The following is a 72089-nucleotide window of genomic DNA, read 5'->3' as shown; positions in this document are numbered from 1 at the left end:
CTCAGATATTGTAGCTAAACCTGCGCCTCTTGTGGACTATTGAGGAACCCTATTGTTTTTGGAAGGAGGAAGTGCATTGTGAATATCTTTTTTTGGTAAAATTTTGTATTATATAATTGTACGTTAGTGCTCCATGTGTACAATAGTTAGATCCTACTTTTATTTTATTGATATATAATCTGCTGGTGTGGAGCTATGCTCCTTTACTGAATTGGCTGACAAGTTTTGTTATTGAAAAAAATTTTGGGAGGTCTAATTTACAGGGGAGATTCTGTCAAAATTTTTACAGAATATTTAATTTTTTGAACTATATAATTATATATATAAATTAGTTATCGATATTTTAGCTTAATCTTATATAATTAAGGCTTATCTCACATTCCATGCCAGTCATACCCTTAGTACTAGGGTGTGGCAATCTTAATGAGTGGCCTTTATTGACAGAACTCAGGATTGGGCCCAAAAGCCCGTTTTGAAAAAAATAAAAAAATTTAATATTATTCTTCTAAAAAATAATTTAATTCAATATCATAATATTTAACATTATAATTTAACTTTAAAATTCAACATAAACTAAAAAAAAGTCTAAGCCAAAAGAGGAATTACTTGAGAGTAAAAGAACCAAAACACCAAAGCAATAGAACATCGAGAGGGAGACACCGAGTTAAAAGACAAAGAGGGAGAGGCAAGGCAAGTCGAGAGATGGAGAGAGTCAGAGGGCGAGCATAGTGGCGAGAGGAAAGGAGAGGGCGAGAAGGAGAGATTGAGTCGAGAGATGAAGAGCGCTAGAGAACTTGGAATGATAAAATGTTTAGGGTTTTTTCTCATTTGTCAAACTGTGTGTTTCAAAGTTCAAGGAAAAAATATATATAATAGCGGTTTGAGGGCTGCCTAGGCCTAGCCCTTTTTTTTAGGGCTTATCAGGGCTGGGCCCTGAAGCCCGGTTACCCTTAAATTTCCATATTTTTTAAGTTTAAATCCTTATTTAAATAGGACTTCTTAGACCGACCCTCCATGTCCTACCTTTATTCCCGATTCTAGCCATCCACCAGGCATTAAAAACCTAATTTTCTCCGATCCAATCCTCATATGTGTGTCGTTTATTACTCCCCACTCCCTCCCAGTGAAGAGGTAGGTATCATTGCATGTGGCACTCCACTTATCACCCACCCCCTCCTCCATCCAGCTTTTCTCCATTTTATTTCACCTGGTGATGTCATTAGTTACTCACTCCTCGTAACTATTTAACTGCACGTCTGCACGCAATTTAATACCATAAATTACGTTATGTTTGAGAATTGTCATCCCTCATCCAATATATTTGGCTAAATCTCACTCTTCAATAAAATAATTATTTATCTTTAAATTAACATTATCTTTTTATATTTATCCCTATTTAATAAAGTATTTCACCCTAAAATAAATATAAAATGATTTATTCAATAGAAGTACTTTTCAAAAAAAAAGGCAATAATTACGCATTGGAAGACTAAAAACACATTATATTTTTAAACATCCAACCCCTTAAAAAATGTTTTATATTTTTTAACGAAGTGAGTAGTTATTTTAATATATTTCCACTAGTCCTGTGTATAGAGGTGAAAGAGAGTATTTGCTTTGGCCTCATTTATAATTGTTTTAAACATCCAAACACATTTTGTTTTAATTGTTGCAACTGGTTGTTAGCAGGAGAAGAGGAAAATTGAGTTTCTTTAGTATCTAAAGTAGTGAGGGAGGAAGCTTGTTGAATGAGCATATACATGCTAGAATTTTAGTTGAAATTGCTAATTTATTTGATGCCAAATGTGATTTAAGTGTTGATTGGGATTTAATTTTAGATGCTTTGTGTTCTTGATAATGTTAGAGTTAATGTTGGAAGTTGATTAAATTTTTGGGTACCTATTGTGAAATAAACTTTGATGAATGCCTTTGAAATGTTTGTGAAAATGCTTGAGAGAACGATGTCAATTTGTCATAATATAGCTTGAAGGGATATATGTGAGTAATGGCTTGAGCTAATGATTGGAATTTTAAAATACCAATTAGGAGCAAGGGTTACATAGGTTTTTTGTATGGTACTTTATTAAGTTTAAAGGAAGCGTAAGAATAATAGACATAGTTTGGATGGGTTACAAGGAGGTATAAGAATGAATTAGGATTTGTTAAATAGTTTAATTGACTTAAGTATACTTAGAACTCAAACGAAGGCAATGCTATCTAAATTATTATTTGCAAATTATGACATTGCTTATGATTTGGTTTATATTATGTTTTAAGGTATTTGAACATGAAATTTGAAGGAGATATGACTATTTAATTTTCATATAAGAGCATAGAGGAATTATAAATGCAACTTGAGGAATTATATGTCTTTACATATATAAGTTGTAAGACTGAGAACTACTTATTGGAATCATGTATCACCTAAAGGGAAATTGTTAAACTATGTGGTATTTATGAATTTGTTAAGTTGGAATAAGGGTTGTGATTGTCGTTGAAATTGAATACTACCAAGCATTGTTGAACTACTTGATGGAAGTTATTATGGGGTTAATGAGAAATTTAAAGAGTTATTGAAGAGCTTGAATGCTAATTTTGTTTGCTTATAATGACATAAGGATTGTTGGATTATGTGCTAGGTTGTTTAATGTGTCACTGAAGTAAGTGAGAATTTGAGAGGTTAAGCTTTAGAATTATTGAAAACTCCCAAGTGAGTGAGCAGCGTTCCGAATAAATTTATGGTAAAATATTTATACAATTTTTTTATTATTCGTTTATAAATTGTATTAATATCCTTTTCAATTCAGTTTTTATAATAATTGTTTTATTAATGATTATCTCTTGATTTTAGTAATAATTTATGTTATTGCAACTTAATTATTTAATTCCATTTTTAATACGAAAATGAATTTGGGCAATGGGAATTAATAATTGAACATTATGGTTGAAGATGAAAAGTTTGAAATTGCTTTCTTGCTCGATGCACGCTTGGTCTTTATTAGGGGGATTGAGATCAAAACGCTGATTGCTAACGGCAGTTCCGTTAGCCTTTGGCACACCATGGTTCACCTAGCTAGCAAGATCTTTGTAGGAGGTGCTAGCCACTTGTGAAGGCCAATGCATGTGGATCAGAGGGATGGTAATTCATGAGCATTGTACTCATGTTTGTTTTTGTGGGCCTCGTGCTCATGCTTGTTTTGTAGCTTCTAGCCGTGCCTGATTATTTCGTGGCTTTAAGCCGCACTTGTTGGTTACTTACCCTTATAGACTGTGTGTCCACGCTTATTATTCATTTTGATAAAGCCATCCTATATTAGATTTAAAACTTATCATTTGTATATTAATTTTCTTTAAAGGAATTTTTCTTAATTGCACCATCATTTAAAATCTTTATATATATATATATATATTTAATAGAAAAATTTTGATAAACTTATCTAGTTTTAATGCTATTATTGGTTTCATGGTTATACTATTGAGCAAACTTGTCATTCATTGTTAATTAAACTAAGTTTCATTATTCTCTTAATTTGTTTAAACCAAATTTATTAGTTACTACTTGTCACATTTTGTTTTTAATTATCTATAATTTATAATCTCAATTGGAATGCTATTCACTGAAAATATTTTTGGTCTCAGATATTGTAGATGACCCTGTCTGCTAATTGTTGAGGGGCAATATTGTTTTTTGGACAGTGGAAGCACGTTTTAGTTATTTTGATGTAAATGTATTGTTTTATATAATTGTAACTTAGTGCTCCACATATACCATAGTTAGATCCTAGTTTTCTTTTGTCGATATCTAATCTATTGGTGTGGAGCTAGTCTCCTTGGCTGGATTGATTGACAGGTTTTGTTATTGTAAAAATTTTGAAAGGTCCAAATTACAGGGGAGATTTTGCCAAAATTTCTACAAAATTTTTAATACTTTACAAATTTTATAAATATACAAATTATATATATTGATATTTTTGCTTAATCATTGGTTAATTAAGGCTTATGGAATGTGAGTTTATCTCAAATTCCATACCGATCATACCCTTTGTACTAAGTTGTGACACCAAGTGTCAACAAATAGGTGATAGAAAGATATAATACATCCAATCAAATTAAAACTGAAGATTTTTTTTTCCTTAAATTTGTTGGTGAAAGGCACAATATATCCATGCAAGCTTCTTCTCAGAGTATTTTCTATGTCCTACAAGACTAATCATAAATAAAATAATGCAGCGAAAATGAAAATGTGGTCCAAGAAGTGAAATTATATTTCAAAAGTGACGAAGCCTATTCTATTGCCTACACAATATGATCCTAAATGTGATATATGGACTACTTTCAGGGACAAAGTTTCTTCTCATTGCTTACAGAATTTTATTTCTCTTTCACTGCATCAACTTCGTTTAGGAGATAACTTTTAATCTTAGAAAAGTCAAGAACACCATATGCCTACTTTTGAGAATGGATGAGTCCTTTTTATCAAAAGGGAAAGAAAGAATTTCATAATTAAAACTAGTCACATGAACAATTATTATTGTTTGCAATTAATTTTGTATGCTTCAGAATTATTTTAAGCGTTTTAAGCTTTCCTTTTGATCTCTAAATCAAACTATTTATTTTGTTTTCATTTATGACTTAAGGAATTAAGGGGTAACAAATGGATAAACAGTTTATTTTTTAATAAAAATTATACACCATTCTACGATGACAAAGTATTTTGCACATGAAAAGAATTACTTCAAATAGATAGCATTTGGATTAATGGATTCAGAATTAGATTTTAGATTTAGAATCTTACATTTAAAATATATGTATTTAAAATTAGAATTTGGATAGTATAAAACATTTTAAAGAAAGACGGATCGGATGACCTGAAGTTGGAATCAAAAACAAAAAAAAAATGGAAATAACAAGCTTATCTATATTCTTCAATTGATGAGAGATGAGAACGAGAGATGAGTAACAGAGGTTCACAGTGAAAACATGATGCGAATGAGAGAGTTGAAGTGGCTAGATTTTTAAATAACTAAGTGTAAAGGGAATTTAAAATTACTATGAAGTTATAATAAAACAAAGATTTGGATTTGTACATGGATCAAACCGAACCCCATAGACTTATATATATTCAAATGGATGATTTAGTTCAAATTCAAATTCCTATAAATCCAAACCCAATTTTTTTGGGGTCATCCAAGGTATCCTTACAGCTAGCAATTATGACACTAATCCCTTAAAATATTTGAGCACCATTTAAGGGGGTGTCCTTTCATAGACAATGGAAACCCAATTTCTCAATGCTAAATCCAAATCGTCTTCTTAAAAGCCTCAATTAATACTAAAACCCTTCCAAGTTGGCAATTCTGGCTAGCCCATCTAATTTAATAACTCTCTCTCTCTCTCTCTCTATATATATATATATATATGTATGTATGTATGTATGTATGTATGTATGTATCCACAAAATCACATGAACGGGACCTCCAACACATCACCCAGGAATTGGAAGATCAAAACCGTGTTGTTGGGTTAATGTGAAAAAGAGAAAGCCAAGTTCAACTAACACGTGTCACAGACTCGTTAAAATGATTGAGTTTTGCCAATGATATGTTATCTATTTCTTGACTCTTTTGTAATTACTGGTTATCACTACAAAAAAAATGACTTTCAGCAGCGACATGGCGATAGTAAGAGTCGCCGCTGAAAGTGTGATTTTCAGCGGCGACTTTTTAGTGTCACCGCTGATTGTCAGCATTTTTTAATTTCTTTTAAAAAAATTATGTTGCAAGTTTCAGCGGCGACATACAAGTCGCCGTTGAAAGTCGACTTTCAGAGGCGACTTTTTAGTGTCGCCGCTGATTATCAGCATTTTTTTGTATTTTCAAAATTAGATTAAAGTATTTTTTATAGGAAAAAATATGTTTTTGTTTTACCAATTTCATGATGTTCTTTTTATTTAAATTTCAATTTATTTCCATTTCCATTTATTTAACCAAGTTGTATGTATGTATGCATGTATGTATGCATAGATACACATACATATCTTGTAATATTACAAGTGGGGAGAGGTTTATATTAAGAGATAGAGAAGGGGCCATTTAACTCAATGCCTACAAAATCAAAAGTCTTCTGATTTTATAGAAGTTTAAAAAAATCATGGTTAAATTAGCTCTTTTGATTTGCTTCACTTAATTACCATTTTTTTGTGCTTAAATTATTTTTTGACAAGATTCAACTCTTGTTTTTCTTTTTCTTTTTCTTTTTCTTCTTTTGTCATGTTTGTTTTTCACCCATGATTTCTTATGTCTTTTTCTATTTCAAAAAGAATTTGGATATTCTGCACAAATATCTCTTTCAAATTTTTCTCTTATTTAATTTATTCTATTTTCTATTTTTGAGATTTCTATTTGTTCTTCAATTCTTTTATAATATATTTCTTTATTTCTACCTCTTCTACTTTTCTTTCAGGTTCACTATTCCTATTTGGCTATAGACTAAGACTCTTAAGACTTATCTTATTCTTCTTTTTTGACTTAGATCCTAATATCTTATCGAACCATCTCATATTTCTATTTCTACAAGTTTTATTTTCTATTGATATTGTTCTTCCTAGGCTTAATAGGAACACCACTGCCTAACTTTTCTATTCTTTCATAGGATTTTTGAATATTATATTTCTTGAATATTCTCTGTTTGTTACTAAACTTACTTGGAAATATCATTTTTTTATAAGTTATATGTGATATTATGTTCATGTATCTTTGTTGATTTATTTCAAAAGGGGTGTTATCTATTTCAATTTCTATATTTTCTTCTGCTTTTATTTTACTAGTTATAACAAAGAACAATAAATTCTACTATTTTAACATATGGACAAATAATTAATATTATAAAACCTTTAGAAAAGATAATTTTAAAAAATAAAAAATGAAAATAGTTTGTTATAAATGTGAAAGATTTGGTCATTTTTATAATTTCTTTTAAAAAAATTATGTTGCAAGTTTCAGCGGCAACTTTTTAGTGTCGCCGCTGATTGTCAGTATTTTTTTATTTGTTTTAAAAAAATTATGTTGCAAGTTTCAGCGGCGACATACAAGTCGCCGCTGAGAGTCAACTTTCAGTAATGACTTTTTAGTGTCACCACTGATTGTCAGCATTTTTTATTTCTTTTAAAAAAATTATGCGCAAGTTTCAGTGGTGACTTTATAGTCGCCGCTGATTGTCAGCATTTTTTTATTTGTTTTAAAAAAATTATGTTGCAAGTTTCAGCGACGACATACAAGTCGCCGCTGAAAGTCAACTTTCAGCGGTGACTTTTTAGTGTCGCCACTGATTGTCAGCATTTTTAAATTTCTTTATAAAAAATTATGTTGTAAGTTTCAGCGGTGACATACAAGTCGCCGCTGATTGTCTGCATTTTTATAATTTTTTTACTAATGTATAATCATCAATATTTTTACTATTTATTCTTAGATATTTTTTATATTATAATTATAAATATGAATATTAAAATAAATAATATAACAACCTCAAGAAGTAAAAAAATTTAAAATAAATAATACAAATTATATTGTATCAATTATATTTATAGTTTACTTTAAACAAAATAAATAATATAATTTATAATTTTATAAATTAAAAGAATTAAATTGAAGTATTTAAGGATTGTAATGATATTTTATAATATCTAATATTTAATATATATGTGTTTTTGTATAGTTTAATAATATGTGTATATACATATATTTAATTATGCAATAATAGACTACAGGTTCATTCCAGCTTAGTGGCAAAATGGTTGGACACAAAAGGTGGAGGTCACGGGTTCAAACCTTGGAGGAGACAACTTTTAAAATGAAAATATAAATTGATGACACGATGACACGTGGTGTGTGGTGAGAGCAACACATGGAGAGTGACATGGGGCCACGTGGCGTGAGGTGGGGGCGACACATGGAGGATGACATGGCGTCACGTGGTGCAAGGTGGGCCCTATGTGGAGGGTGACATGGCTCCACGTGGCGTGTGGTGAGAGCGACACATGGAGAGTAATATGGTGCCACGTGGCGTGAGGTGAGAGCGACATGTGTTGGATGACATGGCAATACGTGGTGCGAGGTGGGACCTTACGTGGAGGGTGACATGGCACCACGTGGCGTGAGGTGGGGCGCCACATGGACGGTGACATGGTGCCATGTGTGTAAGTGAACCAATATTACTTTTCAGCGACAACTTTTTGGTAGCTTCAGCGGCGACAACTGTCGCCACTAATACTTAACATTCAGCAGCGACAGAAATAGTCACCGCTGATGTGTGGTTTCTGCGGTGACAATGGTCGCCACTGATTCTCAATTTTTAACGGCGACTTTTATTATCACCGCAGATTGAATCAGTGACAAGAGCTCTCACAGCGACATTGTGGTGACTTTTTGTTGCCACTGAAAACTTTCAGTGGCGACTTTTTGACTTTATTTGTCGCCGCAAATTCTCAACTTTCAACGACGACTTTTTTTGTCACCGTAGATTGAATCAACAACAGAAGTTCTCGCGGCAACATTGTGGCGACTTTTTGACTTTCAGCGGCGACAAATGTCGCCGCTGAAAGTCAATTCTTTTTGTAGTGTATTACTATGAAAGTAACACTATAAAAGTAATAGGTGGTAACAACCAAAATTATTAATTAATAGCAGCTTTTTTAATTAGATTTTTTTCATAAAATGATTGCTTACCATAGTATTTTTATTTTATATTAATTATTTAATATTTTATAGTTTGGAAAAAAACATATCGTCTCTAAAATTTCACTCAGGTTTTATTGTTTGTCAAAACAATTGTGAACAGAATTGTGAATTAAGGGACAAACAATATTGACACGAAGATGAAATAATGCAGTGAAAATGAAGGGCACGGAATATCTATATCTAAATTTAATTAATTTCCTTTCATTTACGATAAAAAAATATCATGATAACCTCAAAATCTAAATTAAGTTAATTAAAAAGCCAACAAAAATATACGTTCTGAGGTTTCACAACCGTTCAGAGTAGAACGGTCTTGGCAAACGTATATGTGGCACTTTATGATACGTCGTGAGTGTCAATGGAGGCATTTTTGTAGTGTCTAACGCGTATGAAGCTGCCTTTGGATGATTTATTTTATTTTTATATTTATTATTTATTTTCTTAAAAGCATTGTATAAAAAAATTCATCAAGTCGGTGGTATGATTTTCTTAAAAAGAAAACAGCACATAGATTTAGATGAGTTAGAATTAGTTTCTTTTAACATCTCGTGATTATGAAAGGAAAAAGTAATAACAATAAAGCAATCGAATCAGAATTGGAAGAGAGGAGCTAGCTTTTGCATCACTTGAGCAGTTAGGGACAGTTTGGTTATTGGGTTATGTCAGAAGATTGGTTACTGTCATGCTGTGGTGGCAGAATTATGGACTTGAGCACTGTTAGAAAAATGGGTTTTAGACGGTTGGATGCGAGAGAAGAATATGTAGGACCAAAAAGCAAGCTTCTGAAATTGGCTTGGCAATGGTGCAGTAGGAATTGAAAGTTGCGGGTGAAGTATGTGGTAACAGAAGGTAACCAATGTGTTGATGCATTGGCAAATCTTGGTCTTGAACTAGTATATAGATATGGGAATTAGGATTGAATCTTGAAAGGCTAGGGCATAACAAGGCCACGCCTAAAAAGCCTGATAATATTTTAGGGCTCTTGTTTTTTAAGTCCAGCCTTGGTCCTTATGGTTGAAGAACCTAGCCGTGCAAACCTCAACCCCAATATTTTTTTTTTTCATTTTTCAATTTAAAAACTTAATAAACACATTGATAATTTGAAAAAAAATGCTATTACACAAGGATTAAGTGTAGAAAAATAAATTTAACATCTCTATCTGATTGATATATTTGAATTTGGATTTTGGATTTGAAATCTTGTAGTTCAAATCTCACATTTGAAATCTATGTATTAAAAAGTTTGGTTAGTTTAAAAAATTTGAAGTGAAAAAGAAAGATGAAATGAGGTTCAAAACGTAAATGAAAAATTGAAAATGACGACTTATTTTTAACCAACAAGAGATAAGAAAAGATATCAGAGTCATAGTGAAAATGCAAAAAAAATAAGATGTTGAAGTGGCTAGAATTTTAAATTATTAGAGTGTAGAGGGGATTTGAAATTACAAAAAAATTATGATTTGAAATAGATTTGGATTTAAATGAAATCAAATTTATATATTTTTTGTGTATCCAAACAAGGAAAATCCAAATCCAAGTCCAAATTCCCCTTAATCCAAACTTGCTATTAAGTAAATCCATAACAAACATGTAAGATTAATTTAATCATCCAAATCCAGTATCATAGATGTGACTGATAACTTGTTACTTCATTTCGTGAGTGCCATTTGCTTGCTGCTTGGGGGGCTTGGATAGTTCTATTGTTTTTTTTTCACCTAAGATTTTAAAATAATAATATTAGAGCCTAAAAGGGCCAACCTTTTATTTTTAGCCCATTAGGGCCTTCACTTTTAAGCCCAAAATTCAATTACACTCCATAAATCAGCACCTGGCCCTAACTATATATTCAGGCTTGAACGAGCTTAACTTGTTTTCCTAGCTCTACTAGTAGAATGTATACATACTTGGACTGAGGATGTCACACCTCAATACTAAGAGTATGTTTAGCATGAAATATAAGGTGAACTCATATTCCATAAGCCTTGATTAATTAGAAATTTACCTAAAATATCGATATATGTAAGTTAAATATCATAATAAAGTTTGTAAAATTTTAAATGTTTTGTAAAAATTTCGATAGAGTCTTCCCTATAATTTGGACCTTCCAAAATTTTCACAATAACAAAACCTATCAACCAAACTAGAAAGGAAACTAACTCCATTCCAACAATTCACATAATAACAAAATAAGACTAGGATCTAACTATGGTGAACATAGAGCACTAACATATAATCATATAACACAATCCATAGTTTGACCAAAAAAGAATAATCATAGGGTGCTTCTTTGTTTCAAAAAGAACAGTAGGGCCCCTCAATGCTCCGCAGGAGGTGCAGGTTTAGCTACAATATCTAAAGACCAAAGAAATTTTTGGTGAGTAGCGTTCCGATCAAAATTATAATAAAAAAATATGACGATAATAAATAATAAAGTTAACTCAAAATGACTTAATGAAATAATAAATCATATACTTAAATTAGAAATAAATAATGATTTTTCTCAATAATATAATCATGAAATTAAACAATGCTAATAGAATCATATAAATGTATTAAAAATTTTTACTGCACATAAATATAAAAATTTACAATAATAGTGCAATTCAATAAAGTACTTTCAGAGAATTATTAAAGAAATGTTAGATTTTAGTTTAGATTTAGGAGGGCTTAATCAGAACGAATAACAAGTATGGATACACAATCCACAGAGGTAAATAACTAATTTGGTGTGGACACACAGTTCATGAGGATAAGTAACCAACCAAGCGTGGCTAAAAGCCACAAAACAAGCGTAGGAACGAAGCCCACAAAACAAGTGTGAATACGATGCTCATAAATATCCATCCCTCTGTGTCCATGTGCATTGGCCTACACACAAGGCTAGTACCTCCTATAAACACCTTGCTAGTTAAATGTGTCATGGCATGCTAAGGGCTAATGAAGCTGTCGTTAGCAACCAACATTTTGAACTTAGTCACCTTCATTAAAATCAAGTGTCAATAGAGCAAGAAAATAATTTTAAAGTTTTCATCTTCAACCATGCTATTTTACTATTAATTCCCATTGCTCAGATTCATTTTTCAAATTAAACATGGAATTAAATAATTAAGCTACAATAATAAATTATTGGTAAAATCAAGACATGATCATTAATAAAACAATTATTATAAAAACTGAATTGCAAAGGATATTAATACAATTTACAAAGAAAAAATATTAAAATTCAAATAAAGAAATTTTTTATAAAAACATTATTAAAAATTTATTTGGAACACTATCCACTCACCTGAAAGTTGCAAAAACCTTATATTCAAGCTCCCTCAATTTCTTACTTACTCTAATGTTGTCCCAAATTAATCTAGCAAATAAACCAATACATTTTATGTCATTATGAATTTTTTTATAATAATAGTTCTAAATTAATATTTAATTTCTTCGATAATCCTTTAAGTTGCTTATTAACCCCTTAACTCTCATGGAGCCCACCAATAACTTCTATCAAGTAATTTAAGAATACTTAATAGCATGTCATTTCAACCCTCAACATAGCTCTTATTCTAGACTTAACAAAATTTTAATTATTCTTTCATCTAATAATTTCCCTCTAGGTGTTATACAATTCCAATAGATAGGTCAAGTTATATATTATATGAAGACATATATTTTCTTAGATTGCCTATATAATTCCTCTAGGCTCCACTATAAAATTTAACAATTTTTATTTCCACCAATTTCTTCTTTCAGTTATTACTACAAGCATTATAAGAACATTTACAATTAACTAAATTATATGGCAAACATCCAAGAAAAATCAATAATCTCCAAGATCTAGTTTCTTTACCAAGTTTTCAGCTCGGCATTATAAGGAGAATAGCATCCAATCTTTACCAAAACAATGCCTACGCCTTACTACAAATCTCATGATAGAGATATTGAAAAAAAGAGCACCACCCTCAGCCAATAAAGGAAAGAGAATGATGCACGTTGCTATTGATGAAATCGAAGGAATAGAAGGAAGAATCAGTGTTTTACCTCTACCAAGGTGCAACATTGGCTGCCATGCACAGACTCAAGGACCACACGAAGAAAAATCTAAGTGCCGCCACCCAGCTGTCCAAAGAGGAGGAGACGGAGCAGAAACCATGGACCAAAAGAAGAAGAAGAAGACCTTAAGCTTCCTTTGCACAAAGACGTTCAGCAAATGAGGATAAAGAAAATGAAGTCTAGTTGCCTACTCACCGCCGATAGCCGCATGACCAAGAAAACCACAGAAAACTTCAACCTCCTTCCTCTCGTGGCAAGAAAAGAAGTAGAGTGTTACGCACCTCACGATGACACAAAACAGCAACGATGATAGAGAAGAGAATCAGCAACTCAGCTCCCCTGTGGTTGGCAAACGAAGATGACAAGGACGACCGAAGATGGAGCAACAGCAGCAGCGAGAAAGCTCATTTGATAGCGAGCTAAGGATGTTGATAAGGGTTAGAGAAATTGACCGATTATGAACATCTAGAAAAGTGTATGATGGCGGTGAAAAAAAAGCGAGATGCTCTGTTTTTCTTCGTACTAAAGAAATTGAATCAGAACCAAAAGAAGCATTGGAGAAAATTATAAGAAGAGTGCGAGAAATTACGAAAAAGGGCACAAAATTTTTCTATAATTTAAAACCAAACTTTTGCATAGAAAAATTTGAACTTTGGATTTTTGCAAAAATTTCTAGCATAAATTCCTACAAACTACCCCTTTTAAATTGCTATAAAACTTATCTAAATAAAATATTCATTAAAATTTTTTTTATTCAATTTAAAAATTATAGTCATTACAGAGGAAATTGAGTGTGTTAGGTTGATTTGTTTGGCATATAAATGTGGGTTAAGGTTTGAAAGTGGTTGAGTTGGTTATTATTATTTTTTTTAATGTTTCTTTTGGGCTTGTGCCCCAATTATATAAAAAGAAGGATTAATTGGGCTGAGAAGCGTAAGCCCATTGGAAGTTCTGGTAAAAAGAAAAACAAAAAAAAAAAAGGGATTGGGTTGAGAAGCATGACCCCTCTTTTTCATAAGCCATTTGTTTCAAAAGGCAAAACATACTTGAAAATGGATTGGGTTGCATTGGGGGTGGTAACATAATTATAATCTTTAGATCTCTTGGTTCATTATTATAAGAATTATTAGAATTTTAACATCTCTATTTGATTGTCTCTATGCAAATTACTTTATATATAGTATTGTTAATAAGTATTAGGGGTGCACATGGATCAAGTCGGGCTGGGCTCCACCCTAACCTTATGCCTGGCCCTATGTATATATTCAAGCATTAGGTTGCTTGAAGATTTGAGCCCGGTTTGCCTTGATGCCCAAAATTTATTTTAAAAATAAATTTAAAATATGTAAATAAGTTTATTAACTAACAAAAAAATATAATTATAATTATTAAAAATGGATTCTTTGTAAAAATAATGTTAAATTTTAAAGTAATAATTTTTTAAATTGCATATAATTAACAATTATTCATTATTTTTACTTGATATATATTTAAAAAATCAATTTTAAATATTTAAAAAGATTATAAAATTTGAAATTACAAAAAAAATATGAATGATGAACATAAAAAACAGTATAATACATAAAAAATTAAGTTTTAAAAATTTTAAAGAATAAAATATATAAATATTTTTGGGCTACGCTAGGTTAGGATTGTCCCTAGCTCGTTGCTCAGCTTGACTATCTCAAGGAGGACCGGGCCATTGGGCCACCTAGTCAACCCTAATAAGTATTCGCATATTGTGAATTCTAAGTTAACAAACTAACAACAAATCAACATCTTGCCTTTTGATAAAATTTAATAACAAGCCATATTTATAACTTATGAAATATATTGCATAGGTCATTTTTTCAAGTGCCCATCTAAATTATGAATCAACTTCGAGTCTAGTAATGCATATGATGCATAACAATAGTTTGGATGCATGTATAGCTAGAAAACACTAGTTTGAATTAAATTGCAATGCAATTCATAGATATGTGCGAAAAAATGACTATTCAATGATCAATTTAGTACCATTTAAGTGGTAATTATTATGACAATAAAACTGCAAAAGTAATGTCGGTAACAATGTTGGATTGGCTAAATAAACAAGACGCAAAACAATATATAATCTTTCTCTAAACAAGACACAAAACAATATTTAATCTTTCTCAGCTAAAGACTCATTCTTTAGCTAGATTTTTCTTCTCAAATGCATTGGGTACAACTACCGAGTGTTTCACAGAAATATCCCAAAAGTCCTTAATCTTTAATTGACTTCTTTTAGGGGACAACAATTAACCTTTCAAAGTGATTTTGTCCTTGCTAATGTACCATGTTCCCATTGGAAGAAAAATACAGTAATACTAAGATTAATAAGTTCCTTATTATAGGTTTACTAGAAATTTCTAAATTTTATTAATAAATATAGAATTTCAATAATTTCCAACCTTAAATACTTCATATGGATGGACAAAAATAGTCAAAAGTGATTTGTATCACTATAATGATAAAGAATTGTAACTACTTATCAAGATTACCTTCTAAATAAAATTAATTACATTTAATTTTCTCTTATATAATATCTCCCAACAATACAATTTATTAAGGACATTTAAAAAACAAAGAATTTAATTTCACAGAGGTCCCAAGGACTTGATTGTATTTACTAAATTTCATGGAATTTATTTGTATATAAGTCCTTTATATGGGCTATATCTGTAATTTTCCCATTATAAATATACAATTTTCTTTTTTACTGACCACAAATCAGAATTATAAATATTATAATTAAAAATTTTAATTTTTAAAGATCCAATAAATAATAAATAATAAAAATTGGCTTACAGGCCTAGCCCTCAGCCATTTGCATAAGAGTGAGACTTAAAAAATTGATCAATTTTGGGATAATTGGGCTTATTAGCTTAAATCCTTAAAAGCCGAGCCTATATGAGTTAGATTTGCCCATTTTTCAGCTCTACTCATATGGGATCTATATGTAATTTTTTCATTATAAAAATATAATTTTCTTTTTTTAACGACAACAAATCAAAATAATGTAACGATAGTCAAAATGTGATCCATCATTAATTGATAGCAAAAGAAATTATACAATACACAATTTTCTTTTTCATTCTTCGTATCAACTTCTTTTTGGGGACAACATTCAACCTTTCATATTATTTTTTGTCCTTAAAAAATATTTTTTTACGAATCAGAGCATGTTCACATCGTAACATAAGTCTACTTGAACCCAACAATACAATCTTCAAAATCAAATCCAATAATCAAGACTTCCTAGCATGGTTGGTGATAGTGTCTAACATTTCATTCAGGTTTTCAGTTAATCTAAAAATGATCCTTCCTCGTATAGTTTTAAGAATTTCAAAAAATCATAAATTATTACCGACATAATATTTTAACACATAAGTAAATTAAATGAAGCTGTATTGTTTATTGTCAATGCTGTTTCTTATCAAGCACACCAACAATACAATTTTTGAAATCAAAAACAATAATCAGACCGCACAAGTGAATGTATTGAATTTATTAATTAAATATATGTGTGTGTTAACAAATAACCAACCTCTTGGATATAAATTATAAACTTTTCATAACTCACTTTTAATTCCCATATAAATTATAAACCAACCTCATGTATGTGGCATACTTGATTTGTAAGTAGATAGTAAAAGTCTATAGACTTTAATTGACTATACCTAGCTATCAACTTTTATTTTTTAATATATGGTGTACTTGACTTGTGAGTAAATATCAAAGACGTGTGAGCAGATGACTTTAATAGAGCCAAAAACACCATCAAAATTCAAAAGATTTGCTTGTACTCATTTTCAAAAGCTGCTTTAATTTCACCTACTCCCAGTTATTGTTGAACCACAATGTCCACAAAAAGGAAACAAAAAAAGTTATATATTGGAACAAGACATGCATGATACATAATTAGTAGAAAGAAACAATTATTGCAACATGACAAAGTTGGAAGTTTCAAGGATCCGCAAAGTAATATTACATACTCTTTTCCTTGCTATATACAAATCATCTGACTGAAATTAAGAAGAGGTAATTTAATTATTGGTTTTGTTTAAAAAGAAAGAAAGTTTTTAATTTACCCTTGTTAAATATTTTACTCTTAATAAATTTTCCCTCTCGTATAACATGACTATAAGCACTAAGTGTCTGACCATATGATGATTTAGATAAACTCACTTATTTATTAATTTCAAATGGAGTATGAATTTAAAACTATTGATTTGAATTTCAATAGTTTAGATGATACATGCACTAAGTGCCTACAGTAAGTATAGTCACTAAATCCAAATCTCAACATAATATCAGTAGATTCAGATCAATACTTGTGCAAAACTTTTCTGAGTAGTGGTGCTTCATCCCAACATCAAACCTTCATATTTTAACTTCTCTTCTGATCATTGAAGAATAAGATTATTGAGAGAGCATTTATTATGGTGTTAATCAATATACCAATATTAACAACCAAATCCTCCAACGTGTATGTATGTGGTGGCGTCACTTATAAAATATTCATTACACCAAATAAGTGATAATTAAGTCGTATTTTGTATTAACTTAAATAATTACGCTTATATAAGCATACCAAAAGAGTCTTTAGTCACACAGTTTATTATCTATAATTTTAGTCACTGTTCAATGTCATCTATGTTAGTGCCAGTTTTTCTAACAAACAAACGGTAATTACCAAAATATACAAAGCAATTAACTACTTTACAGGGATTAAGAAAAATAGTTAAAAAAGATTTGTATCACTACAATGGTAAAGAATTGTAACTATTTTTCAAGATTACCTTTCAATTTATCAATATATATTGATCTCTCTACACAATATAATTTATTAAGGGCATTTATAGAAAAGAAAATTTTAATATTATTAATTCTTTTTTGTTAAAAATAGCGTGTTTCGTGGAAATGTCCCTTCAAAAAAACACATATCCTAAAGTCATCAAACTTTAATTGACTATACCTATTGGCTTTCTATTTGTGGGCATATGACATACATGACTTGTGAGTAGACCTTAAAGTCACACTCCATACAGAAGAAATTATATGACAACCAGTTTTCTTTCTCATTCTTTGTGTCAATTTCTTTTAGGGGACAACATTCAATCACTCACATTGAGTTGGGTCCATATCACAACTTAGGTCTACCTAAACCCAACAATACAATTTTCAAAATCAAATCCAATAATTAGGATTTCATAGCTTAAAGTTCACTAATTTTTAAATTGTTTATTTTATATTTTATATGCAGGAAAAAGTAGATGATATCTAAATAAAACTCTCGATCCACATCCTCATCAATTTGGAGATCGCAATTAAAAAAAAAAACTGTATGTTGTTCAATGTGAGTTTGAAGACTACATTATCACCGTCTTATCTAATTTGTTATCATTCTACAAGGCTTTAAAGAACCCCATAAAAGTATTTTTGTGATGAGAAAAAGCTTTTCTCCTTTATGAAAGTATAATTCATTTCTTGAACCCATTTGTCACCTACTTGTAGGAGGAGGGACTTCGTTTTTGTAGCATCTTTGATATAAGGAGCTAATGGTCTCATACTTGAGGGAAAGATTGTTAGGTTGTCTAAGTGTGAGTGAACTTGAGTTGATATAAAAAATTTCACAGTACATCGGATAGAACTAATGCTTAATAACTAATATATAATAAAGTAAAAGTATCAATAAACTATTTATTGAGATTTTGAATTCAGATATGGTGTTCTTTTGCTATTCTTATCAATTTTTTCTCTTCTATTGTTTTCAAGTAGTTGTTCTTCATTTCTAACAAGTAATATCAAAACCCAATAGCTAAATTTCACCCAAGACCTAGAAAAGCCCATATTGCACACACATTTAAAGTCTAACATGGGACTAGATTTGACTACAGTAGGGACTTGTATGCACCAATAGACAGTAAGGATGATGATGGTAGTCGGCATAGACAACTCAGAGAGGTTGTTAAGATGTGCAAATATTTTCATAAACTTAATCATAACACAAGCACATCATACTCCCAATAAATATACCAAATGGAGTTTAGTGAGTTGGGGAGCTCACTAAGGATAGAATACACACCTCGAATTTCAAATACGGCTTCCAAATATATTTATAAATTAGCCACTAACAATAAATTAAAGTTGAAATTGACCAGTGCCCTTGCATAAAGATATATTTTTCTTTTGCCACATACAAAATACTTTAAAAATCCTGCCACAAGTATGTTTTAACAATATGAATATTATAGAACTGAGTATTCTTAAATTCTTTTCCTTATAGTAGATATTAAAATAACAGATTGATTATGTGTATGTAGTAAATCTGTTATATAATATTAATATTATGAAATTCTTGCAAGAGAACCTGTTCTTTAAATATTTAGTATTATATAAAAAATTTACTACATAATTAGCTGCAAGATTTTAAAATTATACATATTAATTTAAGTAACCATGTGAAATGATGAGAACGAGGGAAAACACACAACAAAGATTTTTTTCATCAGATTATATTTCATGGTGGTTTGATTTGTTGTAAATTATAACCGAGAATTTTACAGATAGTAGAATTTCTATAACCATAATGAAGAAATGAATAACTATTTTGCCCAAATTTTTTTTTAAAAAAATACACAATTGAAGGGACAATATATCTATGGATGCCTCTTTTCAACGTCCTTTTTATGGGGTTACTCTCTATGGCTTGCCAGACTTGACCCTAAAAAAAAATATGGTCCCAAAAGTGAAATTGTACAACACTCCGTGAAATTAAGGGAAAAAACTTCTTCTCACAAAAGTGACTTTTGGGGTTATTTTATGGCCTATCATACTTGACCACAAAAAAATTACTGTGGTCCTTAATCAATAATCAATGAGATAAAGGAAACAAAATTATATGGCACACAATCTCCTTTTTTTCTTTTCATTTTTTCTACACAACATTTTCATACCATCAGATCAAATAATGTAATATGGAATTTATGGTCACCTACTGAATTTCTATTTCGCACAGAGATTTTAAGCGAGTGTTACTTTAAATTTAAAATTAAGATTATTATGCAATTTTCTGCTTTTAGACTCAACAAGTATGCTCATCTTTCTTTTTATTTTTTCCCAAAAGAAAATATCAATTACGGCATTGCTTCCTTAATTTGATGTTTTTGTAACATAATTTCAACCATTTGGGGTTATTCACCTTATATAGCAAAAAAATTTCCTATAAATTATCATGACCAAGTTTATAATTATTTTGATTATAAAGAGGTATGGTACAATGTTTTATATTATAGAAATTATTAACACTCTTGATTTTTTTGAGTCAACCGGAAATGTCCCAATAATTTTTCAAAATGGTTCCTAGAATAGTTTCATATTTTTGGACTAGTAAAGAAAATTTTACATCCAAAGGTTGTAGAAGGGTATGAGTGTTTTAAAGAAGAAACATCTTTTAAAGAAATAGAAAAGCCATTTTATTTCTTGTATTATCTGAGCGTACCATGGATTGTGAGTTGGTGTTTCTCAATGGTAAATAGTGGGATAAATACAACCAGGAATTTGCTGATACAAAAGCAGTTATTAAATGAATAAAATCCACCATATTCGTAATATTCCAAAACAAGTCAAGAAGCAGGCAACACATTCAACTTCTTTTATGGCAAAAAAGAAAAAACAAAAGAAATGGGCCTCCTTCACCCAAGAGGTAGCATCTCAAGCATCACAAGCAGCTTTAGATGTGGGGTCTTCAACCTAAGAGATAGATGAAGATATATTTGGTGCAAATTTTGAAGAATATCAATTAGTTTTAAAGAATTAAGAAATATCAATTAGTTTTAAAATTGTAAGCCTGATATTGTAGGTCTTGAATAGTAGTTCTTTAAATTATTATCCGCTAGAGTCTGTCAGACACGGCCATTGTTAGATTTCGTTTGTCTCTCCTCAGTACTTGGCAATCGCACTTCATTGTTTCATTCTGGGATATATCTGGTAGTACACGAGTTGCCTCCGAATCTATTTTAAAATGCCCTAATTGGAAAATAGAAGGGAATATTAGAATACTAAAAATTCTAAAATAATAATATAAAAAACGGATGATGTGTATCCATCACTAAGGGCTAATTTTGTCTTTTGAAACTTAGAGGATTAACATGATAACCAAAGCAAACGTAAAGGGCTGAATTAATAAAAATTAAATATGAAGGACTAAATCAATAACTCATACACAGGGACTAAAAGTTACATTATTCCTTTAATCTGCAAAAAATATATTTTATCTTTAAATAAAAATAATTATCGCGTAAGGATAATGCAAAAGTATAATTAAAGGATATTCCATGTAAATTTTTATACTAGGGAAATGTAATTATTTTCCCATAAAACTAACCAAATGAATCTAAGGGGTCTCTTGGTATGGAACAAGTTAAGGACAACGAACAAGTAAATGATTTGTTTCTTCTTAATTAAAAATATAACTTGACATTAAAAATTAGTACATATGCCTAAACATATGTGCGTACCCATTTTTTAATAAATAAGTTACTTATAATTAAAATAATGTATGCATGACAAGATGATTATTTATAAAGGTCATTAACTATGTAATCAATAAGGAGGGAAGCCTCCTTCATAGCTCCATTGAGGAAATGTATAATCTCAACCGTCCAGATTAAGATTTAATATTTTTTAATTTATATTTTATATTTTATATTTTTTTAAAATAAAAAATTTATATAAATTGTAAAAAATTTAAACAGTTCAGATTTAATATAAATAGTTTGCTTTAATATTAAAAAAATTGTAAAAAATTTTAATATTAAACATTCATTGTCTAGAATATATCTATATAGTCAATTTATAAATATTTTAATGTGACATCTTTATGGTGATTAAACTTTGAGAATGTTAAAAAAAAAAAAAGAAAGATATTATGTACGTATGACAGTCCGTATGAGGACTTTGGATACTCTAAGGCTATGCCATTAAAAAATAACAAAAAGAATATATAATACAATATTCATATATATATATATATATATATGGCTGTCTAATTGTTTTTCCCAAACACATAACAAAATATATATTCAATGTGACTGATACATGCTACCGCGGGAGGTTTTGTTACCATCAACAAAATCTTTCACAAATTTAATTCTATATTTGCATCAAACTCCCAATAATGTACTAAATAAATTGAGATTCAAAACTAAAATAAAAAATTATGAATGATGAGTTTAGTTCTATTTTTAATTGATGAGAGGTGAGAATGAAATGAGAGAAAAGTTACTAGAGCCATGGAAGTATCAATAGTGAAAATATGAAAGAAACAAAATGTTTGAAGTAACTAGAATTTCAAAAGACTATGATATAAAGAGAATTTGAATTACAAAAGAATTGGATTAAGAAATGGATTTGGATTTGACTCAAATCCAAATTCATAATTTTTTGTATATCCAAATGATGGGTTTGGATCAAATTCAAATCTTCATTAATTCAAACGCACTACAAGAGTCTTTTCCATACTGATTTTTTAATAAGTCTTCTCTTTTGTGTATTTTTTTATTGCTTTTTTTTGTGTATTATATTCTCAGTGTATCATATATACTTGAACTCCATGTACCTATGAAGACTTTGGATACTCTAAGTAGCTTTTGCATATGTATATCAAAAACTGATTTAGTATCGTTACTATAATTTAATTTATGTAATTACGTCTTATCTCACACCTTCAGCTTCATTAGAAGCAATTAACATCAAAGTTTTGGATTTAAATCCTCTAAAGTTGGGAATGGTGAATTTATGCGAAATTTTCTTTTTTTAGTATTTTCTGTCACTTGATTATTTTTTATAAAATATAAAATTTTCTCTCTCTTTCTTAAAAAGGAAAACTTCACAGAAATTCACTAATCTCAAATTCAAAGAATTTAAATTTCTATCAAAAATTCAGAAGAAACTTCTTGCTAGTTAATTTGATTTCATATATACTCCCATCCTTGTGAGTTGTAGAAATTTAAGCAAATTAGTATTCATGTATTTCAATCATTGATTGGAATATCAATTTTTTCTCTATAAAAAAAAAAAGGGCAATGTTTATATTTTTGTATTTTTTTGTTACAAATATCCACCTATTGAAGACAATCATGTTCGAGGCACTATTAGGAACTAAATATGAGCATCTCTCCCCGTGAGAATTCAAACTAACAAATGGGCAATGTGCATATTTATCTATCTAGTTTTCAAATTAAACTAAACCAACCTCAATTTTGATAAGATCTTATCCTTCAGTGTAATTTTACAAAACTTTTTCTTTAAACTAATGCAAATCTTATGGTAAATATTTAAGTAAAAGACAGATTATGCACAACATAACGTAGTTTTTAAGTGTTTTCATGTTAATTATGAGATCCTTTACTTCCTTTTATCTTTATTAATTATTGTATATATACCTTTCTTCTTTAATTTCTAAAGTCTACCAATATGATACATTATTCATATATATATATATATATATAATTTACAGAAAGCTGTATTTTCAACATTAATTAAGTGATATTTTTATTTCTGAAATGGATAATGACTTTGATGCCTACTCACAAGTCAAGCACAGCATTTATCATATACCTACTTGAGAAATTCTTAGATGGACCTAGTGTACCATGTCATCCATGGTCCATTTAATAAAAATCTAATATATAAATGGTATTAAATATAAATTGATTTTAACATTAGTGATAGTAGATAGAGGATAAAAGTAAATAACGACACATAAGATTTTGTTTGATTGAATTGGTACAATTTTATTGGATGTATCATAGAGGATTTGATGCACCAAGACCATCAAGAACTTATCATACCTACAAATGGATGATAAACATCCAATCCAAGTCCGTAGAACATAATATTGATATCCAATCAATGATTTTTTATGGCTACTCACAATACCCTTTATATATGGCCTACTAAAATTGACTATAAATGAAATAATACAATGAAAATGAAAATATGGTCCAAGAAGTAAAATTATATTCATCATAAAGGGACAAAACTTCTTCTTATCACTAACATACGTACCTTTTGGGTTGCTCTATTAACTTATATAATGATGTGATAATGAAAATATGGTTCTTGAAGTGCTAAGGGATCACCTTGCAGGATGAAGGTCCTTCCAATCACTAATATAATTTTTTCTCTTTCCTTGCATCTTCTTTTACGGGTTAACTTTATGTAACAGTTGGATTGGAACTTTTATGTAATAATTAATCTTTTCCCAACTCACAAGCCAAGCATGACTTACAGTGATAATACTAAGATTTTTAAATTATTTTCATATTAATATTTTATTATTCGCTTTAATTGCAAATTTTCTATCAAGCAATAATGATTTCAAATAGTTTTATATCTATTAAATTGTACAGTCAGTTCCCCTTATGCCTATAAACTTGTACATATTATATTAATTAAATTAGTCTTGTGTAACGAAAATGAGAGGAAACACACATTTCTTTCATCAGTTTAAATTTGATGTAAATTATAACCAACCATTTTATAAATAGTAGAATCTCTATATCTATAAAACTATAAATGTCTAGAAATGAAGAAATGAATAATTATCTCACCAAAAATTAAATAAAATGCATAATTGAATATTTGAAGGGACAATGTATCCACACAAACTTCTTTTCAATACTAGCCAAAGCTGACCATAAATGAAATAATACAATAAAAATGTGGTTCCAAAAATGAAATTATACAACAAGCAGGGACAAATTGACCATAAATGAAATAGCCAAAATAAAAATGTGGTCTTTAATCAATGTGATAATGGATGGAATTATTTGGCAAACAAAAAAAAAAAAGATAATGGATGGAATTATACAACTGGGCTAAGTGTATGAAGCTTTTCCATTTTCTTTCTTTTCCATTGCTTTAACTTCTTTGAAGAGATGAATTATATTTTAATATTTAAGAATTATTTTTTTCCTCAAAAGAAGAAGATATATTGATTTGTGCCTTTTCCTCAATTCACAATTACAAGTCAAGCATGACTTGAGATTTTGAGGATTTAGCAAAAATCAAGCCTTAGAGTTGTGATGTCAAGTCCACTCGTAAAATCAATTAAGTTTCAATGACTCATCAAGACAATTAAGTTTCAATTAATTACCTAACCATCAATTAAAAAATAAAAATAAAAAGAAAGAAAGTGAAGCCCTCTACATTTGAAGACTTTGGATATTTTTCATAATTGTAAAAAAATTAAAAAATATGATATATGATATTTAAATTAAAATTTTAAAATGTAAAAAATATATGAAAAAACACTTCTGAATTTGATAAACACGAACGACAAATATAATTTTGGCATTTTTATCTTCAGAAAATGAAAAATATTTTAAATCATAATAAAATATAGTTATATACTTTGGAAAAAGTGCTTGATGTCTGCTCAATAGACATAAAAATAAGAAAATAAAAACTTAATAAGAAAAATAACCTCTCTTAACTCATACGATTAATTCTTCTGTTTTAGTTGGATGGAATACTTTTGATAGGTATAGAAATAAGAAAATAAAAAATATACTCTCCTTATTTAACAAGAAAATGTTAACAAAGTGAACTTTGGCCATCAAATCTCTATTTAGTTTTGCTTTTATCTTTTAAAATATTCATTTATTTTTTATTACCATTTCTCCCTCCATTAAACTTGAATTTTTTGAGGGTTTGGGTATTCAAAAATGTAAGACATATTTAGTGTTACAAGGTATGTGTTTTTTTTCCACAAATGCCCTTAATAAATAAATCACTTTATATTTTTTTAAATGAAACACCCAATTAAATAAGGGTAATTTATGGAAGGATTTTTTATTTTGAAGACAATTAACTAATTTTTTGGGAGTGAGATTTGGTCAAAAATGCCTTACATTTTTGAATGAAAGGGAGTATTTATAACTTCATAAGTTTGATAGTTAATTGATAAGGATGATGATAAACATGAGAAGATCTTTATCAAATTTTTATTTGTAATTTTAGATGATAGTAAATTATTTATAGTCACCAATTAAGAAGTGATTTTGTATCATTATTGAATTTGGGGAGTAATTCTTGCATATACTGGCCTACAGCTGTTTAGGAAAAATACTTATTCAAGAATTTTGTTTTGACTTTGTCTTCATTTTTTTTTTCGTTTAGATTATTTTTGATAGATTAATATAGAGTATGTGTGGACCACTCAGTGCTTGCTCCCCCCCCCCCCCCCCCCCCCGGTTGGTTAGATTATTTCCATTTTGGACAGAAATGGAGAGTGACTTTGATGCGCGCTCATTAGTCAAGCATGATATTTACCATATACCCGCCGCAAACGAATGATAGATATCCAATCCAAGCCTCTAATGAATTTTGACATCCAATCAGAGATTTTTTTTTTCTTTTATGCCTACTTACAAGTCTTCCCACTATTAACGTTTATTTGGGATTGCCCTCTACATATATATGGCCTGCCAAACCTGGCCGTAAATGAAATAATGCAATGAAAATGAAAATATAGTCCAAGAAGTGAAATGATATTCATCATAAAGGGGCAAAGCTTCTTATCACTAATGTAGTATTTGGGTTGCTCTGATATATGACTTACACAAAGCTGTGATAATGAAAATATGGTTTTTGAAGTGATAACAAACCACTTTTTGGGACAAAGCTTTTTCTCATTATTGATGTAATTTTCTTTCTCTTTCACTGTATCAACTTCTTTTATGGGATAATTTTTATGTAATAGTTATTCCTATCTTTACTCAGCTCACAAGGGAAGCACACCATGCACTTCATAATTGAAAAGTATATTATCAAAACACAATCTACAATATATTTTATTTATATTAATTTTTTCTTCTTTCGGATGATATAAAAAATAAAAATATGTGCACTCATATTCAGCTTTTGATAAAGAATTGTGTTTCTTGTAACTGATTTATCCATTATGTGTGTTCTCTATAAGAATTTTGATATTAAAACGTCTTTTGATATTCAATTCAAATCTGAAGAATTGTGATATCCAGTTAAACATTTTTTATGATTACTCACAAGTCTTCGCACAATTAACGTTCTTTTCAGGTACCTGCTATATATGGCCTACCAAACCTGACTATAAATGAAATTATGCAATGAAAAATGAAAATATGGTCCAACAAGTGATATTGTATACCTTGTAAAAGGACAAAACTTCTTATCACTAGCGTCCAATGCGGTGATAATAAAAATATGGTTCTTGAAGTGACAACAAACCACGTTTAAAGACAAAGTTTCTTCTCATCACTAGTAAAATTTTCTTTCTCTTGTATTGCATCAAGTTCTATATTTACTTAACTCATTAATAAATACTCATCCATGTAGAAATAGAATTCTATATTTCTTTATAATTTGAAAATATGTTATTAATAACAATATTCAATATATTTTATTTTATATTTGTTCTTCTTTTAGATTATATATAAAAAAATAAAAATATTGGCACTCATATGGATCTCTCCCCGACCTTTCTTTTAACAGAGATGGAAGACCGTTGGGTTGAACGGTCTTGAACACAAAGTACTAATGTGAGTCCATTAACTAATATAAAAAATATTAAAAAGATTTGCATCTCGATAATTGATTCTGACTTTAATTGGTGCTTTTAAGGCCAAAGTACTAATGTGAGGTTAATTAATATCAACATATATTGAATAAAAAACACAACCATTGGTGCATATAGTTTTATCGAATTTTAATTTGCTTTTAGTTCCTGCAATTCTTTTCAATGTTTTAAGTCCTTACAAGGATTGAAAACACTTAAAACACTAAAGTATAGGGACCCGAGCAGCAAATGTCACCCAAGCTTGCTAAAATTATAGGGATTGCAAACATTAAAAAAAAAAAACTATAGAGACTAAAAGCAAAATTCGATGAAACTATAAAGACTAATGATTGTGTTTTCCCAATATTAAAAAAATTGTGTTTCCATAATTGATTCTGACTTTAAGGCTTTACAGACTTGACTTCAAATTAAATAATACAGTGATAATACTAACTTTGATAATTATTTTCGTCCTTAAAAGAAGAACATATATTTGCGCCCTTTCCTCGATTCACAACCACAAGTCAAGTATATACTCTTTCAAGGATTTAGAAAATATCAAGCTTGTGAGTGGTGAGTTGTGAGTTGTGTGATGTCAAATCCACTCCACAAGTCAATTAAGTTTCAATTAATTATCTAATCATCAATTAAAAAAAAACAGCTAGAAAGAGAAGTACCTTTGATATATTTGATATATAAATTAAAGTTTGAGAATGTGAAAAAATATTAAAAAAAAACTTCCGATTTTTTGTGCATAGGTATTCTCTCATTGAAAATAATCATGTTTTGAGATGCGGGTGGACATTAATTGTACATTTCTTCTAATAGAAATTTGAACTTTAGTTTGCTATGTTGTGAAGGTCTGAGTGACTAGCCTTTAACCTAATGCCTATTGGTACACTTCTCTTTTTTTTTTTAATATAATCATCACTAGCCACAGATATTTTTTATCTCCAGAAAATGAAATATATTCATAAATTATAATAAAATATAGTTATCCACTTTGGGAAAACATACCTGATGTTTGTTGAAATTTGTTCTGGAATACCAGGTGATACTATTGGGTATAAGATAGATTTTTCTTTTGGGTCGAGATATAAGATAGCTATCTAAAAATATTTCATCCGATAGTTTCTAATACATTAAAATTTAATATTTATCTTTTATATAACTTTGTTTGGTTTCCAATATATGCCTCGTTTTGTTTCTTTTATCTTTTATATACTATTGGGCTATCGCAGTCAACTTCAATCATGCAATCTCTTTTACCACTCTAAAATGAAAAAAAAAAAAACAATAGTAAAGTCTCTCTTTAACTCATTTAGTTTATTCTTCTATTTTATTGGGATATAATACTTTTGATAGAAATAGAAATAAATTAAAGAATACTCCTTTTGTTATTCAACTAGAAATGTTAACAAAGTGAGCTCTGACAATTCAATCTCTGTATATTTTTTGATGAATAGTTTATAATTTAATTTGATTTGATTGGAAAAGTCGATTTGGCTTGTATTGTGTCGTACTTTTTTTAATTTTGACTTTTTCTTATATTTTTTATTTAGAATTTTTTTATTGATTGATACGAGACCTAGTTATATAGCTTTTATATTCCCAAAGTCTTTCATATAATTAATAACAATCATGAAACATATTTTATTTTTTGTTTTGGCTCATATTATAAAAATAAAAATATTGTCAAACCTAATAAAATCTTCATTCAATTTAATACGTTCTTATAATTGGAGCTTATTCCCACCTTCTCTTTCTCTATATATGATACATTGTTATGTTTGATTGAATTTAGATAGTTGTTCATCAATTAAAGCCACGTGTGTGTTAATACGTCTTGTCTTGATTTAGAATTCGAGAAGTATAAAATGGGTGTTAATCCCTCAATGCACCAGACTTGCAATTTTGATGAGTCTAATATGCTAAACATGGCAAAACCTTCTTCCTTTGTTTTCCTCTTCTCACTCCATTGCCTCGTGGCCTCCTTAGCTTGGACCAAAACAAACATCACCACCGACAAATATGCACTTCTTGCCCTTAAATCCTCTATCACTTCAGATCCATACAATTTCTTAGCTAATTGGTCTATCTCTTCTTCTCCATGCGATTGGGTTGGTGTCACCTGCAATACTCATCATGAAAGGGTCCACTCTTTGAATCTTGCTGGCATGGATCTTACAGGCACCATATCTCCACCATTGGGAAATCTCTCATTCCTTGTTGAACTTGATCAACTTGATCTCAGTAACAACAAATTGAATGGTCAAATACCAGGAGAATTAGTTCAATTACATCAAGACTATTCAACTTGAGCTACAATAACTTTCATGGACAAGTTCCAAACATGGATAGGAGATTTCTCAATGCTTGAGGACTTGAGTTTTCGAAATAACAGTCTTAATGGATTTATTCCATTATCTCTATCCAATCTATCAAGGTTGGAAATCTTGGATTGGGGTAGCAATTTAATTGAAGGAATCATTCCACTCGAGGTGGGAAAAATTAAGTGCTTGAAAATTTTACGATTTTTAGGTAACAAACTTTCAGGAACCATCATTCCCTTAGCAATCTTCAACTTGTCTTGACTTGAGCTATTGAGTTTGTCTTATAATAGTTTGTCAGGAATGTTTTGAATTACTTTTATTGATTTTTTTGTATTGTTATTGTAACGATTGATATCATTTGAGGAATATGGGATGGTCAAGATTGTTCTTAAAACCAACATATCTGGAACATCTAATTTTGATTTGGATAATATAAATTATATTTTTGTTTTATTATTTATAATTAATTATTATTTTTATAAAATTTTGTAGTTAAAAAAAAATCAAAGAGTCTCCTAATAAAGATGTGTTTTGATGGGAATGATGAAAAGCAAGGGCCAAATTAGATTTCAATGTGTTTCTTAGATTTTTTTTATCATAGTTAATTGAGGAACTTAGAATCTAATTTCTTGAATGAGTCGAATACATCTTACAAGATATACAGGAATTTAGCAGAAATAATTGATCCTCCAAATCCGAAAAGATAACAATAATAAATATAAATTAAATTATTCTAATTTCGTATATTCTGTGATATGAAACAAAATAAAATAATAAACTGAACTGAAGCATAAATAGTGTAATGGGTCTTGGGGAATAGCCTAATACGTTATCCAACATATCCAAATAATTTATTCCATGGTAATTCCTGTTTTAAAATACTGACATGCTCTTTTTCTCCCTCCTAATATTTCAGGGAGACATTCCAAATGAGATTGGTGATCTTTCACAACTAAAGATATTGTATCTTGGAGTGAATCAACTTGTTGGTTCTATACCATCTTCATTATTTAACAATTCAGTGCTATGAGACATTCAACTGGGAATGAATCAATTATTAGGGAGTCTCCCAACAAATGTGTGTCTTGGGCTTCCAAAACTAGAAATATTTCATGTGAATGGAAATTATTTGTCTGGTGACATACCTTATATTTGGCATGAATGCAAAGAATTGTCAAAGTTACAATTACGTGATAACATGTTCAACCCAGGAATCATTCCAAGTGCCATTGGAAATGTGACCAACCTTCAATCATTATATCTTGCCAACAGCAACTTACAAGGTAAGAGTTTTAATTATATGATTGTCTTAAATTCTATTCAAGTATTTTGATAAGACACTAGTGAATATTGATAATTCAGCTAGACACTAGTGAATACGATGCTTTATATGTAAATTAGCTCTTGATTAGATTAACTAATCCCAAAGTGAATATGAATAAAATGACATATATGATATTAAGAAGTGTAAAAGTGAGGTGAAAGTGAAGAAAGGATTTTTAATTTGGATGGAAACATTCCAAAATCTGTAAGTGTGCTAATTCATTCACAGATATACCCATATCCATATGGGTGTGTAACATCTCAAATAGAAATAAATTTGAAGTAATTTCCTTTAGTTTTTCATCATTTCATATATTGTCCATGTTTTAATCATGGGATTTATGTGTGTGTATTCACGACACACACTTATTATGGTAAAATATAATTTCAATTCAATTACATTTGTAGTAAACATCAAGTAACTGCACATCTTTAAAAGATTTGTAATATCTATGTTTTATCTGATAATATAAAAATAATACAAAGGAAAGTTTGGATTCTAATTCTTCCTTTTATTAATTTTTCATTTTCCCCGCGTTTTCTTTTCAAAGGCAAGTTTTCTATATACATGGATGAGTTTTGATTTTTTGGCTCTAATATATAGGTTTCTAGCAATATATATTCTTAAAACAGGCTTTTCTTGCTTCTGTTCTTATGTTTTCTATTACGTTTTATGTTGCCAAATTCACTTTAACATTTACCTTTTCTCTTGTATTGCTAGAAAAACATTTATTTAAAAAAAATATCATATGCAAACTAAAATAAAATAAAATAGTGATAGTAGTATTTACATATATTAATGCTTGATGTGATGAGAATTAATATAAATTTAATAAATATAATGTCAATTATATCATAACAAGATTGACACTTTACTGTTTTTTTTAATCTGACATTTACTATTTTCATCATTACTTCTAATCTTATATCAACAATTACTATATTAAAAACTTCAATTTTTCAAAAGTAAATCTTCTATGATTTTTTTTTTTTTTGGGGGGCTGGATTCTCTGGAATTTTTTAAAGCAAATCTTCTAAACTATAGCACTTCAATGTAAGCCCATATATCCGAAGCCCAATTATTACATCTTTTGGCACATTAGTTTTACCCACACTTACAGATTAGTTCATTGTTGTGTTTTTTTTTTCATTTATTTCATATTTTTCCAAGAATGATATACCATAAGTATTCATTAAAATTATTTTTTAAAACTTATAACAGAGGAATTTAAAAAAATCATATTAGACAAAGATATATAAACAAAACAAAATGGTAAACAAAGCTACATATATCACAACAACACAACTTATCCTAAACAATAAAGAAAAGAATAAATAAGTAAATTACCTTTTGAACTTTTGTTCAATAGTTCCATAGACCTTGAACTCATTTATTATGTAAATTGTTCCCTTAACTTTTGAAACTAGTACAATCTGGCCCTTGACATTAACGAAAATTAACTTTGAGTATTAATTGACTAGAAAATAATAGTAAAGGACCACTTAAATTTTGATGCTTCTCTCTTGCCTTTTAGGAATGTTAACTTGTTCATTTTAAGGTTTTTATTACTTACAAGTGACAATAAGCATTTAGGAATGTTTAATTTTGATGATTTGTAAAATCTACATTATTTGTTTTCACTATATTGATATAATTGGATAGGGATAATAGAAAGGACTACTTGGATCTTGATACTTCTCTCTTGTCTTTTATTTTTCTTTTTTTCAGCATTTTCTTTTCGAAGGCAAGTTTTTTTGTTTTCTTACACATATAGAAAACAAGCTAGAAGGCATTAACTTTAATTATATCATGATATGTCTATATACATGGATGAGTTTTGAATTTTTGTTTCTAATATACACGCTTTTATCAATATACTAGAACAGGCCTTTCTTGTTTCATTTTTTAATTTTGTTATCACATATCATATCGTCAAATGCATTTTAAATGTGTATATACTTTGTCATTTGCACTGTTAGAAAAATATTTATTTGTATCAATAAAAATATTTAATTTAAAAAATAAAAAAATCTCATATATATACTTACATAGTAAAATAAAATAAAATGGTGATAGTAATACATATATTGCTTGATGTGAGAATAATATAAATTTAATAAATATAATTCCAATTATATCATAAAAAAGATTGACATCTTACTATTTATACCATTACTGCTAATCTTATACTAATAATTACTCTAAAAAAAATCTTAAATTGTTTAAAAGTAAATCCAGCGCACCTCAATGTCCACATATCCGAAGCCCAATTAGCACATATTCTCCTCCATTAGTCCTTGTCTCACAGTTCAAGTCCATATATAATCATTAAACATTTATTTCATATTTTCTCAAGAACTATATATTATTTCATTAGTTTATTTTTATTTTTTAAAACATCTAGCAGTGGAATATAATTAAATAGGCAAAAAATATATAATCATTAAACCCATCCATTACATGCATATTGGTTTAGACTTGTGCTTTTTCACATTTAATTCATATTATCTCAAATGAGAAACAACAAGAGTAGTGAAAGATCACCACATCTAATTATTCCATTAAAACTTCTTTATGTTTAAAAATAAAACACAGGAATTAAAAATTTGATTTTAGATAGGGATATATAACTAAGTATAGAAAATCAATTACAAATTATATTACATGAATTGAATAAAAAATTTTAAATACAACTAAAAATTATGACTATTTCCCCCCAAGACAAAACCCTTTTTAATTATGTTCAAAACCAATTTAGACACAATCATACATGTAACACCACCTATCCTATAATAGTAGACGTGGTAATTCAAGCAAAGTCCAGCTGGTCAACCCGAATAAGTCCAAAATATGTTAGATCAGGTTTGAGAGTTTATAATATTTTATTTACTCCAGAACTATTTGAGCTACCCGAATAAAACCCAAAGAAATCTGGGCCAAGCTCTAAATGAGCTTAGCTTGAATACTTGAATTATTTTTCATTATTAATAAAATAATATTAAAATAAGATAAAAAATGAAAATAGTAATTTTTGAAAATAACAACTGAAATTATCTAAAAAAGAAAAAATAAAATAAAAAATATATGTTCAGATCTGAATAAGCTCAGCTTGCCTAAATTATCAACTCTATATAATGGTAAAGAAAACAAAAACAAAACTCTGTGAAATTAATAACAAAATACATATCGACTAACAGGATATTCTCAATACTAAGCAAATAAATAAAATGTACCATATTAATTCATTTGGGTTTAGAGTGAAACTGCACTGCTTGTTTAATTTCAAAACTATGCTTTGTGAAATTAAATAGTACTTTTAAAGTTAAATTTTTTTCATATAATAATTAATGAATAAATATTTATTTTGAAATTAAAATTTTGGGAGATAAGAGAAAGGAAAAATACTGAAAAAGAAGTTAAATAAATAAAGAATAACGATGAGAGAGAAGAAAATTTAAATTTAAAATGAATAGAAGAGAAAGTAACAAAAAAATATTATTTTATAAGTTAAGTTGTGGGCAACAAATTTTCAGGAATGATTGCAACAACAATTTCTGACATATCTTCACTTGAATTATTGAATTTGTTTTATAACAATTTGTCAGATGTATTTTAGATTATTTTTAATATCTATAATTGATCTTTGTTCAAAACTAGTCTATTTGGTTTGTTAGATATAATCCTTCAAGGATCATGTAGAGGAATCTGAGTTAGTCTTAATTGTTTTCTTCTATCTTTATTTTGGCATTTCTCATTTTTGTTTTTTTTAAAAAAACTTTCATGCAATTTTCTGCTATAATTATTTATCCAAATGGATCTGAAGGCTCATCAATATTTGAAAGTAGATTGTGTTGTTTTTATATATATTGCGAATACTCTCTATTCTACACAGGAAGAGTATTATGGCAAAGTAAGTTTAATGATATATCCACTTCTCAAGTGAAAAAAATATTTTTTGTTATCTCTACTATATTCACATGATATTTGTTTTGAACTCCTGGAAGATTTCATCCAAATTAATATGACTTCGTAAAGCACTACGTGTTTCATTCTATTATTATATCTTTTTTTAATTTTTTTTTATGGAACCTATATCTGTTAAGTATTAGAGAGCATTCAGAGAGCTTCTAATAACAAGCTCCCTTTAATACGCCGCTCCCTTAATTTATGCTTTCAAGGAAATTTAGTGTATTATTTATACAGCTTGGTGGGGGTGATAAACATAGTGCTTATCCTATATTGTCTCCGAAAGTTCCAATTGAAGATATTTTCATTCCTTAAGTATAATTAAGCTTGTTTATCTTGACCATCAAATACGTTAAATATTTTTGTATTTTAGGTGAAATTCCTTCCTTTCTTTGGAACATGCCTTTTTTGAAACATGTTTACCTTTGATGGAACAGTCTAAATGGCAATTTTCCTGAAGAAATGTGTCATCAACTCTCTCTGCTGGAAATCTTCAATGTTGTTATGAATCAACTAGAGGGAAGCATTCCAAAATCAATGAGTAACTGCACGTCTTTAAAAAAATTATATTTGGGTTTCAACTCTTTCACAGGTATATATCATTATCAATTAATTATGTGAGTATGTGTCCTTTATATATTGACCTTTTCCGAACATTTATTACTTTCATTTATACAACTTACATGAAAAATATAATAGGCACATCAAAATATAGTTTTCAAACGCTTATACTTAAACTGCTTTCAATAAATTAAATAAATTAGGACATCTTTTTGTAAGATAATTGTTATGATATAAAAATGAGAAATAAAGATACTTTTTAGTCCTTAGAGTTGTGATCAATTTTTGATCAAGGTCTTTATAGGCTTTCATTAAAAAATAATCATTCGAATTGTGGTATAGCTAGTTTTTTTTTTTTTTTTTTGCCCAGAGTGGTATAGCTATTGTTTGATCAAAATCGCTACTATTATCAAACATTATTACCACATCATTACATGTCATCGCTAAGGACCTTGATCATGATTGACCATATAATTTCCAGGATCGATTCCTTGATGAAAAAATTACAAGAACCTTGACCCGAGCGGACTATAATTCTAAAGATAAAAACTATATGTTTTCCTTATTAAAGTTTGTGATGGATTTTGTTGAGATAAATTTTGTCACTTTATTTAATGTTCTTCAACGATCACGTGCTAGTAAATTGGCCCAAAAAGCAACCCATTGTACTTAGATAATTGCATAGCAACAAAAAAAATAAAGACTTTTGCATTTATACTTTAATTTTAACGTAACATTCACATCAATTACAAGGGAACTAATTATACTTTACAATACTTACTTGATTAGCATGACAAAAAAGGGAAGTTGTTGCAAATAATATTTGTACTTTTTTATCATCAGAAAGTGTGTGGGTTTTGTAGTATAAAATGATGCATATATAAAGATATTCCATACATATGAATTCTCTGTATATAATAAAACAAAAAAATATTTAATATTCTTTTACTGCTAGCTAGTCCATTATCTTGTGACAACGTTCTTATGCTTATTTTTGTGTTCAGGTTGTATACCCAAAGACATTGGCAATCTCCATAAACTTGAATTATTAGATATATATGACAATTATATTGGAGGACCTTTTCCTTCCAGTATGTTAAACATTTCAACATTGACATTTGTCTCCCTTGCAAAGAATTTTCTAAATGGACAAATCCCAAATAGCATTTCAAATGCCTCTAACCTCGTTATGTTAGATTTGAAGCTGAATAAATTTATTAGAGCTATACCCAATGCAATTGGAAATTTAAAAACTTGATGGCATTGTATGTTGAAGGGAATGATTTGAGTGGGTTCATTCCTTGTACAGTTTACAAATTACAAGGCCTTCACAATTTACAAATTACAAGGCCTTCAACATTTAAGTCTAACAACTGATTGCAAGGGTCCATTGTAAGAGAGTTATGCCAAATCAGAAGTTTAAGTGAGTTGTTTCTTGCCAACAACATGTTTTCAGGAAAGGTACCAGGGTGTCTTGGGAATAGTTCTTTGTGGAAGTTGGATTTCAGCTCTAACAAATTGACTTCTCCTCTGCCCTCTTCTCTTTGGAGTATGGAAGATATCTTGGTCTTAGACTTATCCTCCAATGCAATAAGCGGAACAATTCCATCTGATGTGTCAAACCTAAGGGCCATTATAGTATATTGAACTTGTCAAGAAATCAAATTTCTGGAACTATCCCAAAAACTATTGGTGGCTTGCAAACTTTGCAAAACTTATCTTTGGCCCATATCAAATTACAAGGGCCTATTCCTGACTTGCTTGGTGGCATGATAAACATAGAGCTCTTGGATCTTTCTGAAAATTATTTGTCTAGTGTGATTCCAAAGTCCTTTGAGTCACTACTCCATCTAAAATATATTAATCTTTCCTACAATTTATTGCATGGAAAAATTCCAAATGGTGGGCCTTTTCAAAATTTTACCGCTGAATCTTTTATGATGAATAAAGATCTTTGTGGGAAGCCTCAACTATAAGTCCAATCATGTAGGAAAGAAGACAAGTACATATCAAGTAAAGTGATGATGCTCATGAAAATCTCATTGCCTATCATTGTTGTCCTTTTGGTTGTTTCATGCATCTTCTTTCTAAAGCATAAGAGAGATGTTAATGGTTTAACCAATAAGGATTTAATTAATTTGGAGACACCAATTAGGATATCCTATTATGAGCTTCTACGAGGAACAAATGGATTTGATGAGAGAAATCTCCTTGGCTTTGGAAGTTATGGATCAGTATACAAAGCAAATCTGTCAAGTGAAAAAATAGTTGCTGTTAAAGTATTTAACTCAGACTTGGAAGAAGCATTGAGGAGTTTTGATATTGAATGTGATGCATTATGCAATTTTTGTCATCGCAATCTTGTTAAGATCATAAGCACTTGTTCAAAATATGATTTTAAATCTATAATCATGGAGTTCATGCCAAACAGGAGTCTTGATAGATGGTTGTACTCTCATAGACATTGTTTAGATATTTTGCAAAGGCTGAATATATTGATTGATGTAGAAGCTGCATTAGAATATCTTCATCATGGTTCATCTAAATCAGTTGTTCACTGTTTTGTAAAACTGAGTAATGTATTATTGGATGAAGATATGGTGGCTCATCTTAGTGATTTTGGTATTGCCAAATTGTTAGGGGAAGGATAAAATGAAATTTATACCAAAACTTTGGCAACAATTGGCTACATGGCACCAAGTAATGATTTAATTAAAAACTTTGTACGTTTGATTCATTTCTTTTCTTTTATTGTTGGTTTTTTTTTTTTTTTGGTATTTGATTCATGTCTTTTCTATGTTGGTTTGATGAGCCACCAATGTAGAAAACTTACCTTTTTTAAGTATAGTAATGGCATTGAGCAAGTTTCTTTCTTTCTTTGTTTTTTTTCTTCAAAAGTGTTAACATGTGAAGACATGTATTAATGACATAAAATATAAGCTTAACCGCAAACCTGAAATTATATTTTTTTGACGTGATTGCTTTTATCTAATTATTCAAATTGGTCTATATATAGTATGGATCAAGAGGAGCTGTATCTGTGAAAGGAGATGTATATGGTTATGGCATTTTGCTTATGGAAACTCTTACAAGAAAGAAGCCAACATATGAGATGTTTGTTCAAGGTTTGAGTTTGAAAGATTGGGTTAGTATATCAACACCATATTCAATTATCGAGGTTCTAGACACTAATTTTCTGCCCAAGGACAATCAAAATATTGATAACGTATTACCACATATATCATCAATTTTTGAGCTGGCATTAAATTGTTGTGCTGATTTACCTAAGGCACGACCTACTATGATTAATGCCGTGGTGTCATTGAAAAAAATAAGGTCATGTTTGTGTAAGATGTTACCATTAGTTGAATGATTGTTGAGTTAGATTTTTATTTACTATTTCTTTAGTTTGTTTTATTTGGGGCGCATGAAGTTTTGTAAAATAATAGTGATGGTGTTTGCTATATTAACATATGAAGTATTTGAGATTTGAGATTTTGTGACGTGATCATCAGAGCTTTAGCTATCTTCAAGTTATTTTTTAATGAAAAACGTTGTATGCATTACAACTTTATTTGGATATCTTATACAATATGGATCTCTTGCATACATCTCATTTCCTTGGTCGTCTTTTGTGGGCAAGGATTGTTGGGATTTTTCTTTAAATAATTAGAGCAAGCTGGGCAGTGGTTTTCATTTTGATTTACTTAAAAATGCTTTCATTTTCATTATATTGGCATATTTGTTTCTTTTCAAATATTTGTGTCAGCTAATGAATCTAAGACTAAAATATTTTTAGTGAATAACATTCATCAAAAATAAAATTTAAAAGAACAAAATAATAAAGTTACCATTATATAAAATAATTACAAGGAAAATAATTCAATATAATAACTCACAAAATCTAGAAATATCAATCATAATAATAAAATGTGAATGAATTAAAATTACTTGATTTTGATATGTTAAAAGAGAATAATTTATTCATATTTAAATAAAGGTAACAAACTTACTAACTGCAAACATTGAAAATTCAAATATGCTAGCTGAAAATAATCAATATAATATAATCATGAATTTAAAAATTAAGAAATTCCATATAGCTTCAAAAATACTAAACCACTGAATTTACAATGACAAAAAAAATCTAAATGCTTTGTTGTTGTAAAATAAAATGGATTTAGTGAATAAATAAAAATAATATCCTTTATTAAATAAAATCAACGAAGTGTGTATTCACAAATCAATCAAAAGCTAATGATTTAAGGACTTTGCAGAACAAGTAACAAACATAAACACACAGTCTATGAAAATAAAATAACCAAACGCGACTGATGCCATGAAAACAAATGTGGACACATAGTCCACGAGGGTAACACTAACCAAACGTGACTCAAAGCCACAAAATCAAACGTAGGTATGAGACCCATGAATAACAAACATGAGTACGATACTCACAAAATTCAAACTAACTAGTTATTATCCAAAGTGCCAAGGGTTAATGGAACTGTCGTTAGCGACAGTATTCTACTTAAAGTCTTCTTAAAAGTCACTTTTCAAACATGCGAGAAAATAATCATTTTTGAAATACAATTTTCTTTCTCAATACCAAACTCGCATGAATTATCTTAAGCTTCAATTCAATACTTGTCATAATAAAATTTCATAAATAATGTTCATTCTGCCATTTTTGAATAGCCAAAAATTTCAAGAATTTGATAATAAAAAAAATTGCCTTCATCAACCTTAAAAGTCTATCTTTTTGAGAAAATTTACTAACACAAATCATAATTTAATTATCCCTTAACATTATTCTATAATCTCACAAATAAATAAATTGATTAATTAATTAACAAGGTAACCAACATATATCATAGTTGTTAATAAGAATGATACATAAAAAAAATGTAATAAATTTAATGAAAGACTTTTATTGATAAATAAATTGGAGTGGTATTCACTTACCTACTAAATTCCAATATCCAATTATATATTTCTGCCTCAATTCTTATCAAGGTACTCATCTTCCACATACCCTCTAAGAATATGTGTAAGTGAAACTTCAATTTACCTCTTGTAGTTTATAAACTTTATTCCACTACCAACACAATTCCAACCAATTGCAAGTATTCAAAATTCCAAAAAACCAAAATTCATATCTTAATGTTTTATCCATCATCATCACTTACCACTAATTTATCTCATAACACTTTAATCATGACAACTATTTGAATGAGGTATGGTTTTCTTATACCTTATGTCACACATCTTGTGTGCAAAATTTCCAAACTATTCAATAAAACTTTTTAATCGATAGCTTCTTGCCCAACAAATTTCCAAACACCCATAATTAAATTTATCATGTTTCTTTTACCCATTTTCTCAAACACATTAAATGCATTCTCAATATCAAATAATAAACCAGCACCATAGTTATAAATTTATAAATTACATAATATAAACTTCCAAAATTCAACTAAATAAAATTTGAATCAATCATGCTTCTCATCACAATCAATAGAATTTCAAAAAATTCAAACTCAAGTAAGGCTCTTCTAACAAGCATTTTCCCGAATATCTTATAGGCATTAATCCTTAAACTAATATTAATCTATTCCTCTTTAATTTTACTTTTCTAAAATTTTACAATTCAGCATGGTAATCAATAATTCTATCAAATTCGATTAAAACTTAAACCCACACCAACATCACATCATCATCATCATTTTTTACAGCCACAATTTCCAACTTAAATCAAACTTCCCCTTCCTATACACTCATATATATGGTCACGTACAGCAGCAGCAAAGGAAATAATTGTTCAACTTCAATCATCTAGTCATACACCACTCATATAGGCTCAACAAGGAAGAGAGTTCGAAGCCCTTCCCATCATAGTGACAATCTCTTTAACACACACACAGAGGATCGAGAAAGGAGGAAGAGATTTATAAATCCATACCTCTAATCAATAATAATGAGAGATGGGAAACAGAATGCTTGTCACACCCCGAAACTCAAGGTATGACTAGCATGAAATATGAGATGAACTCATATTCCATAAGCCATAATTAGCTAGAGGTTAATTTAAAATATTAATATAAAAGTTATATATAATAATAAAATTTGCAAAGTCCTAAATATTGTATAGAAATTTTGGCAAAATCTCCTCTATAGTTTGGATCCCCTAAAATTTCTCATAATGACATAATCTGTTAACCAATCCAACCGTAGAGACTAGCTCCACACTAGCAAATTACATATCGATAAATTATGGTATACGTGGAGCACTAAGTTACAATTACATAAAACAATTCATTTACAACAAAATAACCAGAAATGTGCTACCACTATGTGAAAAGTGATACTGCCCCTCAACGATTAGCAAACAAGGTCATCTACAATATTTGAGACCAAAAAAATTTTTGGTGAGTAGCGTTCCAATTGAGATTATAAATTATAACTAATTAAAGATAAAATGTGTTAGGTTGTAACTAATAAATTTGATTTAAACAATTAAAAGAATAGTGAAACTTACTTTGGTTACAATGAATGACGAGTTTCCTCTATAGTATAACCATGAAACTAACAATAGCATTAAAATCAGATAAGTTTATCAAATTTTTTCTATTATATATATATATATATAAAGATTTCAAATTATAGAGCAATTAAGAAAAATCCCTTTAAAGAAACTAATATAAAAATGATAAGTTATAAATCTAATATAGGAGGGCTTTATCAGAACGAATAGCAGGCGTGAACATACAATCCATGAGGGCAAATAACCAATCAAGTGTAGCTAAAAGCCATGAAACAAGCGTGGCAAAAGCCACAAATCAACCGCAGGCATGAAGCCCACGAAAACCTCTGTTCCACGTGCATTGGCCAGCATCTCCTATAAGCACCCTACTAGCTAGGTGTACCATGGCGCGCTAAGAGCTAATGGAATTGCTGTTAGCATCCAACGTTCTGAACTCAATCCCCCTCATTAAAATCAAGTGTGTATGGAGAAAGAAAGCAATTTCAAAGTTTTAATCTTCAACTATGCTATTTCGCTATTAATTCCCATTACTCAGATTCATTTTTCAAATTAAACATGAAATTAAATAATTAAACTGCAGTATTATAAATTATTGATAAAATTAAGACATGATCATCAATAAAACAATTATTACAAAAAAAATTAAATTGAAAAGGATATTAATACAATTTACAAGGGAATAATATTAAAATTCAAATAAAGAAATTTTATAAAAACATTATTAAAAATTTATTTGGAATGCTACCCACTCATCTGAATGTTTTTCCAAGGATTCTAAAACTTGCTTCTCTTAACTTTTGACTTTTATTCTAATGATATTTGTAATGTCCTGACAAATGAGTCCAAATTCTAAAATCATTCCTCCAATAATCCTCCAGACACTTAATGGGCATTAATATTCAATCCAATCGATACTAACAGTACTATAACTAATTACATGCCAAGTACACTTAAGTTAATCAAATCATTTGACAATTCTCAATTTACCCTCACACTTTTTTATGACCCATACTCGTTCATAAATCGTTATAAATCATGTTTATCATTCTTAAGCTTTCTCTAGACTAAAAATAAAATAAGCGTCATACATAATCCTTTTTCCCCACTTTGTTATTTATTTATTTATTTATTTTTATTTATTTTTTTTAACTCAACATAATCAAACAATTTGCAATCCTAATCGAAAGTAACATTTCAATCCTAGCTAAAAGTAGGACACCAAGAATAAAGAACAGAACCCCATTAACCGACTGGAGAAATAAGAGATTGTTTCAATGCTAATGTTGCACTCGAGAAGGGAGAAGAGAGGATTAATGATGTACCTCAACTCAAAGTGCAGTGGTGATAGCTTAGAGCTGTTATGTAGTCGACGTTGAAGAAGGAAAGAAAATGCTCTGTTCTATAGCTCAGATGACAAGGAAGAAGACCAGCTATTGTGGCCAAGAAAGGATAGGATTTGAGCTTACATACATATATGTAAGAAGCTCAGCTACACACATACATACACACGAAGCCAAACCTGAATAGAAAACAAGAGTGACAGCAAAGAAGGAACAGAGAAGAGCTTCAAGCTTCCACACGCACGAGAAAGAAGGAGACCAATATCTAGCCAGCAAACAATATAGTTGATCTACCTTACACACACACAAACTTTACAATAGCTGAAGAAGAAGAAAAGATAAAAATAGTGCAAGTGTGCGCACACCTTCGTTCGCCGCAAAAACTGAGTAGAATGAGGAAGAAAGTTTCAGCTACTCCACATGACAAAGATGAACAAATAGTTGATGATGAGGAGCAAGTCCACTAACATAAAGGAGGGAGCTCACGCGATGGAGAAGAGAAGAAAAAGAAAGAAAAATAGAGAACACTTGTGAAGCTCAATCTCTTTCGCGTGTTTGACCGACAAAGAGCAATAGAAAATGATATATAAGTCTTGTTGGAAAAAATTATGAAACAAGACCAAAACTAATTCAAAAAATTTACAATCCAAGACCCTATGTGATTATTTTTATTTCAATATATATATATATATATATATATTTAACAAGAAGCAAGGCCACTTTAGTAATTTCTCATATAAGGAAAATAAAACTAACCTTTGACTTAAGTAATATTTAACTCTAGATTTTCATATAAATAATAGTATAAATTCTATTAGACTACTACTCTTCATTTGTCACAAAATTAAAATAAATTATCAATTGATAGAGACTTTTTTTTTAAGATAAAATTTAGGGTCATTACATTCTTCTCCCTTTAAGAAATTTAGTCCTCCAAATTTGATAGAATAATTACCTCAATTGCTAAATAAATGCGGATACTTCTCTCACATTTCCCTTTTTATTTCCTAAGTAGCTTCTTCAATAAAATGATTATGCCATAATACTTTCACAGAGGTAATCTCCTTCGATCTTAGTTTCTTTATCTGCCTATCGAGAATGGGTATTGAAACTTCCTCCTAGGATAAGTCCTTATTTACTTGGATTTCTTGAGTTTCAACATGAGAAGGATCATACAAATACTTCCACAGTATTGACACATGAAACATGGAATGAATGATATCTAACTTCGAAGGTAAAACAAGATGGTAAGTAACAACACCTATTTTGTCTAGAATCTTAAAAGGACTGATGTACCTCAAACTAAGCTTGCCTTTCTTCCCAAACCTCATGACACCTTTTATGGGTGATGCTTTAAAAAAACTTTGTTTCCTACCATAAATTCTAGATCTCTGTGGTGATGATATGTATAAGACTTTTGTCAACTTTGAGTTGTTAACAATCTTTATTTGATAACCTACACCTCATCTTTAGCATCCTGCACCAAGTCCAGTTCCAAGATTTTAGCATCCTTAACTTTAAACCAATCAATTGAAGATCTACACCATATACTATATAAGTTCAAAGGATGCTATCTGAATGTTCACTTGGTAGCTATTGTCATATGTAAATTCCATCCAAGATAGGTGCTCATCCCAACTTCCTCTATAGTCTAAAATACAAGATCTCAATGTGTCTTCAAGTATTTGAATTGTCCTCTTAAACTGACCATCTATTTGTGGATGGAAAGTAGTACTAAAATCCAACCGAGTTCCCAAAGCTTTCTGAAACAATCTCTAAACCACAATGTGAATTGTTATCCTCTATCAGAAATTATAGGTATTAGAACCCCATGCAAACATACAATTTAATCAATATAAATCCAAGAATAATTAATGGCAATATATGTCATCTAGACCAGAATGAAATGTGTAGATTTGATCAATCTATTAATAATCACCCAATGGCATCATACTTCTTACTAGTTTAAGGCAAACCTATGATGAAGTCCACTGTAATGTTTTCTCATTTTCACTCTAGAATTTTCTAGTTGTTGGGGTGGCTCTACTAGTTTTTAATGTTCTACCTTAACTTGTTGACATACTAAACACCATAAAACAAAGTCTGCTATATTACCTTTGATTTCATCCCACCAATACAGTTGCCTTAAACCTTGATACATCTTTATAGACCCTGGGTAAATTGTATACATGGAACGGTGAGCTTCTTCCAAAATACATCTTCTCAAGGTTTTGACTTGTAGAACACAAATCCACTAATCATGTCTTAAAACACCCTCTTGGTCAATAGTGAACTCAGTGTTCTCCCTTTTCTTGACCAAGTCCAATAGTTTACAAGGTTTTGAATCTAAAATTCTAAGCAGCTTTAATCTGATCAATCAATGAGAAATGGGCTTACATGTGAGCCAAATTTTTACCCTAGCTTGTTTAAGCTTATGAATTTCCTATACTAAAGATCTCCTTACCATTGTTCTATGCACCATACTACCTATAGATTTTCTGCTTAAGGCATCAGTTACAACACTTGCCTTGCCAGGATGGTAATGAATTATGCAGTCATAATCTTTAAGCAATTCCATCCATCTTCTTTGTCTAAGATTGAGATCTTTTTGCTCGAAGATGTATTTGAGACTCTTATGATTAGTGAAAATTTTACATGTCTCACTATACAAATAATATCACCAAAATCTTAAAAGCAAAACAATTGCTGCCATTTCCAAGTCATGAGTTGGGTGATTTTGCTTATGTTTCTTAAGTTTCCTAGATGTATATACAATTACTCTCCCACTTTGCATTAAAACACAACCAAGACCAACTCGAGAAGCATCATAATAAACTGCATATCCTTGAAAAGTCTTTGACAAAATAATGATAATAACCAACCAGACCCAGGAAACTCTAAATTTCTATAACTATAGTAGATCATAGCCAATTTTAAACTGCTTTAATGTGACCTAGATCTACCTACATATCGTCTTTAGATGTAACATGACCTAAAAAGGTAACTTGATCAAGCCAAAATTTACATTTGAAAAACTTTGCATAAAGTTAGTGCTCTTAATAGAGAAGTACTAAGGCAAATAAATCCCTTATCCAACAACTCTAGTAATTGACTTTTCAATTCTCTCAGCTTAAACGATGCCATTTTATAAGGGAAAATTGAAATTGGCTGAGTACCTAGAATCACTTCAATAGTGAATTCAATCTCTCTATCTGGAGGTAATCTGGGAAACTTATCAAGAAAGACATAAGAAAACTCTCTAACTATTAGAATTGTTCTAAACTAGAGACTATTTTCTCAACATCCTTTACTAAGGCTAAGTACCCTTGGCAACCTTTCATAAAAAAACAACTAGGCTTTTAGGGCTAAAAGTAAACCAATCAGTCCATTAATTTGACTCCTTTGCAAAACAAAAGGAGTTTTTCCAAGGATTTCAAATCCCACCACTTTTAAGTGGTAATCAACAATAGCATGACAAGAAACTAACCAATCCATGCTCAGAATTACATTAAAGTCAGTCATATCTAATGTCATTAAATTAACTAGAGCTCTACTCTTAAGAGATACTTTACAAAAACTTGTATCCCTATAAAACTAAGAGATTCTCCTACTAGAATAGCAACCATAAAAGGATCATCAAGCTTAGAGATTTACATCATTTGGAGCTTGAGCATCTTATCAGGTCATAGCATAAAGCCGTGCTTGTCCTTGTCTTAAAGATTATCTTAGCTTTTTAAATGATTTTCCTGACATACCACTATCAACATAAATAGAAAAGGCTCCCACAAAAGTAGTCGAGAGGAGAGGAGGTTGATCAGATCCCTACAATAGGATGATTCCTTCTCAAATAACTAATATTCTACACTTATAACAAGTACTAGATGCCCCATGACAGGGCCCAAAATGAAAATTTTCACAAGTGGCACAATGAGGTCTAAATATAACTTGACTAATTCAATACTAGCTAAGACTGCAATTTAAGATTCTAAAGACTACATTTAAGAATTAGAACACCAGCAGAGGAAGAGATATAAGATACAGGCATCTCAAGGTTTAGCATCTCTTCTCAATGCCCTAAAAAAATCATTATTGGGTTTTATTTTTCATTGATTCTATAGAAAGTTGAAGGATTCAGCTTGATAAAATCAGTTAGCTTTACTAAAGCAGCCTCTTTTTCAATATCACTATAGTTCCCTCTCTTCATCATGCATAGATGATGAAGTACTCTTAAGAGATTCAAAATTTAAAGGCTCGATCTTAGATAAAATTTCCTAAATATGCTTATGGGATCAACCACCCCAAATCTTGGCTCACCTGTTACCTTATCCTTGATCACGAAAGGGCGGTTCATTTTATAAAGCAGAGGATCTATTAGATGTCCTATTGCTAGAGCTTTTATCGAGGGAATGACGCCTAGATGGCATTCTCACTATATAAAAAAACATAAAAAATGTTTAATTCAAAACACAATGATTATATAGAAAGCAAAATAAATAAGGGAGTGATTCTTTTTTTTAAGACATCCTAATAAGATCTTCAATAAAGTCTCAATTATTATTATGCCCGGGTTCATAATAATAATTAAAACTTCAAAGAAAAATCCTTGCTCCATGTAACCTAAGAAACCTAGGCTCTGATACCATCTGTCACACCCCGAAACTCAAGGTATGACTGGAATGAAATATGAGATGAACTCATATTTCATAAGCCATAATTAGCTAGAGGTTAAGTTAAAATATTAATATAAAATTTATATATAATGATAAAATTTGTAAAGTCCTAAATATTGTATAGAAATTTTGGCAGAATCTCCCCTATAGTTTGGACCTCCCAAAATTTCTTACAATCACGTAACCTGCTAACCAATCCAACCGTGGAGACTATCTCCACACTAGCAAACTACATATCGATAAAATAACACCATGATATAATTATGGTATACGTGAAGCACTAAGTTACAATTACATAAAACAATTCATTTACAGAAAAATAACCAGAAATGTGCTACTACTTTCTGAAAAGTGATACTGCCCCTCTATGATTAGCAAATAAGGTCATCTACAATATCTGATACCAAAATTCTTTTCGATGAGTAGCGTTCCAATTGAGATTATAAATTATAACTAATTAAAGATAAAATGTGTTAGGTAGTAACTAATAAATTTGATTTAAACAATTAAAAGAATAATGAAACTTACTTTGGTAACAATGAATGACAAGTTTCCTCTATAGTATAACCATGAAACTAACAATAGCATTAAAACCAAATAAGTTTATCAAAGTTTTTCTATTAAATATATATATATATATATAAAGATTTCAAATTATAGAGCAATTAAGAAAAATCCCTTTAAAGAAACTAATATAAAAAATAATAAGTTATAAATCTAATATAAGAGGGCTTTATCAGAACGAATAACAAGTGTGGATACACAATTCATGAGAGTAAATAACCAATCAAGTGTACCTAAAAGTCACGAAACAAGTGTGGCAAGAGCCACGAATCAAGCGCAGGCATGAAGCCCACGAAAACAAGCGTGAGTATGATGCTCACGAATAACCATCCCTCCGTTCCACGTGCGTTGGCCATTGCATGGGGCCAGCATCTCCTATAAGCACTCTACTAGCTAGGTGTACCATGGCGCACTAAGGGCTAACAGAACTACCATTAGCATCTAGCGTTTTGAACTCAGTTCCCCTTATTAAAATCAAGTGTGTATGGAGAAAGAAAGCAATTTCAAAGCTTTAATCTTCAACCATGCTATTTTGCTATTAATTCCCACTGCTCAGATTCATTTTTCAAATTAAACGTGGAATTAAATAATTAAACTGCAGTAATATAAATTATTAATAAAATTAAGACATGATCATCAATAAAACAATTATTATAAAAAAATTAAATTGAAAAGGATATTAAATTTACAAGGGAATAATATTAAAATTCAAATAAAGAAATTTTATAAAAACATTATTAGAAATTTATTTAGAATGCTACTCACTCACCTAAGTGTTTTTCCAAGAATTCTAAAACTTGCTTCTCTTAACTTTTGACCTTTATTCTAATGATATTCATAATGTCCTGACAAATGAGTCCAAATTCTAAAATCATTCCTCCAATAATTCTCCAAACACTCAATGGGCATTAATATTCAATCTAATCGATACTAACAGTACTATAACTAATTACATTCCAAGTACACTTAAGTTAGTCAAATCGTTTGACAATTCTCAATTTACCCTCACACTTTCTTATGACCCATACTCGTTCATAAATCATTATAAATCATATTTATCATTCTTAAGCTTCCTCTAGACTAAAAATAAAACAAGCGTCATATGTAATCCTTTTTCCCCACTTTGTTATTTATTTATTTATTTATTTTTATTTATTTATTTATTTTCAACTCAACATAATCAAACAATTTCCAGTCTTAACCGAAAGCAACATTTCAATCCTAGCTAAAAGTAGGACACCAAGAATAAAGAACAGAACTCCATTAACCGACTGTAGAAAGAAGAGATTGTTTCAATGCTAATGTTGTACTCGAAGAGGGAGAAGAGAGGATTAATGATGTACCTCAACCCAAAGTGCAGTGGTGACAGCTTAGAGCCGTTATGTAGTCGACACTGAAGAAGGAAAGAAAATGCTCTGCTCTGTAGCTCAGATGACAAGGAAGAAGACCAGCTATCGTGGCCAAGAAATGATAGGATTTAAGCTTACATACACATATGCAAGACGCTCAGCTATTGAGAAGCAAGAATAAGTGAAGCTAGATACACACACGTACATACACACGGAGCCAAACCTGAACAGAAAATAAGAGTGACAACAAAGAAGGAATAGAGAAGAGCTTCAAGCTTCCATATGCACGAGAAGGAAGGAGACCAACATCTAGCCAACAAACAACATAGTTGATCTACCATACACACACACACACAAACTTTACAATAGCTGAAGAAGAAGAAAAAGATAAAAACAGAGCAAGTGTGCACACACCTTCATTCACCATAAAAACAGAGCAGAATGGGGAAGAAAGTTTTAGCTACTCCACATGACAAAGATGATCAAATAGTTGATGATGAGGAGCAAGTCCATTAACATAGAGGAGGGAGCTCACGCGATGGAGAAGAGAAGAAAAAGAAAGAAAAGTAGAGAACACTCGCGAAGCTCAATCTCTTCCATGTGTTTGACCGACAAAGAGCAATGGAAAATGATATATAAGTCTTGTTGGGAAAAATTATGAAACAAGACCAAAACTAATTGAAAAAAATTTACAATTCAAGACGCAGTGTGATTTTTTTTATTTCAATATATATATATATATAACTAAAAGCAAGGGCACTTTAATAATTTTTCATATAAGGAAAATTAAATTAACCTTTGGCTTAAGTAATATTTAACTCTAAATTTTCATATAAATAATAGAATAAATTCTATTAGGCTATTACTCTTCATTTGTCATAAAATTAAAATAAATTATCAATTGATAGAGACTTTTTTTTAAGATAAAATTTAGGATAATTGCAACGCTACTACTAAATAAGGAAGAAGAAGATGACAAGTGTTGATTAGAGATGTGCAAAATAGGGGACAACAAAGGAGAAATGGATGGCAACAAGGAGGACGCAAAATCAACGGTCAAATAAGGACCTACGACTTGTGATTGGTGGCATATATGGCCTTTTTTTTAAGAATTTGAACTCTAGACCTTCAAGAAAATTATTGAAGAAATTCCAATAATTTACCATTCTCCATTTGCTATAAAACTAATTTAAAATTTAGGGTCATTACACTTAGCTTTTGAGATAGCACTCGATCTTGAACAAAATAGAAATCGAGTTCAATGTGCTTTATCTGAGCATGATAAACTAGATTTGATGCAAGAGCTGCAGCACTGAGATTATCACACCAAGCAACAGGAACTTTATTCAATCGTAATCTAATCTTTGAAATTAGGGATTGAGTCCATGCAATCTCAACAGTGAGATCAGCAAGTGATCGACACTTAGATTTGGTGCTAGATCGAGTAATTACTCTCTATTTCTTGCCAAATCATGCAACCAGTGAATTCCTAAGGACACACAATACCCTCCAACCAAGCGATGATCATCAACGCAAACGGCCCAATCGGCATTTGAGAATCCTTATAAGGTGAGATGTTTATTGGGGCTAGTATGCAGAGCTAAGTTCAAGGTACCCTGCAGGACTCTTTTTGTTGCTTTCTAATGTCCACTAATAGGACTTTTGAGAAATTGACTAAGCCAATTTACTGTAAATAAAATGTCTAGTCTAGTATTGATTAATTACTGGAGTGCTCCAATTACTTTCCTATATATGGATAGATCTTGTAGAGGATTTCCATCATTAATTGACAATGCCTTGTTAATCACCATAGGTGTTAGAATAGGGGAATTGTTTGTCATCCTGGACCTTTCTAGAATATCAAGAATGTACTTTTCTTGTTTGAGATATAACCCTGTGGAGTCTCTATAGGCTTCAATGTGTAGAAAATGATGCAGTTGACCCAAGTCCTTTAGTGGAAATATAGAATTGAGTTTCTTGATAAATGCAGTAAGAACATGCTCACTATTGCCTGTCACAATGATGTCATCCACATATATAAGCACAAACATCACATGTGTTTTTGTTTTGAAGAAAAACAAGGATGTATTACACTTGGAATGTTTGAAATTCTAGCTAAGAAGGCTATTTCTTAGTCAAACTACGCCTTAGGTGCTTGTTTCAAGCCATGAATAGCCTTATAAAGAAGACATACATAATTAGGGAATCTTCTATCTTGAAACCCTTCAAGTTGCTTTAGATATACTCTTTCTTGTAGGAATCCATTCAAAAAGGCATTGTTGATATCCAATTGCCTACTTGACTATCCAAAACAAACAACAAGATTTAAAATGAACCTTAAGGTAGAAGGCTTTAACACAGGACTGAATGTCCCATCATAATCTATCCCTGGACTTTGTTGGAAACCTTTAGCAACCAATCTTGCTTTAGGTTTTAAGAATGATTCATCTGGATTAAATTTAAACTTAAAAATCCACTTGCAGTCAACTACTTTCTCTTTTCCAATAAAAGGAACTAAGACCTATGTGTGATTTTTGATGAGAGCATTGTACTCATCAATCATAACTTTTCTCTATAAATTAGACATTAATGTAGATTGTATACTATTTGGCTTATTAAATTCAGTTTTATGGTCAACAACTAAACCAATAAATGGGTTTTTAGTTTAAATATACCTGCCTTGCTCCTTGTCACCATTTGATGTCAATTCTGCCCTTGTTACACTACTTTTCTATCATTTTTTAGTTCAGATAGTTGTTGATGAATGGTGTTTTCACTTAATACATTATCAACTTCATCTAATATTTCTTCAATTCTACAGTGATTCTAAGACATAGAAGTAGCTTCAGCAGATGATGAAGTCAATTCATTTGTTTGACCCTCAACTTCGATGTGAGCCATAACAGATGATGATCGTGAGTCACAAGTGGATTGACTGGAGATCAAGGGTTGCAAGAATACTATGGAATGAACTTTTATTATAGGTTCAGTTCTTCTATTAATGAACTTTTGAACTCCATATGCCTTGAGATATAAATTCTCCCTATAGAAGTTAGGCACTTATACCCTTTATGTGCATTGCTATAACCAAGAAACATACATTTAGTAGTTCTAAATTGTAATTTGTGTTGATTGTAAGCTCTTAAGCATGGATGACAAGCTGAACCAAATACATTAAACTTTGCATAGTCTGGTTTCTTCTTGAATAACTTGAAAAATGGTGTGTCTCCTTCTAAGGTAGTGCTAGGTAAAACATTAATTAGCTCTATTGCTGTGTGAAATACCTCCCACTAATAATGAAGAGGCATGCGAGCTTGAGCAAGTAGAGTAAGTCCAGTTTCTACAATTTGTCTATGCTTCTCTCGGCTCTGCCATTTTGCTGTGATTTATGTGGGCATGAATGTCTAAATTGAATGCCTGTATCAATAAGAGTCTTTGAGAAACTCCTATATTCACTACCCCAATCACTTTGTACAACTTTAATTTTTTTTTTCAAAAAGTCTTTCAACATTTTGCTTGAACTAAACAAACATAGTTAGTGCTTCATCTTTTGTTTTCAAAGGAAAAATCCAAGAGAATCTACTATAATCATCTAGAAACAGAACATAATATCCGAAACCATTCATTAATTGTAATAGAGAGGGCCCCCACAAGTCTGTGTGAATGAGATCTAGGGATGAGAAGCATGGGATTAAGATAATTTGAATGGGAGAGAGTGTGATTTTCCATATTTGCAAGACTCATAGAACAGTAAATCATCTTTTGCATTAATTTTCAAGTTACAATCACTAATCACTTTACTCAAAACTTTGTCACTTGGATTTCCAAGTCTACAATGCCATAATTTCCTATAACTATTTCCACTATTAGAAACATTATTAGCCGTGTCATGATTGACTTCTTTACCTTCAGCAACAAAAACCAACTCTGTTCTTCCTTTCTCCCTTGTCTTTACCTTCTTAGCCTTGACCTTATAGAGACCCTCATTACTTCTCACCCCATGGAGGATTAGTTTTCCTATCTCCTGCTTCTTAACAAAAGCATCATGAGAGTCCATTACAACAATAGCATTATTATCTTCAGAAATTTTAGGTATGCTTAATAGGTTCTTCTTAGCTTTAGGTGCATATAATACATTGTTTAAAACCACAAGCTGATTAAGTAAATTCTGTATGACAGCATTGCCAATTTGCTCAACAACTAAGTTCTGTCTATTACCAATATTCAAATAGACCTTACCATCATTATTCACAGCAACATCTAGGTTGGTAGCATCTTTGTTGATGTGACTGGTAGCTCCACTATCCAGATACCAGGAATCGTCTCCCACAATCTCAGGAGTAGCATAAAATGCCTCATCTGTGTGATCAACATCTACAAGTTTCTTACCATATGTAGGAGGATTCAATATTTTGTCAAATTGATGAAAACAATTCCTCACAGAATGCCCAGGTTTTTCATAAAGATGATAGTAATCACGACTTCCATTTCTAGATCTATTTCCACGACCTCTGTCATGTGGAAATCTACTGCCCCTCTTGCTTCCTCGACATCAAAACCCTCTAGAATATTTTGTCTTTGCCATGTTAGCAAACTGTGTGTTGATATTCAGCTGATCGAGTAAACTGAGCAAGTTGCTCCAAGTGAGCTTCAAATGTAAGAAGCTGAGATTGAAGCTCAATCCAGCTTAAATCTTCTAAGAAGCAAGTTGAACAGGGTTGTATTCAGTATCTAATCCAGCTAAGACTTAAAGAATGAGATAAGATGGAGGAATAGAGCTACAAGCTAGGGTGAGACTTTCAGCTAGAGATCTCATTTTAGCTAGATATTCTTCCATACGCATGTTGCCTTTCCTTATGTGTTAGAGTTCTGACCTAAGTAACAAGGTTCTAGCCTTGTTTTAGGCACCAGCTAGCTCCTTTGCTGTGTTCCACGAACCTGCAACACTAGTCACTTGAGTCATTTGTGATGAGATTTCCAGAGACATAGTATTTAGTAGCCATCTAAACACAAGTTGGTTAGTAGAAACCCAGTCCTTAAAATCTAGGTTCAACTTGGTTTCATGTTTAGTGTTGATGAACTGAGGAGGGCATGATTTAGTGCCAAAGATAAATCCCTATAGCTTATAACCACGAAGGATTGGAAGAACATGTGTCTGCCCAAGAGAGTGGTTGGTTCTATCTAGCTTGACAGAATAAGGAGAAGAAAGGGTAGAAGGGGCGCCAACCTTAGGAAGAGAGGAGGCCAAGAGAAGTGAGCTGAAGTTATTGGTAAGTGAGGTATTTGGGGGAATAGTAGCAGAGTTTTCAAAGGCAGCAACTATGGTAGAAGGTTTGTTAGCTCTGATACCAAGATAAAATATAAAGAAATGAGAAAAGGTGATTCAGAGGGCGTATAGTGCCCTAGGTCAGCATTGCTTTATATAGATGATGTTATAGGCTAGAATAGGGCCAGTTGTACAATGAAATAAGGAATAGAAATAAAAATAATTAACAACACTATTATGGGCTACGTTTGCAAACCCTAAGCCCAATTCTACTAGGCTTCCTAATATTCTTGACAACAAGAACGAGATCACCAAAGTCAAATGAAATCCCAACTTTAAGTAAGGCCCATACTAGTGAAAATATTGATGAGTCTAGTCTTTACATACTAGTTAAGAACCTCACTACTAATGTTGGTGAACCCAAAACTCCCTTATTCCTTCCAAATTTTTTTGACTCACCCACCAATCTTCCTATTGTACAATTTGTTACTAAAACATTTTAGAGGAAGAAAACTTGGCCAAAATCCAAGACTCACAAGCCTGACAAACAAAATTGAGGAGATATTAGTCTATGGAAAATGTTGTGACTCAAGCTTCTGAACAACATATGGCTATTGAAGGCAATCTGAGTTTTGAGAAGTAGAAAGAAGAAGAGGAAAAGGAAGTAGAAAAGGAGAAGGAAAAAGAACTTTGTGTTAATAAAAGACAAGTTTCCAAGTTATATTTCCACTTTCAACAAGATGAATTGTGTTTATAAATTTTCTAAGATATATTGTTTTATTTGTGTTATGATTCTTCATTGCCTGTTTACTATTAATATTATTCAATTATGAGACTAATGATAAATTATGCTATTAACTGTCTAGTACCATTGACAACGAGATTAGCCTGTTTATTTCCAATATATAATATAAGCTTATGATAATTGTTTCTATTATTATTATTATTATTATTATTTGGTGATGTTATTTATTGAAAAAATTTTGGTAGTGAAAATGAAGGGATGGATATCTAAATTTTATTAATTTCCTTTTTTTATATTTACTATAAAAAAATATCATGGTGACCTCAAAATCTAAATCAAGTTAATTAAAAAACTAACAAAAATATAAGATTTTATGGCGTACTTTGAGGCTTCACAACCGCTGAGAGAATCGTCTGGGCAAATATGGACGTGGCACTTTATGAAAACGCCAACAACGCCCGAAAGAATTTAAAAAAAAAAAAAAGTGCAGGAAGAAAATGACTATTTGGTAGCGTCCCTCTCCACATCTCACGCATGTGAAGCCTTTGGATGACTAAATTGCCCCCTTTTTAAAAGCATAATGGGTTCACGTGAGAATTATAATTTATTATTCAATTATTATAATTTATATAACAAAAGTTATGATTGCTTAAATAAAAGTTATAACTGATTATTTTTAAACTTGAGCTTTAATGATAAAATAAATTTTGCATGAGAAATTATAATTTTTTATATATTCAATTTTGTGATTCACAAAATAAAAGTTGTGATTGATTATTTTCAAAACTTGGACTTTAATGATAAAAAAAAAAATTCACGTGTGATTTCTTATTTAACTTTTGCTATTCACAGAATCAAAGTTGTGATTGCTTAAACAAAAGTTGTGATTAGGACTGATTATTTTTAGAACTTGTTTATCAATCATAAAAGAAATTTCATGTGGAAAGTTGTGATTTTATATTCAATTTTTACAATTCATAGAACAAATGTTGTTATTGCTTAAATAAAAGTTGTGATTGAAAAATTAAACCAGACTTGTTAATTTTGTTTTAAACAAGGGGTAATTTAGACATTTAATCTACAATCATTAATGTCAAAAAGGTACTCAAGAACTTTGAGGGTTATTTATATATTTTGGTGAAATTTTATTGTCATTTTTTCATTATTCTTTGTCTATATTTATTATTCATTTTAATTTTATTCCTAAAAGCATTATATACAAAAAATGTCATTAAACTTGTGGTATGATTTTTCTTAAAAGAAAACAGCAAAGAGATGTAGATAAGTTGGAATTAGTTTCTTTTAAATTCTCGTGATTATGAAAGGAAAAAACTTCTGGCCAAGAAAATAAATGTAATCAAAATTGAAATAGAGGAGCTAGCTTTTGCATAACCTTAAATCAAAATTAAAATTAGGTAATGTAAAGAAGATTGGTTACTGTCATGCAGTGCTGGCAAAATTATGGACTTGAGTAGCGTTGGAAAATGGGCTTTAGACGGCTGGATGTGAGAGAAGAATATGCAGAACCAAGAAGCAGACTTCTGAAACTGGCATGGCAATGGTGAAGAAAGGTAATATGCATTGGCAAATAACTAGTATATAGAAATGGGATTAGGGCTGAGTCTTAAAAGCCCGAAAATATTTTAGGGTTCTTATTTTTGAAACCCAGCCTTGGCCATCACAGCTAAAGGGCAGGTAGTTTTTTCTTTTACAATTTAAAAACCTAATAAATACATTTATAATCCCAAAAAAGCTATTACACATATGATGAAGTTTAAAAAATAAATTTAAGTAAATCCACAACAAATATGTAAAATTTAAACATCTAAATCCAATATCATAACCATGACTATTTTCTTGTGACTTCATTTCATGAATGACATCTACATGTCGCTTACGGGGGCCTTAGCTAATTTAGTTATAGGGTTTATGTTTTTTTTTTCACCTAAACTTTTTATAATGATAACAATAGGACTGGCCCTTTTATAGACATATTAAGGCTAATACTTTTAAATCCAAAATTTAATTACACTACCTAAATCACTACCCTGGCCCTAGCTATATTCAGGCCCATTGTCCTGGCTCTACTAGTAGAAGGTATACATACTTGGATTGAAGGAATTGAATACGTTAAGCTAATTTGTTTGGGAGACAGAAGTGGGTTTGGATTTGAAAGGGGTTGAGTTGGTATTGTTTTTTCATGTTTCTTTTGGGCTTGATTTCAACCAAAGGACCCCTCTTTTTCATAAGTCTATTTGTTTAAGAAGGTAAAACACTTGAAAATGAATTGGGTTGCATTGGTCGAGAGACAACATAATTATAATCTTCAGATCTATAGGTTTATTATTATAAGAATTATTGAAGTTTTAACATCTCTATTTCTATGCAAATTATTTTACCGAATTGGTAAAAAGTGTTCACAAGACATACTGTCAATTAATTCTACAATAACCGAGTTCCACAAAAAATAAAAATCTTGCCTTTTGATAAAATTTAATAACAAGCCAAATTATTATTTATAAATTATGAATTGCATAGTTCATTTTTTTCAAATGCCCATATAAATTATAAATCATTAACCCCGAGTCTAGTGATGCATAGAATGTACAACAATAATTTGGATGCATGTACAGCTAGCAAACACTAGTTTGAATTAAATTGCTTGAAGACGTGCGTAAAAATAATTATTCAATAATCAATTTAGCACCATTTAAGTGGTAACTATTATGAAAGTAAAAGTAAAGCTAGTAACAGTGTTGGATTGGCTAAATAAACAAGGAACAAAACAATATTTAATTTTTCTCAAATAAAGACTCTCATTCTTTAGCTAGATTTTTCTTCTCAAATGCATTGGGTACAACTACTGCGTGTTTCATGCAAATATCCCAAGTCTTTAGTCTTTAATTGACTTCTTTTAGGGGACAACAATTAATCTTTCAAAATGCATGATTGTGTCCTTGCAAAATGTACCATGTTCCCATTGGTAGAAAAAACACAGTAATACTAAGATTAATAAGTTTATTATTATAGACTTATTAGAAATTTCTAAATTTTATTAATAAATTTAGAAGTTCAATAAATTTCAATATCAAATACTTCACATGGATTAACAAAAATAAGTCAAAAATGATTTTTATTACTATAATGATAAAGAATTGTGACTACTTTTCAAGTTACCTTCTAATTAAAATTAATATATATTAATTACATTTAATTTTTTCTTATAAAATCTCTCCCTACAGTACAATTTATTAAGGGCATTAACAAAAAAGAAGAATTTAATTTTATTAATTTTTTGTTAAAGGTATTTTCCCTTTAAATTTAAATTACACTTAGGCTCCAAGGGACTTGATTGTATTTTCTTAGTCTTGCAGTATTTTATTTGTATATAGGTCCCTTATATGGGACCTATCTGTAATTTTCCCCTTATAAAAATACAATTTTCTTTTTTTACGGACCACAAATTAAAATAATGTAATGATAATCAAAATGTAATTTCTCATCAATGTGATGGCAAAAGAAATTATACAATGCACAATGTCCTTTCTCGTTCTTTGTATCATCTTTTTGGAGTCAGCATTCAATCTTTCATATTGTTTAGTATCCTTAATAAATATTACTGTAACTTAAGTCTACCTTAACCCGCAATACAATTTTCAAATCAAATCCAATAATTAATATTTGTAGCATAGTTTACTAATTTTTATATTGATTATTTCATATTTTATATTCAGGAAAAAGGTGATCATCTCTATAATTTCATTCAGGTTTTCCTTTAATCTAAAAATAATCCTTGCTCGTATAGCTTTTAGGATTTCAAAAAGTCATCAATTATTGCCGATATAAAATTTTAACACATAAGTAAATTAAACGAAGCTGCGTTGTTTATTGTCAAAGTTGTTTCCTTTCAAGCAAGCCAATGATACAATTTTCAAAATCAAATCCAATAATCAGACCATATAAGTGAATGTATTGAATTTATTAATTAAATATGTGCGTATTAACAAGTAACAACCTCTTGGAGATTTTGATAAAATTTAACAATAGGCCATATATTATTTATAAATTATAAATTTGTATAACTCACTTTGTAAGTTCCATATATATTATAAATCAACCTCATGTATATGGCATATATGCTTGATTTGTGAGTAGATCTTAAAAGTCTGCAGACTTTAATTGACTATATCTAGCTATCAACTTTTATTTTTTGATATATAAAGCTCATTAAATCCACATTATAACTTTATTTTTTGGGAACATACAAGTCTCACTTATGACAATTAATTATTCTTAGGTCCATTGACAACTAAGCTTGTGTTGTCATTCTCCTAAACTCAGTTGTCAATGGACTTGGGAGTATTAATTGTCTTAAGTGTGACCTTAAAGTAATTCTCTTTTATTTTTTAAACTTTAAAAAATGCTCTTCATTTGATACTTCATTTATGAAAGAATATTAAAGAGAAAAAAAATATAAAATGGGAACGGTACTATTAAAAAAAGAATTATTAATTAAATTTTATTTTTATTAAAGTGTCTTATATTTTGGGACATTGAATCTCCCTCAAGAGTTTCTTATAATTTGGGATAGAGAGAGTATTACTTTTACCATATGAACAACATAATTACCGATTAATGATGATTCACCTTTTTTTATACAAAGTGATCCATGGTAACATTTAAGTGGTAATTATTATGAAAGTAAAATTGTAAAAGTAATGGCAGTGATAATATGTTGGATTGGCTAAATAAACAAGAGGCAAAACGATATTTAATTTTTCCTAGCTAAAGGCTTTCATTCTTTAGCTAGATTTTTTCTGCAATGCATTGGATACAACTACTGCGTGTTTCACGAAAATTTCTCATAATAAAAATATATATGCCTGAAGTCTTTTGTCTTTAATTGATTTTTTTTTAGGGGACAACAACTAATCTTTCAAAGTGATTGTATCCTTGCTAAATGTTTTTCTTATGAATTAGACCATGTTCTCATTGGTAAAAAAAATACAGTAATATTAAGATTAATAATTTTATTATTATAGGATTATTAGAAATTTCTAAATTTTATTAATAAATTAGAATTTCAATAAATTGCAAGTTTAAATGCTTCACATGGATTAAGAAAAATTAGACAAAAGTGAGTTGTATCATTATAATGATGAAGAACTGTAACTACTTTTTAAGATAACCTTCCAATTAAAATTAATATATATTAATTACGTTTTATTTTTTGCTTATATATTCTCTCCCTACAATACAATTTATTAAGGGCTTTTATTAAAAAGAAGAATTTAATATTATTAATTTTTTGTTTACTATTTTTTTGGGAGTTAAAAATATTAGCACTCTTATTTATTGCTTCCTCCTTCTGTCTTTATAGAGATCTAAACATATTCTATTGAAGTCCAAATCACTTATTAAGTGAGTGCTCTTAATGTTGACAAATTTTGTTGGTGCTACAAATAAATAAGACGCATAATTTTTTTTTCCTCACGTAAAAAACTCTTCTGCCAGATTTTTCTTCTCAAATTCTTTGAATACAACTATCGCGTGCTTCACATAAATGTTCCTTCACATAAACATATATTCCAAAATTCTTCAAACTTTAATTGACTATATCTATTAACTTTTTATTTGTAGAAATATGGCATACTTAACTTGTGAGTAGACCTTAAAATCACACTTTAATTTATTTCACTCAAAACACCTTATAAATATTTCAAACTTGTGAAATATCTCAACTTGACTTGTTAAATTTCTTTTACAACTTTTCAAAAATACTTTTGATTAACAATATTTGCAAATAAAGTTGTCACGGTAAAAATCAAGGGCAATTATAAAAGGAAAAATTATGTACAAATCTCATGAAAGAAGCTTATTTGCAAAAGAAAAAAAAAAACTCTCAAATTTTAAAAAAATACAATCAAGTCTCTATGGACTGGAATGTAATTTAAATTTCAATAAAAGAAGACCTTATGCCTTACTTTCTGAAACCAAAAGAAAATGAAAAAATTACATATATGTTACACCCCAAAAATAAAGTGTGACCATCATGGAATATGGGCACAAAACTCACATCCCTTAAAGCCTTGATTGGAGGAATTCCTAAGCTAATACCTTGAACATATTAATAGGATGATTAAAATTTTTTATAATATTAAATCAAATATTCAATCTTAAAAGAAATATGAGGGTCCTACCTGTTGCCTACGTGGAGTACTTAAGGCCATACTCTAATGTAACTACAAAGTTCAAATTTTCATCAAATTAGGATTTGATCAAAATAGTCCTCCTGCTTCAGTTCAGTAATAAAACTCTTCAATGAAAACATCAAGATAGCAGTTCAGCTATATCATCTGAGACCAAATTTTTTTTTCAGTGAATAACGTCCCAAATTAAAATTAAAGGAAATAAAAGAAAGAGATATAAATAGAATAAATATGAATTTAACTAAAATAGTCATTTACAACAATAAGAGTGCATAAATCAAATCAAATAATAATTTTTTAAGCATTAATACAAAAACATCCTCAGATGATATCTCGACAATCAAATTCCATTTTATAACTCCCAAGTTTGTATCAAATAGTTAGAAACTGTACATCTTGTTATAAAGAAATAGATTCATGAAAATCAACTTGTTGAATAAGATTCATTTAAAATCATAAATTTTAAAATATATACTTTTAGCAGGACTTTATCAAAACAGATAACAAGCGTGAACATACAGTCCACGAGGGTAAGTAACCAGTTAAGCACAGCTGGAAGCCACGAAACAAGCGTGAGTATAATGCTCACGAATATCTATCCCTTCATTCCACGTGCATTGGCCTATACACGGGGCTAGCACCTCCTACAAACATCCTGCTAGCTAGGTATACCAAGGCGCGCTAAGGGTTAACAGAACTGTCGTTAGCAACCAGCGTTCTAATTCAGTCCCACACTTAAATTAAGCATGCATGAACTATAATAATATATCATTCCTTAAATCGTAAAATCAAACATTGTCAATATATTAAATAATGGTAGATATCCAATTTTAAACTAATTCTAACTCTCCTTATAAAACTTTGCATAACAAAAACATTTTTATTCATGATAATCAATAATCAAATTTAAAATATAATCATATAAATAGTCATGAATGTACTTTAACATTATTGTGAAGAAAATAAATTTATGAATAAGTCATTTAGGATGCTATTCACTTACCTGAGACATTCTCAAACATATAATTTACTCCTAATTAACTACTTTTTTTGATATGGTGTGCACCTTAATTCCCTAATGCCCGAAGGAACATTTTTGTTATTTCCTTTATACACTTCATAAATCTAAAATCTTCAATCCAAACCAATTTAAAGAATTAGAAAAGAGAGTCTCAACGTCTATCTTTCACAATTAAGAAACCATGTTGAGTTTAATAAATGACAAACACATATACAACTAATATTCAAATTTTTCAAGCCTTCCAATCGCCCATAGTTACATTCATCAAGCTTTTCAAATTTCATTCTTTAACAAGAATCAATTTTAAATCCAAAAATAAATAAATAAATAATATCTAAATCAATTGCCTTTTTATATTAACCAAAGTACTTCAGATACCATTATTTAACTAAAGCAACTATGAGCTTCTAAGTTTTCATGCTAAGCTTGTGCGGACAATAATATTTGACTAACTAAATCAATTTCCTTGCACACACAGCAACTGATTTAAGAGGAAATAAATAGAAATTTCAACAGCTACCCAAATCACAAAATTCACACAAACTAACGTAAAGGAAGAGAAAATGAAGCTTTAAGTCATAAAGAATAGCACCAACACACACACAGGGGATTCAAACTGTCACAGACAGACAGCACCAACGCACACACAAAGGATTCAAATTGTCACACACAGAACAGCACCAACACACACACACAGAGGATTCAGACTTTCGCTGTCACACACGTTGTAGCAACAACGCAGAAAAGAAAGGAAGAAGATGAAGAAGGACCTGCGATAAAAAAACAGGGGACGAGGAAACAAGCTTGCCAATCCCGACAGAACCTCCAACAGCAGCGAAGCTAGCTCCTCATATACCACTCACTGGCGATGGGAAGAGGAGGAAGGTGGAGGTCCGAAATAGCTTCATTCGTGCACTCTATCATCCCTTGCTTGCAAACAGAGATACAAAACGAGGATAAGATCCGACGGCACCATCACCTACGTACAACAGCGGCGGTCGAGAAAATCACTCGCCCACCTTCTCACTCACACCGGCGACGTTGAAGACAGAGAAGGGAGATCGGAGAAGACACAGAAGTTACGGTCTGAGACTCTCACACTCTATAGGTGCATCGATGAAAAAGGCAAAATGGAGGAGGAAAAGAAGGTTCCCCAAACTAACTCTCTGTTTACATCTTTTTTTTAAAAAAATAGATAAGGGTAAAACAGTAATTTCACTAAATACAGAAATAAAAATATAATCACCAAACCAACACCTGATAAATAGTTAGTTTAATTTCATAACCTCCACTAATATCACCAGTTTCTTTGCTTTATTTACTTCAAAATTATACATAAGAACAACATAGCCAAAATATATTATCACAAAATAATCTTATTAATACTAATATTATTTTTAATGTCATTACATTATCTCTCTTTTTTTAATTATTGATTTATTTTCTCAATTAATTTATTATTATTGTTTTCTTTGTTCCTCCTTTTTTTTATAAAAAAATTTAAAAATTTTTGGCCATTACAATGTAGGTCCCATGAAGCTGATTTATTTACAATATGTCCCATGAAATTCAGAACCACAACTAGGTCCTTTGGGATATGAGTATAATTTAAAATTTAGATAAAAAGATAATAATGTTCCTATTAAACATATGTACATTACATTAGTCGAAGAAACATAGATACATATTTACAAACATTTTATCAATAATTTATAATTATAACTTCAAATTTTTACAATTGTAACTTTATATATCCAATAACTAAACTGATCAATTTAACTATTGAATATGTCAAATTACAATTGTAAAAAGTTAAAGTTATGATTGTCAATTACTGGTGAAGTAGCTATAAACAATTAATGTTAAACTTTGTATGTAATGCATTATTGTTTAATTATTGGATATGTAAAGTTGCGGTTGTAAAAAATTAAAATTATAGTTGTAAATTACTGATGAAGTAGTTATAAATTAATTATTTGATTGATGGAATGTACGTTTAATGGGCATATTATTGTGTTTGCAGCATAATTTCAAATTACACTCGAGTCTCAAGGGACCTGACTATGATTTCTAAATTTCATGAGACTTATTTGTAAATAAGTCTGCTCTACGAGACCTATATGTAATTTTTCCCAAAAAAATTCTAGAAGCTGTCAATTTTAACTCAAACTATCAAAATAAGAGAAAAGCAAACCAAAACAACTATCAATTACAATTCAAGAAACTCATGTCATTAACCTCCACACAATCAATAATCATATTAGTCTTATCATCACTAAACTAAAATGCATCATTTATTTGCTTGACTATTAAAGGAAACAATAACTAAGCATTATGATTCTGCAAAAGCCAAGTATCAAGTTGGTTTAGAAGTAAACTTGCACCAATAAGAAAGCTACCATAATTTTGACCAATACTCCAGAAAGTAATCAAACCAAAATGTTGCAAAACTATGCGATTATGAAGAGGACTAAAACCTAAAAATGCACATAAAACCACCTTCATAGAAGGTAGTTGTGCCATCGAATTGGCTCGAATGCATGCTTGTTCTTGCTCTACATGCAATTTAAAAATCAAAGCCTTAATAGTAGAGAGCAACAAAACGGAGTGTACTGTTCCATAACTTTGAAATTGAAATTTCTTACTAGCATATACAACTAGTCTGATTTTGAATGTTTGGGCTAAAATATGAAATGTCGCTCATATAGGTCACATGGCTAGTTGGGCTGAGTAACTGAAGCATCAGGCCCAATATAAACAAAGGGGGTCAGCCCCAAGGCTCAATAAAAGGCCACAATAAATAAACGTACTAAAATTTTGTCAGTTGCAAATATTGGACCGTTGGCACGAAAAGACATGATCTCAAGTAATGCCAAAGCCTACAGACTTCACGCCCAAGTATCTTGGTGAAATGGGTTGATTACCAAAATGGAGAGCATGGAATAAAGACCGTGCCATGAGTTTCGCGAGATCCCTAATTTTTTGACAAAACATGCTAGGTCTTAAGGAAGAGGCTGCCACCACTTTGACACTATAAATAGAAGACAAAGACATAGAAGAAACTAGTCAAGACTCAACCAAAGACTCGTATTTTACACTTTTTAGCCTTTAAGTTTACTAGTTAATTTCTAGTTTAGTCTTGTAATATCTCGTACTTTAATAAAATCAAACACTTGTTCTACTAAAACATTATATCTTTTTACATCCGAGTGAATTGTGGTAAGAGAGCTCAGGACCCTTTTGTTATCAATTAAGACTCAACGTCTTTGGTAGGACTGGTATTTGTTGTTCACACATAAACAATTTTTGGCATGCCTCGTGGGACCTATGTAACAAAGAAGGCAAGGACACGAAAAGATAAAAGGACTGATGAAAAAGGTGTCGGTTCTCACAAACTAAAAGGGACCTCTGCATTCACAGGGTCAGAACAATTAACGCCTGATGCTGAAGTGGCTGAACATCGTGAGCATATAGTGCCAATGTCGACAGGTAGCAGCAGTACAAGCTCCGGCTCAAAGCTAGGAAGTGGACAAGTTAACCCACTGATCATATCTAATGAACATGTAGCAGAAGTGCTGTGGGGAATTTAAGACTGGATGGATAAACAGCTGAAAGAGAACTAAAGGTTCTTTGCACTATCCCTGGAAACATTAGAATATAAGGAGAAGGAACAATAGCAAATCATGATGCAGGCTCTGCATGATGGCATAAAGAAATAGCCGCATCATTGAAAACCACTCCTCTGGAAGCAGGCTCAAATTTAAGGCTGCATAGAGGGCAGCAAGCAAGAATCAATATAGATGCTGGCCCTCAGGGCTGCCCACTTATAAGGGACATTTTTAACCCCCAAATATTTTCTCACACTAATCCTTTAAGTAATCCTTTATATTATTTACAAGAGCCCAGTATGAGTGTCCTATGGGACACATCAATGATCCCAGAGCATCAGAATGAGCCTCAGAACCAATTGGTGAATATGAAGGCCCTGGGGGATGCTATCTAAGACATATACAGACCAGTGCTGAGGCCAATTGGCCACCCCACCTTCTCGAAGCTGCATCTAGATTACATAGATAAGGACAACCCATACCCTTGGGGATATAGGATCCCTAACTTCACGTTGTTCTCAAGGGATGAAACGCAATCGACACTGGAGCATATTGGGAGGTTCATAATCTAATGTGGGGAGATTACTAAGTAAGAGAACTTCACCAACCTAAAGCTGAGATTGTTCCCAAACACTCTCATAGGCCCGACGTTCACATGGTATATGTCACTGCCCTGTAACTCAATCATCAGTTGGATGAAAATGTAACAAAAGTTCTATATCCAGTTCTATAAGGCAGAGCTGGAGGTCAGCATAGTAGAACTCTGCAAGCTCACCCAACGGGCTGGGGAGATGACAGACCAATACTTAGTAAGGTTTAATTGACTGAGGAGCAAGTACCACATACTGCTTTTAGAAACTAAATTTGTCAAGCTGGCACAAGCAGGACTGGATATAGAGCTTTGAAAGAAATTCTAAGGGATGAAATTTTAAAATTTCTACTAACTTGCGGCCAAAGTATAGGGATATGAGGAACTGCTTAAGGAAGAGGCCATCACCGACGAACTACGATAGGAACCTATTTTAGGGACCTTGACATGGCGGTGGCAGAACTAAAAAATACTAACAACTACACATGTCCAGCTTTGATAAGGAAGGCTGGAGAGATTCTCAAAAGGCCAAACGCAATCCAGTACACCTTTGATACCATTAAAATGGAGGAAATCTTCAATTTCCTCCTCAAAGAAAACTTCATCTCCCTGCCCACTGATTACAAAATCCCTTTGAAGGAAGAACAGAAAGAGAAGGAATACTGTAAGTACCATCACTCATGGAGTCATAACACCAAAGCGTGTTTGGATTTCAAGAATGTCATCCAGGATTGGATCAACAAGGGGGTTCTGAAGTTCCCTAAAGAAGGATCCATGGTTGTTGATGAGGACCTGTTCCCACCATTTGCCACAGTCAATATGGTGGAGATAAACTCTAACAAACAATGACCCACGAGAAATGATGGTAAGTAGAGAGATAGGAGACCCTAAAACATCTGGAACAAGGAGGAAGTGAGTTAGGAAAGCTCAAGGACAGTGTGGGACCACTTGGGAAAACCTACAGGATGGTCCAGCAGGAACAGGTCTTCCAGTTGGGACGTTAGCCTGGAAGGGCAGAGCATCAAGAGCCCGAACAATTCCAAGGTAGTTTGGGATCGCTTGAGAGAAACCCAGAACATAGACAACCAATAGAATGTAAAGAAAAATAGCAAATGACCCTTAGGATGGGATGTTGGCTTGAGGGATTGATAATGATAGAACCAGATGGATCTAAGGTGGTCTGGGACCATTTGAGGGAGCCGTCTGGAAAATTTGACTTCTTCGTGAAGTACTCAGCACCCTTAAAAGTAGGTGAATCATTCATGAGGACACTGACAAGCTGGGATGTGGGCCCCGACAGCCTACCTTTACCACCATTAACACTATCAGAGAGCATCATAGAACTTCTTTTAAAACCAAAAGTCGCCAAGGGCTACGGTAGGTTCATTACGCTGCCTGGCAATGTGCCACCTTTGAAATGAATAGTCATAAGACACAAGAAATTCCCAGCTGCCTTGACGAGAACTCAGAAATGACATCTTCAATAAAAGCAGGCTACACAGAGATACCTCAAGCAGTAGAAAACTAAGGTATAAGAAAGCCCCAACGTTCAATAGGAAGCTAACAAGTTCAGAAGGAAGTCCACCAACAATTAAGATGAAGGGAGTGAGAATAAAAATTAGCATGATAGGACTATTTACATTGCGGAGATACTACTTAACTTCTGTTACGTGGTTTCGTTAATGCTCCCTTCTTAGTTCCGGTCTACCACCAGTAGGACTCAAGACCAGCATGAACAGAACTCCTCGGGGCCGACATATGCGAGCCCATATCAATATTGCCTAAAGGGAGGAAGAGGAGTATACACCAATAAGGACGCAGAAGTAGAAAAAGAAGGCTGCGGAGCTTGTCTGCCAAGTTACCTTAAAACTATAAAAGGAAAGCCAAAGTGGGCTATCCTAGAAAAAGCCAGCGTTAAGATGACCTAGCACCTGAAGCCTTTATACATCAGGGCATATTTCGATGGGAGGCTAATGATTAGTGTCCTCGTGGACAACGGCTCGGCAGTAAATATACTGCTAGCCCGTATGATGCTAAAGATAGGGTGAGAAGAGCGTGACCTGATGCCAATTAAGGTGTCCATTATAGGGTTCACTGGGACCGCCTCTAAGGTCCTTGGCATACTACCATTGCAAGTTGATGTTGGGACCAAATCCTTATTGACAGCCTTTTTTATGATCACCACCACAACACAGTACTAGGCCCTCTTAGGTTGGGATTGGATCTATGCCAATAAGTGCGTACCTTCCTCACTATATCAGATGCTTCTCATATGGAAAGGGAAAGAGGTAGAAGTAGTCTGGGCTGAAGATAAACCATTCACAGCAATCACTGACTTTGTGGATGTGAGGTATTATGACACTGATGTGGGCTCGTTTACGTTTTGAAAGGCACAGGGAATCCTTCGTGCAGAACAACAGTGAACAATATAGTGCCTCTAACCTCATAGAGACATGAGCCCATCATAGAATTGGTTGATAACTGAGACAGACAAAAGAAAGGCTGTAGCAGCCGAGGTCATTCAGAGGCTATGGTTGCACAACATACAAGAGAGACTGGAAGATTACAAACCTAAAACTTTTGGGGCCGAAGTCGTATATGAAGATGAAACCTAAAGGGTAACACAACTATACGAGCTAGACCTTACACCTCTAAAATTTGAAGATATAGCCCGGAGGTCTAGGATCCACTGGAAGAAGTAAACCTCATTAGCTCACTACTAAATAAAGAGCAAAAGAATGCCATAAAGTAAGTACTGCAGGAATTTAAGGATTGTTTCGCATGGGACTATGATGAAATGCCAGGGCTGGTAAGACAGCTGGTCAAACACAGGCTTCCTATAAAGCTAAATTATAGACCACACCAACAGCCCGCCAGAAGAATGTCAGTCGAGGTAGAACTATAAGTAAAGGAGGAGATCAAATGCCTCCTATAAGCCGGATTCATACGGCCTTATAGGTATGCCCAGTGGCTCTCAAATATAGTCCCAATAATCAAGAAAAATGGAAAACTATGAGTTTGTATAGATTTTCAAAACATAAATACGGCCACACCTAAAGACATGTATGCAATGCCTATTGTAGATAGGTTATTAGATGCTGGGGTCAGAAATGCTTTATTATCATTTATGGATTGCTTCTCCAGATATAATCAAATATTTATTGTAAAAGAAGACATTTACAAAACTACTTTCAGGTGGCCGGGATCTATTAGGACATTTGAATGGGTAGTCATGCCATTCAGATTGAAAAATGCTAGGGCCACCTATCAACGAGCTATGAATGCCATCTTTCACGATGTGATAGGAAAACATCTTGAACTGTACATAGATGATATAATGATTAAATCTAAGGAGACACATGATCATATTAAGCATTTAAGGACGAGTTTCCTTCGAATGAGGGAAGTAGGCCTTAAATTAAATCTACTTAAGTGTGCTTTTGGTGTAACTGCAGGTAATTTCCTTGGATTCTTAGTCCACCGAAGGGGGATTGAAATAGACCAGAATAAAGCACAAGCTATCTTAGAAGCAAACGTGCCAAGCAACAAGAAAGAACTTTAAAGGTTCTTAGGACAGGTCAATTATCTCAGACATTTCATCCTGAATCTAGTAGGAAAGACGAAAGAGTTCTCCAAGCTCCTGAAACTTAAAAATGCTGAAGAATTCACTTGGACTGGATATCATCAAGAGGTCTTAGACAAGATTAAAGAACACTTAATGAAGGCTTCAGTCTTAGCAACCCCAAAGGAAAATACCCCATTCTTATTGCATTTAGCTTCCACTGCCACGTCCATAAGTTATATGTTAGCCCAGAATGTTGATAGGGATATGAACAGGTGGTCTATTATTTAAGTAGGTCTTTAACTCCCACAAAGACCAGATACTCAGCTGTGGAAATAGTGTGTTTAGCGCTATATTATGCTTGTATTAAATTGAGGCATTATATAATAAATACAATTGTGTATGTGGTTTCTCATTCTAATTTAATTAAATACATGTTTAATTAGCCAATTATAACAAGTCGTACAGGAAAATCGAGTTTGGCCTTAGCAGAATTCTCATTAATATACTTGTCTCAAAAATCACTAAAGGGCTAAGCATTAGCAAATTTCTTAGTTGATCATCCTTCAGCTAGACTCCCCAAAGATGAGCAAGAACTACCTGTGTTTGTAATAGATTTGGGGCCCTGGGTGCTTAAGTTCGATGGGTCTAGTACTGAACAAGCATATAGGGCCGAGATAGTAATAACCTCTCCTACTGGGGTAAAAATGATATTATCTCTTCAATTAGATTTTAAATGTACTAATAATTAGGTGGAGTATGAAGCACTGCTCACAGGGCTTGAAATTCTTCAAGAAATGACAGCCAGTGATGTGGTCATAGAAGGGGATTCTCAGTTAGTCATTAAACAATTAACTAGCAAGTATAAATATACAAGCCCAACTCTAGTAATGTATTATACTGGGGCTTCCCATATCTTAAAGGAGTTTGAGACAATAATGTTAACTCACGTTCCCCGAGCTTAGAACTGGGAGGCCAATGATGTAACATCTTGAATTTCTAATCCTGTGTTAATGATTGATTAAGGATGAAT

The 72089-nt window shown here is 30.9% G+C and overlaps 1 protein-coding gene across 1 annotated transcript; it reads left to right on the top strand.

Moving 5' to 3' along the window:
* The first annotated feature begins 29282 nt into the window (after window positions 1–29282).
* LOC129286431 (receptor kinase-like protein Xa21) lies at window positions 29283–38240 on the top strand. The gene is made up of 5 exons (XM_054922392.1): window positions 29283–29658; window positions 30950–31021; window positions 36594–36680; window positions 37046–37227; window positions 37683–38240. The coding sequence occupies exons 1-5, from the start codon at window positions 29283–29285 to the stop codon at window positions 38238–38240; spliced, it is 1275 nt and encodes a 424-aa protein (XP_054778367.1).
* Window positions 38241–72089: the final 33849 nt, after the last annotated feature.

The sequence above is a fragment of the Prosopis cineraria genome, unplaced genomic scaffold (genome assembly GCF_029017545.1).
Source record: "Prosopis cineraria cultivar Desert tree isolate PC_DT_omini unplaced genomic scaffold, ASM2901754v1 PC11, whole genome shotgun sequence".
Classification (NCBI taxonomy): Eukaryota; Viridiplantae; Streptophyta; class Magnoliopsida; order Fabales; family Fabaceae; genus Prosopis; species Prosopis cineraria.
This window is presented reverse-complemented; position numbering and strand designations above follow the sequence as displayed.

Excerpts from the sequence above, each read along its gene's own strand:
- LOC129286431 (XM_054922392.1), top strand. The coding sequence starts at position 29,283 with ATGGGTGTTAATCCCTCAATGCACCAGACTTGCAATTTTGATGAGTCT. Across the intron at positions 31,022-36,593 it reads TGCCAACAGCAACTTACAAG|GTTGTATACCCAAAGACATT; the intron begins GTAAGAGTTTTA and ends TTTTGTGTTCAG. Across the intron at positions 37,228-37,682 it reads CAAACCTAAGGGCCATTATA|CATAAGAGAGATGTTAATGG; the intron begins GTATATTGAACT and ends TTCTTTCTAAAG.